The sequence below is a fragment of the Erythrolamprus reginae genome, chromosome Z (genome assembly GCF_031021105.1).
Source record: "Erythrolamprus reginae isolate rEryReg1 chromosome Z, rEryReg1.hap1, whole genome shotgun sequence".
NCBI lineage: Eukaryota > Metazoa > Chordata > Lepidosauria > Squamata > Dipsadidae > Erythrolamprus > Erythrolamprus reginae.
Window position 1 is genome coordinate 140,333,040 of NC_091963.1, and position 63,324 is coordinate 140,396,363.

Genomic DNA, 63,324 nt, shown 5'->3' on the forward strand with positions numbered 1-63,324 from the left:
GTCACTGGCAGGTTGCTAAGGACACCAAGGTGATCACTTCCTGGATTCCATGGAGGAATTCAAAGGGAGGTCTTCACATAAAAATAAACATTGTTATTTTTATGAGAAAAAAGGACACCACAGCAGCGTTGCAAGCAAAGGGCGGTCCTTTCACATAAAAATAAAAATAAATATTTTTATGATAAAGGAGGGCAGATGCTCATTGAAGAAAAAAGAGGAGAAAAGTATGTAGGAATAATGGAGAGTGGGGTGGGGATAACGGAGGGCAGAGGCTCATTGAAGAAAAAGGAGGAGAAAAGTATATAGGAATAATGGAGAGTGAGGTGGGTATCCTTTTTCATAAAAATAACAATGTTTATTTTTACGTGAAGACCTCCCTTTGAAGGAGCTGGGGAATCCCTCCCACGAAGAAATTCTGGAGGCGGGGCTTTGACCTCACCAGCAGGTTGCTAAGGACACCAAGATGATCACTTCCTGGATTCCATGGAACCTGCCGGTGACATCAAACCTCCATCCCTAAAATATCTTCCTGGAAGGGATTCCCCGTTCGGGTTCGAGTTCGGGTTCAGTTTGGGTTTGGCCAAATTTTGCGTAAAGTTCGTCTGAACTTGCCGAACCCAAATATCTTGGGTTCGCCCATCACTAACCCTAAAATAATAACAATATTTATAGATACAGATTAACAGAGTTTGATGTGACCTTGTCAGTGGTGGGTTACACTTACTGCCATACCAATGTGATGTGTGGACATCCTCCTTATTCAGGCACACTGTAAATGAGCATGTGTGCAATTTTGCTTCTGTAAATGCAAAGGAAGCAAAAACATATTGAAATCTTGTGAGGGTAAGCATACATGTGTGCAATCTTGGCAATTTTTGCTTGTGCTCATGCACAGAAAAAAAATTAGCCAAAATCTTGCACATGCGAATGCCCCCTCATGAGATTTTGCTTCTGCGCATGCGTAGGAAGAAAAAAAGCCCCCCAAAAGATGGTGACTCCCAAAAGACCGGTACTGGAGTGGATGCACTCAAATTTCACAATCTGGCGGCCACTACCGGAACAGAGTTGTCTACTGCACTGGTAGGAACCCAGCACTGGACCCTATAGGTCATCTAGTCCAACCCCCCTCCCCACCCAAAGAGACCCTATACCATTTATGACAGATGGTAGTCCAGTCTCTTTTTGAAAGCTTCCAATGATGAAAGGCACATGACTTCTGAAGGCAAGCTGTTCCACTGTTTGATTGCTCTCACTGTCAGAAAATGTCTCTTTATTTCCATAGTTCAATCTCTCCTTGTTCAGTTTCCACCCATTATTCCTTGTCTGGCCTTCAGGTGCTTTGAAGAATAGTTTGGTCCAATCCTCCCTTTGGCCACCCATCAAATATTTCAACATTGCTGTCATATCTCCCTTGATTCTTCACTTTGCTAGATATACAGTGTGTCTATAAAGCATATTCTATTCTATTGTATTCCATTCCATTCCATTCTATTGTCTGTTTTTCCACCTCATCATCCTTACAAAAGAGCAGAACAATTAAAACAGTCTGGTATTATTTTTATAGCCAGCCTCCCTAAGTTGAAAGAAAACACAAAAAGACATCAGTCAACAAAATGTCAATGATCATATTTATTACTTTAAACCCCATCTTTTCACCATCTTCATCACTGCTGAATGAATCTCCTTGTTCCGCAAGGTATATATGACGGGGTTAAGGAGGGGAGTAACTACTAGGTAACAGACAGACATTTCCTTATTGTGCACAGGACCTGAGTCTGGGTGGGGGATAATGTACATAGAAATAATGGTGCCATAGAACAAGATGACTACGGTAAGATGGGACCCACAAGTGGAGAAGGCCTTGCTCCTTCCTGCAGTTGACTTAATACGCAATATAGAACGAAGAATGAACCCATAGGAAGACAAGATAATGGAAAGGGGAATGAAAACCATGAATGTTGATAGGCCAGAAACAATGGCTTTAGTCATTTTTATGTCACCACATGCAAGCTTCAGCATAATAGGCAACTCGCACATGAAGTGGTTAATGAGGTTAGGACCACAGAAAGAATGACGAAAAGTACTGATGACACATGTCATGGAAAATACAAAGCCAATGATCCAACATGTGCTGACAAGAAGGACCTGGTAGAACTTTCTCATGGCTGTAGCATACAACAAAGGAGAGCAGATGGCCAAGTAACGGTCATAAGCCATGACACCTAACAGCAAACTTTCAGCACTGCCTATGTTCAATGCAATATAACCTTGCATCATGCAACATGTTAAGGAGATAACTCCATTCCTGGTGACAAGATGAACCAACATCTGAGGCAGCGTGCTGGTAACCAACCCAATCTCCATTGCAGCAAGATTGCTAAGAAAAAAGTACATGGGTGTATGTAGCTGGGAATCGGCCCACACTAAAAAGATGATCAGCAGGTTGCCAAAAAGAATAAGCAAGTAGATGAGGAGGAGTACTCCAAAAAGCAGAAGTTGGGTCCCTCGATGACTTGTGAGTCCCACCAACACAAATTCTTTAACAGAGGTGAAATTCTCTGCTCCCATATGGCTTAGTACCTGTAAGATAAAAGAAGGTGTTGAAAGATAGTGAAAATCCATGAAAATGAGACAGTTAAAAAAAAATAGGATATCCATAGAAGACTATTGTTACATTATGTTTTTGGTGTATACTGTGAGCTGCCCCGATCCTCGGAGAGGGGCGGCATACAAGTCCAATTAAATAAATAAATTAATATTGTAGGCAGTAGTCAAGGGTAAATAGTCATGTCAATCTGCCTCAGAGTTTCAGATATTCCTTTAAACAAAATTATAGCAGTGGTGAGTTGCTGCCAGTTCAGACCAGTTCTATAGAACAAGTGGCGGAAATTTCCCACCACTTAATAATAATAATATTTAATAATAATTTATTAGGTTTGTATGCCGCCACTCTCCCTCACTGCTGTACTGGCAGTGATGACCGGTGGTTCCATGCTCCCAAACTGGTCCTCCGGTCACTATGAATTGCCAAAAACCCCTTTGCATATGCACAAAGGCTTCTGCGCATGTGATGAGGGTCATTCCTGGGAAGGGATGCATGTGCAAACGTGCATATCTGTTGTGATGCAAACTGGCAGGGAACCCACCCTGAATAATATATCAGCTACTAGATAACATTTGATACAAAATTAGACAGATAAGTGACATTGGTATTTTTATTTCCATGTAAAATTACCATGCCAGTAGAATTTATCAATCATTTAAATGAGATATTTTATTTAATTGTATCTCAACCCCTTGTGAGATGATTTTGGAGGAGAGCAAGTGATTGGTCCAGTCATCCGGCTAGGACTAAAACTTGCAGAAACTAGAGATTTCAAGGAAAATTCAAGAAATGTAACTAAATCTAGCTGACTCAGAAATAAGAAAAATTACATAGTATTTCTTACTACGTGTAACTTTTTTTGCATTCTATTCACATGCATGTTTGAGTGTCCTTTACTCAAAGAATTGTAACAAAAGCTTTATCAGAAGTTGTGTCATTTGCTTTGCTCAGTGAGAACAATTAATCAGTACAACTATCTGCCTTGAGAAATTGTGGCTCCGCCATCAATAGAGGTTTTTAAGAAGAGACCTGACAGCATTTGTCCAGAATGGGGAATCAGTACAGGGATCAGTTACCTGTGGCTCTGGAGCTGCACGTGGCTCTTTCATCCTTCTGCTGCAGTTCTCTGTCACTCAAAATATGCATCAAAACCATCATTGTCTGCTACCTACTGGCACATGATTTATTGAGCTTTTCCACCCCCAGTAGTCCAACCATTTATAAATCCAAGAAAATAAAAGTTAGAGAAGAAAACAGAATGTTTAATTCTTTTTAAGATATATTTTTATTGATTTTTTTACAATATAAACAAACACACAGCATAAAACAAATGTTCTGGTTTCTCTCCAGATCGTATAAATCTTTCCCCTTTTACAGAATGTTTAATTCAACTACCGGTACATATGCTAGCTGTGTGGAAAGTAGTTAGGAAATAGCCAGGCACAGGAAGGGTTCTGTGGCTCCCAGGTTTTCCCCCCCTGTTGATAGTGGGTACAAATGACTCTTTGAGTGTTTAAGGTTGCTGTTCCTTGGTATAGGATATCTTGCTTAAGCAGACGGTCAAACCAGGAGACCTCCAAGATTTTATTTACTTAATTTATTTTATTTTATTAGATTTTTATACCGCCATACTCGAGGTGACTCTTTCTAACTCCTTCTAACCCTATTATTCTGCATTCTATTAACTCATCAGCTTCACCCAACCCATCCAGTTATATTGGCAAGTTTAAAGCTGCTTAATTCTTTCAGATCATTTCAAACACTAGAGAATGACAGGGAAATCTGGGATTCTCATTTTTCAACTGTAGAAGCCAGAAGGTTGAATTTCTGGACAGCCACCACTGAGGTATGAGTCATCATGGAAAAACTGAAAGATTGTGACTGGATTATACAATGGTTGGGTCTTGTACTGGAGATGCAAATACAATAAAACCTGAACTAGGACAAGCCCCAGTAGGAGTCTTGCATTAAAGCACAAGTCCACAAATTTGGTAGGCCACAAATCTTATCTCACTTAGCTTAAAGGAATGGCATCTTCATACCAATTTAGTCATATACCATGCCAGGATTGCATCCACTAACCACCATTTATTTTATTTATTTATTTATTTTTATTTATTTGTCATACAAATATAGTATTGTATTGTAGTATGTTTAACATAATATAGAGATAGAAAAGATAAAAAGACATTAGGACAGGAACGGTAGGCACAAAGGTGCACTTATGCATGCCCCTTACAGACCTCTTAGAAAAGGGGAGAAGTCTATTGTAGATAATGTAAGGTTGAAGATTTTGGGATTGGGAGAAGAAACAACAGAGTCCAGTAGTGAATTCCAGGCGTTGACCTCTCTATTGTTGAAATCGTATTTTCTGCAGTCTAGTTCGGAGCGATTTACATTTAGTTTGTATCTATTGTATGCTTTTGTGTTGTTGTTAAAGATGAAGTAGTCACTAACAGGGAGTACATTGTGATGTATGATTTTATGAACAACATTTAAATCAGTTTGGAGGCAGCGTAGCTGTAAATTTTCTAAACATTGCAATTGAAGTCTGGAGGAGTAAGATAATTTGTTGCGTGAGGAGGAGTGGAAGACACTTCTTGTGAAGTATTTCTGTACTCCTTCAATTGTATTAATATCTGTTATGCAGTGTGGATTCCATACAGGTGAGCTGTATTGAAGAATTGGTCTGAGAAATGTTTTTTATGCTCTGATTAGTAGATTGGTGCTTCTAGAGAAGAAGCTGCATAGAATTAAGTTTGTGACTCTTAGTGCTTTTTTGGCAATGCTGTTACAGTGGGCTCTGGCAGTTAGGTAATTGGAAATGAGTACTCCAATGTCTTTGACTGAGTGAGGGTTTTCTGCAAGTTCAGTTTGTTCAAGTGTGTATTTAGTATTCAGATTCTTTTTGCCAATGTGTAGGACAGAGCATTTGTTGGATGAGATTTGCAGTTACCAGTTGTTAGACCATTCAGTTACATGGTCAAGGTCCTTTTGAAAGGTAGAAGTATTATCGGAGGTATTAAATAGCTTAACATAATCAGCAAAGAGAACACAATTGCTTGTACTATTGTCACAGAGATCATTTATGTAGAGTATAAAGACAGTAGGTCCTAGGACACTGTCTTGGGGAATGCCATTGTTAACTGGAGCAGGAACAGATATGGCATTACCTATTTTGACCACCTATTGTCTGTTTGACAGGAACGCTGATATCCAATTGTGCAGTGGTCCTGAGATGCCATAAGATTTTAGTTTCATAAGAGGTTTGTCATGAACTACTGAATCAAACGCTTTGCAAAAGTCTATGTAGATTGCATGAATTGATTTACCCTGGTCAATTTGGGTAGTCCATATGTTTTTGCAGTGCAAAAGTTGCAGGTTGCAGGATAATTTTTTTCTGAAACCAAATTGTTTGTTGGAAAGTAGGTTATTTGTTTCAAGGTGGAATGTGATGGATTGGTTAATGATGTATTCCATGACTTTGCAAGTGACACAGGAAATTGGTCTATAATTTTCAACATTGCTAGGATCGCCCTTTTTGAAAATAGGGATGACTGTGGCTAGAGACCAGAGTTTAGGTAGGGAGCTAGTTATAGAAGATATTTTGAAAATTATGCTTAAGGGTTCAGCCAGAGTTGAGGAGAGTTTTTTAAAGAAGTATGTACATAGTCTGTCAGGTCTGATAGATAGAAATGGTTTTAGGTTGTGCAGTGATTTCTTAACGTTTTCTTTGGTAAAGTCGATTTGTGTTAGATCATTGAAGTTCATTGGGGTGCGACTAGGAAATGCTGGGCATGAGCCATTACTATTCACAAAGACAGAGCTGAAGAAGTTGTTAAAGAGGTTGGCTTTAATTGTTTCATCAATATACTCTTTGTCATTTGGTCCAATAAGTGGTGGGATGGATCTAGAGTCTTTAAGTTTGTTGTTTACAAAGTTATAGAAGGCATCAGTGGATTTCGTGGTAGGAGGTTTTCTTCTTGTTGGATATGATAGTTGGTACATTCAGTCTTTATTTGATGACATGAATTTTTATAGCGGTTTTTAACGTTTGCAACATAGCCTATTTTGTTTTTACGCCAAAGTAATCTTTTTTTGGATTGTAGATTTCTTATTTTTATGGGTAATTTATTTCTCTTGGTTTTGGTGTTTATTAGCGGTACATGTGATTTTATGGCTCTTTGGATCTCGAGCAAAAATTTATTGTAATAGCCATCTTCAGTGATACAGCCGTAGAATATTGTGTTCCAATCAAGAGATGAGAGGGCAGAGTCTATGTTGTCATAGTTGGCCTTCTTAAAGTTGAAATTGGTTCTTCTGCTTTTGGGGTTGTTTATGAGAGGACGTACGTTGAGGCAAAAGTCGATTGTGCTTTGGTCACTGTTAGAAAAGGGTTCTCTTACTTGGAGTCCATAAATTGAGTGTAAACTGTTGCAGAAGATGAGATCACTAGCCCTAGACTAGGGATAGCATTGTAGAGGGTTGAGTGAATGGTTCAGTTGTGCATTCATTTAGGGACCAGTTAATATATGGTAGGTTTAGATCACCAAGAAATATGGGGGGATGTTGATACAAGGTTTTCCACGTTAGTAGTGAGGTTAACTTGTTTGTGTGTGAGATATCATAGTCAGGGGCTCATAGCATAGGAAGAAGCGGAGAGTGGTGTCTGAGGTTAGTTCACAGATGATAGTTTCAGGGAGGTAAAATTCTTGTTTAACTTGGATTTGCTTTATGTTCAGTGATTTTTTGTAGAAGATTGAAACTCCACCTCCTGTACAGGTTGCGCGATCAGATCGGAAAATGTGGTAGTCTTTTGTAGTGATAATGGAGTCGGGAAGAGATGTAGTTAACCATGTTTCATATATAAAAATGATGTCAAACTTGGTGGTTTTTAGTAGGAGAAGGAGTTCAGGTATGAACACATAGCTGACTATAGAATCAGTCAGTTGTAGTCAGCTGTAGCAGCAGTCATTATTTTGACCATAATGCTTAGTCCTTTCAGAGGTACCAATGAATTCCCATTTGGAATTAATGCCAATGAATTAAAAATAATGTTTCCCTCATGATCTCCTGTTCTAACAAAATTATAATCTATGCTCTATCAACAGACTTCTAGATGGCAAAATGTCTTACCTTCCTGTATCTCTAAAAGGTCCCTCAGCCATCAAGTAGAATCACTTCACACTACCAGCATCTGTTGAGGCAACAGTAAGAAGCAACTTGGAAATTCAAGTTTGTCAAGGGAAGATTTTTAGATGTTCTATAATATGTTCTTCTGATACTTGAAAAGGATTCTCTGTGCACAAGAGCCTGTTAATGTAATGATAGAAACTTATGAAAATACTTAGTTGAATAAAGCATTGTTGTATGAAGATGCTATTTAACATATTACAAGCCATAGAGATACATACTTTTATTTATTTTTATTTATTTATTTGTCCAATACACAAATACATAGTAAGAAAAATAGACATGTAGTAATATATATAAGGGTAAAGTGAACTTAGAGGAGAGGATATATGAAAGAAAGAAAATATATGTGATAAGTGAGAGAAAGGAAAGACAATTGGACAGGGGACGAAAGGCACACCAGTGCACTTATGTACGGCCCTTAAAGAACGAGAGAAATTATATTACTGTTACCTGATTCTTTTCTTTCCTGTGCCAATTACTTCTGACTCCTTAACTTCTGGGTCATCATTCAAATGCTGAAGAATGAGAACACATGATTTTATGCATACGTTTTTTGAAAATGGAAAAGGAATTGCCTTAGATTAAATCACACAAAGAGCCATCCAGGTTAGACCAACTATCTTAATGATTTCTCCACATCCTAAAGTGGATGTTGTTGCATGGAATATATTGAAGGGCTTTTAGTTGATGGTATCAACTGTTCTTTTCAGTGCAAAGTATATTTTCAGTAACTCTAAGTTATTGTGTCTTGATCCTTGTAGCAGCTAACTTTGGTTAGATTCAGATCCACTTATCCTTATTTTTTTTCATCTCAGATATAGGCAGCTGTTGCCTTGCTATTAAGGGAAGCACTAAAGACTGCAAAAGATAATAAATATAACATGAATGTATCCCATGGGGGTTATTCCAATTCCACTGGAACTTTGCTTTATGTTTATGCTTTTATCTCAATCTCTTGAGAACCAATTAACAAATAAGATGGGTTCTTTGAATAAGATAATTAAAATTTTGGTGTAGGGTTTCCTGCCTAAGTAGGGGGTTAGACTAGAAGACCTCCAAGGTCCCTTCCAACTCTGTTATTCTATATTCTAATATAAAGGTAGTCCTTCACTTTTGATAGTTGCTTAGCAACCTTTCAAATTTATGACTGACCTTCCCAGAGTTACTTATTACCTGGATTCAAAGTTCTAATAGTTACTCCCCTACCATGGTCATGTGATTACATTTTGGGTACTCAGCAACCAGCCTGCGTTTACAGCATCTCACAATCACATAAGTACAATTTAGGGATGCGGTTGCTGGTGTTTACTTCCAGTTTTTGGCAAAAATCACCCATTGAGGATGATAGATTCAACAAAGTACCTCAGCGTTGACTTTATGACAATGACAGACCCCTAATAGTAATTCATTGGTTCACTTAATGACTCTGGTGATTGCTTAATGACTGTGGTATTCACTTAACAACTGCACAAAATGGTCATAATTTGTATATGGTTCTATGGTTACCCATTTAGTGACCAGCATGGCTTATAACTGTAATTCCAAAGACTATCTGGAAAGACTATCCATAGTGTATTTTGATCTCACGTAATGTCAGCTGGCAGGCCCATAGCGGAGGGTCTACTATGTGGCAGCCCCAGCTCTTTGGAACCAACTACTCCCCAAGGTTCATAGTGCCCCTATCCTACTGCCCTTCAGAAAAGCATTGAATATCCAGCCCGGCCGACAGGCCTGAGTGCCATGAGAACTAAAAGCTTATCTCCAACATCATCTGACTGGTATTGATTGATTGATTGATTTTATTTTATTTTATTTTATTTGAATGCCGCCCCTCTCCGCAGACTCGGGGTGGCTAACAACAATAATAAAAACAGCATATAACAAATCTAATATTTTAAATAACTAAAAACCCTTATTAAAAACCAAACATACACACAAACATACCATGCATAAATTGTATAGGCCTAGGGGGAAAGGGATATCTCAATTCCCCCATGCCTGACGACAGAGGTGGGTTTTAAGGAGCTTACCAAAGGTGAGGAGGGTGGGGGTAATTCTGATCTATGGGGCATGATGGTATGAAAATATTGATTGAATTTAGGGGTTTTTATTGTTATTAATTACTAAGAGTTTTTAGCCCTTTTAGCCAAAATTAGGCAAAGATGATCCTAGCCACCTTAGTGATATGAAGTATGAGATTAGTATAGTTATTCTTGAATATTCCAAAGACGAGGAGTTCCGGTGTGAATTCTATTTGCAGATGAGTAATTACTTGTATCAATTTATGTATCCTAGTCCAAAATCTTTTTGTGTCATGACACAACCTCCACATGTGAAAGAAGGTGACTAAATTGTTTTTGCACTGCCAGCAGATCAGATTTAAATTTGGATATATCTTTTCCAAACGTTTCAGAGCCAAATAACATCTATAAAACATTTTGTTTGTAATGATACTCCTTTTGATAATTTAAGATTTCTGTTACAAATCTGCTCCCAATCTGCCAAGTGAATATTATGCCCTGTGTTTTGGGCTCAAGTTATCATTGGTCCTTTAACCAGTTCTTCGTTTTTTTCGTATTGTAATAAATAATTGTAAAATTTAGATAGACTCTTATTTTCCAGGCCTGTCAGAAGTTTGTCTAATGTGCTGGATTCAGTTTCAATTCCATTATCTTTCATGTCTGCTTTGCAGTGAGATTGTATCTGGGTGTATGGCCACCAATCTATTTCCATTTTTTTAATTGTTTAATTCTTCCCTATCTTTCAATTTCCCTTTTTTATCTAGAATATCTTTATATTTTAAATTTTTATTTCTATCAGATGTGTTTTACAGAACATTTTCTAACCTTTCTTGCAATTGTTATTATAGGAGATAATCAAGGTAAACCAGAGGAAGGGGTCAAGCAGGTCATGAGTTTCAAGTCCTTTCACATCCACAAGAGATTTAAATCCACTCCACTTTGAATTCCATGAACTCTTATCTATCACAAATTTGCTTTGATCTTTAGCAGATTACATTCTTTCAGAGAGTGTTGGTATGCTGTAAGCCTGTAGCCATTTAAACCACCTTGCTTTCTGATTTATCATGACTGATAGTTGTTTCCACAACATCCATATATTAGTATACACATGATATTTTGTTCTTTCAACTTTCCCTTTTTTGGGGTCTCATCAACTCAATATAATGACTCTCTCGGTCTTCTTCTTAATCACCTTTCAATTTTCTCCTTAGTCATTCCTTCTATATGACTAAACTGTTACAGCATGCTTCTTTAATACCGGGCACACATTCCTATTCATGGAAGATTCATTCAACACCCACACATTCATAATGGTGGCATGGTAGTTAGAATGCAATACTACAGGCTAATTCTGCTCACTGCCAGGAGTGATCCTTACTGGCTCAAGTTTGATTGAGCCTTTCATCCTTCCGAGGTTGGTAAAATGTGGATCCAGATGGTTGAAAGCAATATGCTGATTCTGTAAAAAACTTAGAGAGGGCTGTAAAGCACTGTGAATCAAAATATTAGTCTAAATGATGTTGCTATTGGGTTTTCCCACTCTTCCCTGGCAGAAAGTTGTGCTGTCTTTTACAAATGTTTCCATTAACATCATTAGCACCTTTCCAATCACAATTTTTCTAGCACCTACCCAGACACACTGAATAAATTAATCACCTTGAAATAAAAATTTGGACCAAGAAATACTAAAATAATTTGGTTCCAACACCTCTTAATATCAAGAAATGCTTTCAAATATAGTGCCTACCAGAAATTCTACATCTAAACTCACTGATTTCCATAAAACACCATCAAATTTGGGGGGTGGGGATTTGGTTGTCTCAAACCAACACAACTGAAGTGTCTATGGTCTAAAAAGGTGTGTGTGTGTGTGGGGGGAGGTTTCCTCCTTTCCCCATCTCCCATGTGAAAATACTTCACTTTTGTCCGGTTAAACAGAAAAGATTCAATAACAATTTTCACACGTTTAATGCTAAATTTGAAAATAATGCTGAATGATTCTTTCTTTTTTATAATTTCATTAAATGTTTTACTTACAATAATAGAAAGCGATACAAAGTAAACAAGAAGAAAAGATGCAAAAGGACAAAGAAGAAAAGAAAAATGCTCCCTAAATACTATTTCCCACCATCATCAAGATAAGCATTTCACTCTGTCTTCACTCTGTCTCCCTGGAGGCATGTGTAATATGGCAAATGATTTAGCTTTATGCACCAAGACAAATTCCTTGTGTGTCCAATCACACTTGGCCAATAAAACTCTATTCTATTCTATTCTATTCTATTCTATTCTATTCTATTCTATTCTATATTCTTTACTAGATAAGTGGTCAAAGCAATGGAAACTGCAGTTTAATGTTTCCAAATGTAAAATAATGCACTTGGGGAAAAGGAATCCTCAATCTGAGTATTGTATTGGCAGTTCTGTGTTAGCAAAGACTTCAGAAGAGAAGGATTTAGGGGTAGTAATTTATGACAGTCTCAAAATGGGTGAGCAGTGCAGTCAGGCAGTAGGGAAAGCAAGCAGAATGCTTGGCTGCATAGCTAGAGGTATAACAAGCAGGAAGAGGGAGATTGTGATCCTGCTGTACAGAGCGCTGGTGAGACCACATTTGGAATACTGTGTTCAGTTCTGGAGACCTCACCTACAAAAAGACATTGATAAAATTGAATGGGTCTAAAGATGGGCTACAAAAATGTGGAAAGTTGCATAAAACTTATCAGGAAAGACTTCATGAACTCAATCTGTATAGTCTGGAGGACAAAACAGAAAGGGGGGACATGATCAAGGCTTTTAAATATGTTAAATGGTTAAATAAGGTTCAGGAGAAAATGTTTTAATAGGAAAGTGAACACAAGAACAAGGGGGCACAATTTGAGGTTAGTTGGGGGAAAGATTAGAAGTAACGTGAGAAAATATTATTTTACTGAAAGAGTAGTAGATGCTTGGAACAAACTTCCAGGAGACGTGGTAGGTAAATCCACCGTAACTGAATTTAAACATGTCTGGGGTAAACATATATCCATCCTAAGATAAAATACAGGAAATAGTATAAGGGCAGACTAGATGGACCATGAAGTTGTTTTCTGCCATCAATCTTCTATGTTTCTATGTTTCTAACTTCTTTTAATTAACAAATATAAAAGCTTTTGTCCCATAACTAAACTCAACTATAGGTAAACTCAATAAAAGTAATGTCTTCTTCAGATCTAGCAGCAGCAAAAAAATTCAAATAGAGCCCTAAAATAATAACAATATTTACAGACACAGATTAACAGATTTGGAAGGGACCTTGTAACTGGTGGGTTGCAGTTACTGCCATACCGGTGTGATGCTTGCACATCCTCTTGATTCGGGCATACTGTGTGTGCACATGTGTGTGATTTTGCTTCTGCAAATTCAAAGGAAGCAAAAACATGCTCCAAGATCAAAAGCAACAGGAGAAAATATTGTTTTACTGAAAGAGTAGTAGAACCTTGGAACAAACTTCCAGCAGACGTGGTTGGTAAATCCACTGAATTTAAACATGCCTGGGATAAACCTATATCCATCCTAAGATAAAATACAGGAAATAGTATAAGGGCAGACTAGATGGACCATGAGGTTTTTTTCTGCCGTCAATCTTCTATGTTTCTATGTTTCTATCTCACCACGGTAAGCATGCATGTGTGCAATTTTGGCAATTTTTTACTTCTGCTCATGCACAGAAGTAAAAAATAGCTAAAATCTTGAGAATGATCCTTCATGAGATTTTTGCTACTGCTCATGCGCAGGAAGCAGAGGAGCCCCTCCCCCCAAAAAATGGTGACTCCCAACAGACTGGCACTGGAGTGGGTGCACTTAAATTTCGCAATCTATCAGAACAGAGTTGCCTACTGCACCGGTAGGAACCCAGCACTGGGCCTTGTAGGTCATCTAGTCCAAACCCTACCCACCCAAAGAGACCCTATACCAGTGATGGTGGATCTTTTTTTCTTGGATGCTGAAAGAGCATGGGCGCGCACTATTGTGCATGCCTGAGTGCCCATACCCATAATTCAATGCCCAGAGTGGGCAAAAACAGCTTCCCCTGCCCCCTGGCGGCTGAAAACAGCCTGTTTCTCAACTTCTGCTGGGCCCAGGAGGCTCGTGTTTCACCCTACCCAGGCTCCAAAGGCTTTCCTTGATTTGGGGGAGAGTAAAAACACCCTCCCCCATCCCACCAGAGGCTCTTTGGAAGTCAAAAACACCTTCCCAGAGCCTCTGTGTGAGCCAAAAATCAAGCTAGCTGGCACACATGCATGTTGGAGTTGAGCTAGGGCAAAAGCTTGCATGCCAGCAGATATGATTCTGCATGCCACATGTGGCACCCGTGCCATAGGTTTGCCATCACTGCCTTATACCATTTATGACAGATGGTAGTCCAGTCTCTTTTTGAAAGCTTCCAATGATGAAGGGCACAAGACTTCTGAAGGCAAGCTGTTCCACTGTTTGTTTGCTCTCACTGTCAGAAAATGTCTCCTTATTTCCAGGTTGAATGTCTCCTTGTTCAGTTTCCATCTATTATTCCTTGTCTGACCTTCAGGTACTTTGGAGAATAGCTTGGCCCCCTCTTCTCTCTGGTAGCCTGTCAAATATTTGAATACTGCTGTCATATCACCCCTGATCCTTCTCTTTGTTAGATATACAGTGTATATATAAAGCATATAGAGCATATTCTATTCTATTCTATTCTATTCTATTCTATTCTATTCTACTCTGTTCTGTTTTGTTTTGTTTTGTTCTGTTCTGTTCTGTTCTGTTCTATTCTATTCTGGTCTGGTCTGCTATTCTCTGCTCTGCTCTATTCTATTCTATTCTATACTGTTCTGTTCTGTTCTATTCTATTCTATTCTATTCTACTCTACTCTACTCTACTCTACTCTACTCTACTCTACTCTACTCTACCCTACCCTACTCTACTCTACTCTATTCTATTCTCCTGCCTGCTTTTCCACCTCATCTTCCTTACAAAAGAGCAAAACAATTAAAACAGTCTGGTATTATTTTTATAGCCAGCCTCACTATGTTGAAAGAAAGCATAACAAAACACCAACCAACAAGATATCAAGGATTAAATTTATTACTTTAAACCCCATCTTTTCACCATCTTCATCACTGCTGAATGAATCTCCTTGTTCCGCAAGGTATATATGACGGGGTTAAGGAGGGGAGTAACTACTAGGTAACAGACAGTCATTTCCTTATTGTGCACAGGACCTGAGTCTGGGTGGGGGATAATGTACATAGAAATAACGGTGCCATAGAACAAGATGACTACGGTAAGATGGGACCCACAAGTGGAGAAGGCCTTGCTCCTTCCTGCAGTTGACTTCATACGCAATATAGAATGAAGAATGAACCCATAGGAAGACAAGATAATGGAAAGGGGAATGAAAACCATGAATGCTGATAGGCCAGAAACAATGGCTTTAGTCATTTTTATGTCACCACATGCAAGCTTCAACACAATAGGCAGCTCACACATGAAGTGGTTAATGAGGTTAGGACCACAGAAAGAATGACGAAAAGTACTGATGACATAAATCATGGAAAATGCAAAGCCAATGATCCAGCATGTGCTGACAAGAAGGACCTGGTAGAACTTTCTCATGGCTGTAGCATACAACAAAGGAGAGCAGATGGCCAAGTAACGGTCATAAGCCATGACACCCAACAGCAAACTTTCAGCACTGCCTATGTTCAATGCAATATAACCTTGCATCATGCAACGTGTTAAGGAGAGAACTCCATTCCTGGTGACAAGATGAACCAACATCTGAGGCAGCGTGCTGGTAACTAACCCAATCTCCATTGCAGCAAGATTGCTAAGAAAAAAGTACATGGGTGTATGTAGCTGGGAATCGGCCCACACTAAAAAGATGATCAGCAAGTTGCCAAAAAGGATAAGCAAGTAGATGAGGAGGAGCACTCCAAAAAGCAGAAGTTGGGTCCCTCGATGATTTGTCAGTCCCATCAACATAAATTCTTTAACAGAGGTGAAATTCTCTGCTCCCATATGGCTTAGTACCTGTAAGATAAAAGAAGTTGTTGAAAGATAATGAAAATCCCTGAAAATGAGACAGTTAAAAAAATAGGATATCCATAGAAGACTATTGCAGGCAGTAGCCAAGGGTAAATAGTTTTGTCAGTCTGCCTCAGACTTTTAAGAGTTCCTTTAACCAGGAAATTTTCTAGGGAACAAGTTCTTTAAACAAAATTATATCAGTGGGGAGTTGCTGCCAGTTCAGACCAGTTCTATAGAACCAGTGGCAGAAATTCCCTACCGCTTGCTGAACTGGCAGTGATGACCAGTGGTTTCATGCTCCTGAACTGATCCTCTCGTCACTGTGAATTGCCAAAAAACCCTTTGCATATGCCGGAAAGGGGAGGCATACAAGTCTAAATAATAATAATAATAATAATAATAATAATAATAATAATAATAATAATAATAATAATAATAATAATAATAATAATATGGCAACCACAACAACAACAACAAAGAACTGGCAGGGAACCCACCCTGAATTATATGTAGAGAACATTTGGAAATAATATATCAGCTACTAGATAACATTTGATACAAAAAGTAGACAAATAAGTGAAATGGGTATTTTTATTTCCATGTAAAATTTCCAGGCCAGTAGAATTTATCAAGCATTTTTATGAGATATTTTATTTATTTGTATCTCAACCCCTTGTAAGATGATTTTGGAGGAAAGCAAGTGACTGGTCCAGTCATCCAGCTGGGACTAAAACTTGCAGAAACTTGAGATTTCAAGGAAAATTCAAGAAAGCTGACTAAATCTAGCTGACTGAGAAATGAGAAAATTACATACTATTTCTTACCCTGTGTAACTTTTCTTGCATTCTACTCACATGCCTTTTTGAGTATCTTTTACTCAAAGAATTGTAAAAAAAGGTTTATCAGAAGTTGTGTCATTTGCTTTGCTCAGTGAGAAATTTTATTTATTTATTTACTTACTTACTTACTTACTTACTTACTTACCTACCTACCTACCTACCTACCTACCTACCTATCATTTATTTATTTATTTATTTATTTATTTATTTATTTATTTATTTATTTATTTATTTATTTATTTATTTATTTATTTATTTATTTATTTATTTATTTATTTATTTATTATTAGAGTTGAAAGGGACCTTACAGGTCATCAAGTTCAACACCCTGCTTGAGCAGGAAATCCTACAGCACTCCAGCCAGATGGCAGTCCAATCTCCTCTTGAAAATGTCCAAAGTTGGGGAGTTAACAACCTCCGCTGGCAGGCCATTCCACTGGTTGATTGCTCTCACTGTCAGGAAATTCTTCCTTATCTCCAGGATAAGGAAATTCTTTCCTTGGTCAGCTTCCAACCGTTGTTCCTCATCCGGCCCTCTGGTGCCCTGGAAAATAGTGTGTACCCCTCCTCTCTGTGGCAACCCCATAAGTACAGCTATCATGTCCCCCCCAGCCCTTCTTTTTACTAGACTATCCATGCCCAGTTCCAGCAACCTTTCCTCGTATGGCCTGGTTAACTAATCAGTATAACTATCTGTCTTGAGAAATTGTGATTCCACCATCAATAGAGGTTTTTAAGAAGAGACCTGACAGCATTTGTCCAGAATGGTATAGGGCAGGGATCAGTAACCTGTGGCTCTGGAGCCACATATGGCCCTTTCATCCTTCTACTGCAGTTCTTTATCATTCAGAATATGCATCAAAACTGTCAATGTGTACACACCCAGTGGCACCTGATTTATTGAGCTTTTCCACCCCCAGTAGGCCAACCACGGATAAATCCAAGAAAATAAAAGTTAGAGAAGAAAAAAAGAATGTTTAATTCAACTACATAATTAAATTATGTAATGGGGTAATTGAGATAGCCCCAGGCTAATATAGTTTAGGTATGGTATGACTGAGTTTTATGGATTTAATGATATGGGTTTTTAGATGTTTTTAAGTATTGGATTTGTCACATTGTTACTGTTGTGAGCCGCTCCGAGTCTTCGGAGAGGGGCGGCATAAAAATCTAATAAATTATTATTATTATTATTATTATTATTATTATTATTATTATTATTTGCTAGCTGTGTGACCAGTTAGGAAATAGTCAGGCACAGGAAAGGTTCTTGGTTCCCAGGGTTTTCTTTTCTGTTGGAAATGGGTACAAATGGCTCTTTGAGTGTTTATGGTTGCTGTTCTCTGGTATAGGATCTCTTGCTTAAGCGGACGGTCAGACCAAGAGACCTCTAAGATCCTTCTAACTTTATTATTTTGCATTCTATTAAAGCATCAGCTTCACCCAGCCCATCCAGTTATAATGGCAAGTTTAAAGCTGCTTAATTCTTTCAGGTCACTTCAAAGCCTAGAGAATGACAGGGAAATCTGGGATTCTCATTTTTCAACTGTAGAAGCCAGAAGGTAGAAATTCTGGACAGGCACCACAGAGGTATGAGTCATCATGCAAAAACGGAAAGATTTTGACTGGATTATACAATGGCTGGGTCTTGTACCGGAGATGCAAACACAATAAAACTTGAACTAGGACAAATCCCAGTAGGAGTCTTGTATCAAAGCACAAGACCACAAATTTGGTAGATCACAAATTTTATCGCACTTAGCTTGTTGGAATGACACCTTTTTTTTTACCATTTTTGTCATATACCATGCCAGGATTGCATCCACTAACCACCATTCTGAAAACATAGCTGACTATAGCATCAGTCAGCTGTAGTCAGCTGTAGCAGCAGTCATTATTTTGACCATAATGCTTAGTTCTTTCAGAGGTACCAATGAATTCCCATTTGGAATTAATCCCAATGAATTAAAAACAATATTTTCCCTCATGATCTCCTGTTCTAAAAAAATTATAATCTATCCTCTATCAACAGACTTCTAAATGGCAAAATGTCTTACCTTCCTGTATCTCTAAAAGGTCCCTCAGCCATCAAGTAGAATCACTTCACACTACCAGCATCTGTTGAGGCAACAGTAAGAAGCAACTTGGAAATTCAAGTTTGTCAAGGGAAGATTTTTTAGATGTTCTATAATATATATTCTTCTGATACTTGAAAAGGATTCTCTGTGCACAAAGCCTGTTAATGTAATGATAGAAACTTATGAAAAGACTTAGTTGAATAAAGCATTGCTGTATGAAGATGCTATTTAACATATTACAAGCCATAGAGATACATACTTTTATTTATTTTTATTTATTTATTTGTCCAATACACAAATACATAGGAAGAAAAATAGACATGTAGTAATATGTATAAGGGTAAAGTGAACTTAGAGGAGAGGATATATGAAAGAAAGAAAATATATATAATAAGTATATATGATAAGCAGGAAGAGGGAGATTGTGATCCCCTTATATAGAGCGCTGGTGAGACCACATTTGGAATACTGTGTTCAGTTCTGGAGACAAAATTGAACGGGTCCAAAGACGGGCTACATGAATGGTGGAAGGTCTTAAGCATAAAACGTATAAGGAAAGACTTCATGAACTCAATCTGTTTAGTCTGAAGGACAGAAGGAAAAGGGGGGACATGATCGAAACATTTAAAAATGTTAAAGGGTTAAATAAGGTCCAGGAGGGAAGTGTTTTTAATAGGAAAGTGAACACAAGAACAAGGGGGCACAATCTGAGGTTAGTTGGGGGAAAGATCAAAAGCAATGTGAGAAAATATTATTTCACTGAAAGAGTAGTAGATCCTTGGAACAAACTTCCAGCAGACGTGGTTGGTAAATCCAAAGTAACTGAATTTAAACATGCCTGGGATAAACATATATCCATTGTAAGATAAAATACAGGAAATAGTATAAGGGCAGACTAGATGGACCATGAGGTCTTTTTCTGCCATCAGTCTTCTATGTTTCTATCTATAAGTGAGAGAAAGGAAAGACAATTGGACAGGGGACGAAAGGCACACCAGTGCACTTACGTATGCCCCTTAAAGAACGAGAGAAATTATATTACTGTTACCTGATTCTTTTCTTTCCTGTGCCAATTACTTCTGACTCCTTAATTTCCGGGTCATCATTCAAATGCTGAAGAATGAGAACACATGATTTTATGCATACGTTTTTTGAAACTGGGAGAGGAATTGTCTTAGATTAAATCACACAAAGAGCCATCCAGGTTAGACAAACTATCTTAATGATTTCTCCACATCCTAAAGTGGATGTTGTTGCATGGAATATATTGAAGGGCTTTTAGTTGATGGTATCAACTGTTCATTTCAGTTCAAAGTATATTTTCAGTAACTCTAAGTTATTGTGTCTTGATCCTTGAAGCAGCTAACTGTGGTTAGATACAAATCCACTTATCCTTATTTTTTTCTCCTCTCAGATATAGGCAGCTGTTGCCTTGCTATTAAGGGAAGCACTAAAGACTGTAAAAAGATAATAAAAATAGCATTAATGTATCCCATGGTGGTTATTCCAGTTCCACTGGAACTTTGCTGTATTTCATATTATAATATGTTTTTATTTCAATCTCTTTAGAACCAATTAACAAATAAGATGGGTTCTTTGAATAAGATAATTAAAATTTTGGTGAACGGTTTCCTGCCTAAGCAGGGGGTTAGAATAGAAGACCTCCAAGGTCCCTTCCAACTCTGTTATTCTATATTCTAAAATAAAGGTAGTCCTTCACTTTTGATAGTTGCTTAGCAACCTTTCAAATTTATGACTGACCTGCCCAGAGCTACCGTATTTACTACCTGGATTCAGGGGTGGGCTACTGCCCAGACGCGGGGAGGGAGCGAACGCAGTGGGGTAGCAAAAATGGAGCTCCACCCCAGAGCATCCAATTTTCACTTAAAGATGTTGAAAGAAAATGGAAGGCACCCTCCATAAGCCACTTCCACAGTGTGATAGTAAAAGGTTTGGTAGCCCTTCACTGCCTGAATTCAAAGTTCTAATAGTTACTCCCCTACCATGGTCATGTGATTACATTTTGCGTAATCAGCAACCAGCCCATATTGACAAGTATTTGCACCATCTCATAATTACATAACTACAATTTAGTGTTGGGGTTGCTGGTGTTTACTTCCAGTATTTTGAAAAAAGCACCCATTGTTGACTTTATGACAATGACAAATGGCTAATAGTGAACCATTGGTTCATTTAATGACTCTGGTGATTGCTCAATGATTGTGCTATTCACTTAATGACTGCACAAAATGGTCATAAAATTTAATATGGTTCTATAGTTACCTACTTAGTGATCAGCATGGCTTATAACTGTAATTCCAGAGATTATCTGTAAAGACTATCCCATAGTGTATTTTGAGCCCAATTGACTGAATATATTTTAGTACAAATAGCAATAACACTTAGACTTATATACCCCTTCATAGATCCCACAGGGTCGGCCTTCTCCTAGTCACGTTGACTAAGCAATGTCAGTTGGCAGGCCTGTGGTACATGGCCTTCTCTGTGGCAGCTCCAGTTCTTTGGAACCAACTGCTCTCCTCCAAGGTTCATACTGCCCCTATCCTACTGGCCTTCAGAAAAATATTGAAGATCTGGCTCTGCCGACAGGCCTTGGTGCCATGAGAACTAACAGCTTATCTCTGGCCAACATCAATTGACTGGTATGCATGATGGTATGAAAATATTGATTGAATTCAGGGGTTTTTATTGTTAATAATTACTAAGAGTTTTTAGCCTTTATTAAAGGATGATATTGTGAATTTTTTGCCATTATTAATGTTTGAATTTGATTTTTTTTATTGTATAGTTTTTATTGTTGTGAACTGCCCTTAATCTTGCAGGATTGGGCAGCGTATAAGTCAAATAGATAGATAGATAGATAGATAGATAGATAGATAGATAGATAGATAGATAGATAGATAGATAGATAGATAGACAGACAGAGCTTTATAGCCCACTCTAAGAGATTTACAGAGTCAGCATATCGCTCCCAATGATCTGGGTCCTCATTTTACCCCCCTCGGAAGGATGGAAAATGTGTCATTCTTGAGTCAATCTGGATTTTCTCTTTCTGAGAAATGTTCTGGAATTTTCTTCCAAGGCTAAATGGATTTAATAATTTTTGATTTTTGTTTTTTGCATTTTATCTGACAAATTAGGAAAACCTGCCTTATCTGCAAATTAGGAAATTAGGAAAACCTGCAAATTAGGAAAAGCTGCCTTATCTGCAAAAGAACCCATATATAGGCCAAAGTTTCATTTTGCAGGGTTTCATGACTGAACATCCTTATTTTAATTAGTTGTCACAAAGAAGAAAAAGGGGGGAGAAGGATTTTCCTTAGAAGTGAGATTTGTAGAACGTGGCCTTTTTCCCCATTATAATTTTTCCTCAACATTCCCAATATTTTACAGTGTATTTTATTTTTAATTTTTTAAAATATACTTTATTAGTTTATAAAAAAAGAAAGAAAACAGGGGAAAAGGGGGATGGGAATACAAAAAAGAGATGTGGGAGGGGGAGGGGGTAAACAGTATTATTATACAACGGCTTATATATATTATTGTATACGCATTCCGAGTATTTGTCTATATGTAAATATTTTGTATTCAATATTCTTATTTGGATAATCTTATGGCTGTAATATTTAATAGTCCAAGAATAACGTGGAAAGAAAAGGGATAGAAAAGGAAAGAGGGAAGAAAGAAAAGAAGAAGGAAGAGAGAAGAGAGAGAAAGAGAGAGGAGGAGGAGTACCTGCAAGCTAGCAGGCATTTGTATTGTGACGGCTTAGTTTGATTATGTTTGTTGTTTTTGTTAGTGAGACGTAATTGTAGGTTGTAATATTAGTAAGTTTCTAGTAATTATCAAGTGGATTGAACTCAGACAGGGGTTGTATTGATTTTGGTCCGAATTTCTATTGTGCATATCTTTATTTTGATTCATATTAAGAGATTTTAATTATTTTTCATTTTATTGTCTTTAGATTTAGATAACCATCTGAACCATTTCTCCCAGGCCTTGTAGTGTATTTTAAATCACTAATAATTCATCTTGTTATAATAGTCATAGTCTGCAATTCAACACTTAGTCTCTCTCTCCCTCTCTTTCTCTCTGTGTCTCTGTCTCTGTCTCTCTCACACACACACACATAAACCTTGGAGTTAAATGAACAACCCCACCCTATCCTCAAAATCTATTTAGCAAGGTGAGAATGCTCACGCTAAAAAGCCAAAATCCACCAGGATTTTGAGCGCTGCTTTATGTACTTCCTTGTTTCTCAGAGTATAAATAATGGGGTTCAGAAGAGGGGTCACCACAACATAAAAGACTGCGATTTGCTTGTCCCGATCTTGACCTGTGTCTGCGTGGGGGATGATATACATAGAGATAACAGTCCCATAGAACAATGTAACCACCATAAGGTGGGAGCCACATGTGAAGAAAGCTTTATGCCATCCAGTAGTTGATGTCATATCCAATATGGAATATAGAATTAAACCATAGGAAGAGAGAATGACTAAAAGAGGAACCAGAACAATAAACGCTGATAACCCAAAAACAACAGCTTCAGTTATAGTGGTATCATCACATGCAAGTTTTAGCACAACAGGCAGTTCACAAATGAAGTGATTAATGTGATTGGGGCCACAGAAAGGATGATGAAAGATGAAAGTAACATATACAACTGAGAAGAGACAGCCTATGGTCCAACAAGATGCAGCAAGCAGTTGCTGGTGCATCCTGTCCATGGAAGAGGCATATGTCAGTGGATGGCAGATGGCTATGTAGCGGTCATAAGCCATTACTCCCAACAACAAGCATTCTGTACTACCCATGGTCAGAGCAATATAACTCTGTATCACACATCGTGCTAAAGAAATGACTCCGTTTCCAGTCAAAAGTTGACCTAACATTTGGGGCAAACTGCTAGTAACATAGCCAATTTCTATGCCTGCAAGGTTGCTGAGAAAATAGTACATGGGAGTGTGGAGTTGAATATCAGTCTGCACCAGGATGATGATTAGAAGGTTCCCCAAAATTGTAAGCAAGTAGATGAGAAGGATGACCCCAAAGAGAAAAAGCTGTGTCCTTCGGTCGCTGGTGAGTCCCAATAAGATGAACTCCTTGACGGAGGTGAAATTCTCACTCACTATCTTGGCATCATCTTGCCTGAAATGAAATGAAATTAATGAAAGATAATGAAAATTTCGGGAAATGGAGCAGGAAGAAAGAAAGAAAAAATGAGAGAGAGAAAAGGGGGGAGGGAGGGAAAGAGGGAGAGAGAGAGGGAGGGAGAAGGAGAATATAAGAGTATAGTTTCAAGAAAGCCATATTCATTATAAGCTAATCCCTAGAAGCTGAAAGATTTCAGATGTCATCCAAAACTCCTATTTTTCAATATATTGCTACCTGCAAATATTAAGAAAAGTATGTTGAATATTTTCTATGGTTTAGTTTTTAAAATTTGCTAAAAGAATCAATACTACAAGGCACAGAATTCAAGAATTTGCCCAAAAACTGTTCAGAAGTGCAGTTTTCCAAGATTTACGACTGTACTGCAAATAACTTTCATGAATCAATCCCCAAGTATAGTCACCCATCATGTTTTCATTATATTGTCCTTGGTAACGGCGTTCAAAGTTCATAATGTCCTGGTGAAAGCGCTCGCCTTGCTCCTCTGAATAAGCTCCCATGTTCTCTTTGAGCATCAAGGATATGGATTTTGAGTGACATCCTGCAGCCCATTGCAGCATAGTTCTTTATCAGAGTCTGAACCAGTTGTACATAGTTGTCATCTTCCTCTGATATGTGACTTGGATGCTTTCATCTAATAAGTTCCATTGCTTGAGCCTTGATGTCAGAAGCTGAGTGTTGGACTTGGTGAGACCAAGGTCTCTGATCAGATTGTTGAGGTCTTTTTGGTTAGGGTAGTATGGCTTCTGCTCTTCATCTGCATATGAAGAGAAATTGTGATCTTCAACGTCTTCCACGGTGTCTGACCTGCTGCTTTCTTTTGAAGGTGGTGTAGCTCTGTCTGGAGGTGTTGGTACAGGAAGTTCAGGGCAGTGTGGTAGATGAAGGAATGTCAGGATAAGTTACAGGCAGTGCATTTTTGCCAGTGCGATGTTTGGAAGAATCCACCATGCAGAAGCTGTTGAGTGATCAGTCAGTTCATGCCAAATTCTTGGGATAGCAAAATGCATGGCTCTCTTCTCTCCACTGTACCAACCTATAAGCAAACAAAATAAAATTTGGATTGAGAATTTGATTTAGGCCCATTTCACACTAATGACTAGTGTTATTTACAATATTAACATAGTTAATCTGCTATTTAAGAGAGTAGCATTTATCTACTTACCTTCAAGAGTTTTCTTGCAGTGCTCACATGTGAAATGAGGAGCCCATGATTTGTCTTGGTCACCAACAGGCATGCCTTTGTAGGCCTCACACATCTTAGCAGATGCTTCCACAGAGTTCTTTTTCGCTCTTGTCTTTATAAACTGGCCACATACATGGCAAAATGTGTCTGCTGGATGTATGCAACCTCTTGATGCCTTCTAAATTGACTAAGTTGCAATTAAAATGTATTACTCCAAATCTAGTTCTTCCTTTTGTAATGGTTTGGAGTGAAATTATATAATTCTTAAATTAACCTTAGGTTGATGATTGTATATTAAAGACATTTGAATTCCTATTTTTCCAAAGTTCTAAAATCTGGATTTTTTATAAACATCAGGGCTTTTGGCATGGCCCAAAAAATCACCAGTGTTGAAAGATACCTGATCTCTATTAATGGATTATTGATTTTGGGTTTTCTTTTTAGGCCTTCGAACTTTTTTTCTGGATATGGCAAGGTTTTCAAGCAACATGATCAAATTTTGGGAAGCTGATCTATATATGATTTATTTGTTTTATGATATAAATATTGATATTATGTGATTAAAATTGTTTCATGAAAGTGTTTTGCTATTTATCTGTTGAATTAAAATATTCTGAGAAGCCAACTGACCAAGACTCAGAATGGTGCTTTGATATGATACTTTTTTTAAAAGAGTGGACAAACTTTCTGAAATGGTATAGAGTTTCTTGCTTGAGCAGGGGGTTGGTCTAGAAGACTTCCATGGTCCCTTCCAATTCCCCTTGATCTGTGGGGATTTTGGTTAAAGCAAGCAACTAGAATATGTCTTAAAGGACTCCCCTTAGGTTCCTTATTGTTACTTGCAAAGACCACAAGCATGAATGGTAGGAAAGTGAAGGATAAATTTTGGATTGTTTATATCAGAAGAGATAACTCAATCCAGTTGTTGAAAGATGTGGGGAATCATAGAATAGAATAGAATTGTATTGGCCGTGTGATTGGACACACAAGGAATTTGTCTTGGTGCATATGCTCTCAGCGTACATAAAAGAAAAATTCTTCCAAGACAGCATTCCCTTCTCAAGTGATCACTACACCTGAGTCTGAGAAATTGTTCTTAATAAAAGTCAAGATGTCTATCACTTTAAGAAATACAATCTTTAAAATGTATGTTGTGGAGGTTGGAAGGAAGTTTCTTGTGGATCTACAGTATGTATGTGGTAGTAGGACATACCCAATTATGTTGTTTGTTGTTCTTGATTTCAATATTTCAGTTGTGGATCGTGTTATATTTTATATGTTTTTATTTTATACAATGTTCTAATATTATTTTTCATTGCTGTAAACCCCCCAGAGTTATGTATTTGAATGAATCCAATAAATAAATAAGAAATCCAATAAATAAACAAACAAAAGAGCAGACAAGCAAACAGGCAAGGAAGCAACTAAGTGGGCCTCTGAGTTTTTGCAAAGGATGCATGGGAGAAGATTGAGTGGTTATTGAAGAGGACAAAGAGGTGAGTACCTGTATTAATTTATAAGTGGATCATAAGCTTCCTAACAAACAGGAAGTAGCAGGTGAAGCTAAGCAGAATCACATCAGATACCTGAACAATTAGCATAGTCCCCCTTACCCCCCCCCCCCCAGGACTGGTTGTTCTCTCAACTTCTCTTCTCTCTATATACCAATGACTGCATCAGTAACAATCCATCTGTTAAACTACTGAAGTTTGCAGAACTTTGCAGAATGAGTCCCATCACACAACAGTGATCGGACTTGTTCGAGAGAATGATGAATCCAGATACAGATGGGAGGTTGAATAACTAACCTTGTGGTGGAATCAGAACAATCTGTAACTGAATGCATTCAAAACCTTAGAAATTGTGGTAGACTTTTGGAGAAACGCACCTATACTTCCACCTCTTACAATACTAGACAATACAGTAGAGACCTTTAAATTTCTAGGTTTGACCATATTGCAAGATCTAAAATGAACAACTAGCATCAAAAACGCCATCAAAAAAGCCCAACACAGGAGGTTCTTTCTGTGCCAACTCAGGAAGCTCAAACTGCTCAAGGAGCTGCTGATACAGTTCTACAGAGGAATTATTATCTGTCATCTGCATCTCTATAATTGTCTGGTTTGGTTCTGCAACCCAACAAGACAGAAACAGACTTCAAAGAATAATTAGAACTATAAAAAAAACCAATTTCCTCCAACCTGCCTTCCATTGAGGACCTCTATACTGCACGAGTAAAAATGAGGGCTATGGAAATATTTACAGATACCTCACATCCTAGACACAAACTATTTCAACTCCTACCCTCAAAACAATGCTATAGAGCAGTGCATACCAGAACAATTAGACACAAGAAGAGTTTTTCCCCAAATGCTATCACTCTGCTAAACAAATAATTTTCTCAACACTGTCAAACTATTTACTAAGTCTGGACTACTATTAATGTTCTAGTTGTTCCCATTACCCATCTCCTCCCCCTAATGATTGTATGACTGTAACTTTGTTGCTTATATCCTTATGATTTATACTGACTTGTTCCTAATATGATTTGGTTGCTTATTTGTATCCAGACTATCATTAAGTGTTGTGCCTTATGATTTTTAATGAACTTTTCCTTTATGTACATTGAGAGCATATGCACCAAGGCAAATTCCTTCTATGTCCAATCATACTTGGTGAATAAAATTCTCTTCTCTTCTCTTCTTTCTCCTCTCCTCTACCCTATCCTACCCTAGGCTATCCTTTTCTGCCATTCTTCTCAATGTTCTCCCTGATACTCACCAAGACAGATGATATTTCAAATAAGTCCTGCACTAAGAAAGACAATAAAGAAGAAGTAAGAAACATGATTGCTTTCCTTCATTTTCCAAAGTGCCATACTTTTTTTGTATATTAGCTTCTGGAAGTTGCTTCAATCCAATCTTCTTTAAGAAACTGTTAGACAATTGGGACAGACTCATTGGAAGATATTATTTAGTTGTTTGTCTTTATTCTCCTTAACTAATGACATGGAATTATAAATATCCACAGGACAACCATTTTAGTGATATAATTGGACTTAAAAATTAATCAGCACAATACAGCAATTTATAAAAAAAGGAAAAAGAAAGGGTAAAGGTGAGCCTTGAAAATTATTAAAGTTCAATTCTAAGACAACTTTGCCAAGTCAAAATATTTCATCTTTAAAAAAAATTCCCCCATAAATAAATAATCTACAGAATGATCCCATCATGATTCAAATTATAACAACCAATACATTATTATGTAATGTTGAGAAGCAATTTAAAACATTAATGAAATATTTTCAAAGAAATAAGAATCTAGATAAAAAGACCAGGAACTCTACCATGCCATGTCCTTGAAATAATTTACAGAAAGATATTTCTGACAGGAGATTTTTTGATTGATGGATATGATGAAATTCAAAGAGATTTTGGATTAAATTCTTCTTGGTGTTGATATGATATCTTTTGCTTGAAATCTTTTAAAGGATTCTCTAAAACTTTTTCCTACCACTACTAAGCTTTATTTTTTCCATCACCCTGACTCCTGTTAAACCAATAATGTTTTCCAGCTTCTTAAAGTTAGTTCACCTTTGAAGATGTTCCGGGACTTAAGATATCACTCTGGCCTCTTCTTTCACTGTCTATGGGAGATGGCAAGATTTCCAATGAGATTATTCTAATCCCCTGTGATTATTTCTAATAAATTGACAAAGCTCTCTTTTTATCTCCTGAGCACTTTTAAATGTTCACTAAAAGAAAAGAGCTTTATGTCAATGTATTCACACAGGTTAAAAGAAAGTAGAGGTACATTTCGTGTTTATTATTTCCCTTTTCAAATATATATATATATATATATATATATATATATTAACTGAAAGGCACACAAAAATTTTAATATTGAACAAAGAGGAAGAGATATTAGGCTAAAAAAAGAAGGCACTGTCAAACCATTTCTAAATTAAAGCTGAAAATTGAAATGAATGAAATGTCCGTAGGAAATGAATTCAGTTTAACATATTTATGTGGGTGAGAGGGAAAGAGAGAGAAGAAGAGAGAAGGAGAAGGAGTGATGGAGTTAGGGAGAGAGATTTCTCTAAGCTTTTTAAACAGTTTGTTATGGAATGGATTTTCAATTAGAGACAGGTGTAGCCTTACATACCAGTTCTCCTTAGAACATGTCTGCTTATTTTAAGATATCTAGAATGTGATATTTTAAAAGACATTTTTTTCTTATAGGATGAACCACTGCTAAGTAAAATACTAGGCAACCCCGTGGCTTTCTAATTTTGAACTATTTTTGCCATTAACCATAATCTAAATAGCTGCCCTGAGTCCTTTGGGATTGAGCAGTATAGAAGTTGAATAAAAGAAATGTATATAAAATGTGACTGATACTAAACTTAGAGGGGTTTGAACCAGTGAGGTTCAGCCAGACCAGGTTTTCTGGATAAAGAATTCTGGGAGTTGAAGTCCATTCATCTTAGAGTTGCTAAGAATGGGAAACATTGGATTAAGCCAAGCTTTTGGGAGATAGTAATGTAAAGATCTCTATTATCTTTTCAACCATCAAGTTTGGTTTAAAAAGTTTCAATATTACAAAGTTCTTGAGTCTTTATGGTTTCAGCTATCAACAAACAGAAATGTGGACCATTATTTTTCAAGTTCTGTCCTAAAACAGTGTTTTCATTTTAAAGTTTAGTTTAGTTTAGTTTAGTTATTGCTTCTGTAGTGTATGAAGACACCTGGAATGCTTTTTGAAGCTGTTAAGTCTTATCATTGAAAAAATGTTTCTGTTGTACATAGATAGTCCATAGTTAAAATACATGTACTACAAAAAAAAAAAAAAGTGTCTTCTCCAACATCACAATTCAAAAGCAGTGATACCATTAATTAGGATATTCTGCTATTGACTAATAAACCATAATAGAAATCCTATTTTGAGGTGTGTGTGTGTTGGTATCCAAATTTTTTACTACCAGGTCTGTGGGTGTGGCTAGGTGGGCATGTCAAGGAAAGGAACAGGGTGGGTTCCACTTACCTTTACCACTGGTTCTCATTGTGATGTTTGTCTGTTTGTGCGCATGTGTGCATTCCCTCATGCAATTTCACTTCCACGCATGATCAGAAGGTGGATTCAGTCCAAAAGGAGCTGATCAGCTGTGCTTCGGACGAAGAAATAAAGGTCAGTTTTAACTCCCATTTCCTCCCGATCAGCTGGGACTCAGGAGGCAGAGAACAAATAGGGGTAGAGCATTTCAGAGATACCGTTTACCAGTTATCTCAACTACTCAAAATTTCAGAGACCAGTTCTCCAAACTACTCAAAATTTCTACTATTGGTTCTCTAGAATGGTCAGAATCTGCTGAAACCCATCTCTGGTGTGTGTGTGTTTGTTTGTGTGTGTGTAAAGCAACTCTTCACAACATTTTGGATGCTGCCCTATGTATGCTCTTATTCCTCAAGGTATAAATGATGGGGTTGAGCAGAGGAGTGACCACAACATAGAAAACTGCAATTTGTTTATCATGATCAGGAGACGAAGCTGATTTCGGAATCATATACATACAAATAATCGTTCCATAAAACAAAATGACCACAATCAGATGGGAGCTGCAGGTAGACAAAGCCTTGTGCAGTCCAACATTTGACTTCATATGTGAGACAGAATAAAGTATACACCCATAGGTGGTCAGAATAACCGAGAAAGGAGCCAGAATGCCTAATGCTCCTATAGCTAAGTTCACAAGCTTGCTTATTTGTGTATCACTACATGCAAGTTTGAGCACCACTGGCAACTCACATATGAAGTGGTTGATCTGGTTGGGACCACAAAAGGTTTGGCAAACAAGACAGATAATGCAGATGGCACAGAGCACAGGAGCAATAACCCAGCAGGCTAAAGCAAACTGCAACTGGTTTTGCTTGGTCATGGCAGTAGCATAGATTAGAGGACAACAGATGGCCAGGTAGCGGTCATAGGCCATGACACTCAAGAGAAAGGACTCCATACTCCCCATAGTCAATGCGGCATACATCTGGAGGGTGCAGAGTGCAAAAGAGATGGTTCCATTTCCAGTCGCGAGATGGGTTAGCATGAGGGGCATGGTGCTGGTAACATAACATATTTCTATTCCTGCAAAATGTGAGAGAAAATAGTACATGGGAATTTGGAGCTGAATGTCAGTCTTCACTATGATGATGATCAGGAGATTCCCCAAAACTGTAAGCAAGTAGACAATGAAAATGACCACAAAAAGGAAAAGCTGGATTTTTCTTTGCCTGGCCAGTCCCAGTAAGATGAATTCCTTAACAGAGGTGACATTCTCAGCTCCCATCCTGGTCTCCTGTCTGTAACGAAGGGAAAATGAAGAAAAATTTTAGATTTCTTGGAAAAAGACTATCATTTTTAAAAACAAAAGACCAAATTACTCTCAAAACACAACCACTACCAATTTTAGAGAGTAACCCACTCTGATATCTCAAGGTAGAGTTATGAGATGGACTCCAGAAATTTTATATTAAGGATAACCATTTCCAATATGGCAGGTTGGATATTCTTGTCTTAACTTAAAAGCTAAGGCAACCTAAGCTTGGACAGAGGTGGTATTTACTTACTTTCCCTACTGGTTCACAAATGTGAGTGTGTGCTCCTTCTGTGCATGCCTTTCATGCACACGCTTTGCTCACATGCAGCTTGCATGCATACCTACACCTTCAAAATGTGCCTAAATAGGAAGGCATGGTGCCAAGATTTGTGGGCAGACCACCACTACTACAGGCCACTACTACCATTTACCTGAAGGGGTGCAAACTGGCTGAATACCATCCCTGAACTTGGATAGATATGGGAAGATGATTGGTACACAGCTACATAGGGGATGAAGTGGATTATCTGGAACCTTTTGAGTCTGAATTTAGGGCAGGGCATAACATTGAAATGGCACTGGCCATCCTCACCTTTGGAGGGCTCAGAGTTGCAGTTAGCTGCAACCATTTTGGCCCTACTGACCCTCTCAGCACCTTTTGATACTATCAACTATGGCAGTGATTGTGAGCCTTTTTTGGCTCAAGTGTGATAGTATGCATGCAGGTGCCCACACATATAATGCAATTCTCTCCCTCATGCATGCACACAACTTCCATGCTTTCTCCCCCTACTCATGTGCATAGGACCAACTGAAGCTGTGGAGCTGCCGTACTATTTACTTTCAGATAGTTGCAAACAGACCTCCCACACCTTAATCCAGAGCTCTGTTATTGGCTACAGGGGCCTGCAGAAAAGCCTTACCAGCTTTATAAGAAATGGGCCAAAGTGTGAGAGGCCTGGCTACAACTGTCCAAAGCCAAAGACATTCCCAAAGAACCATAACAGTGAAAAGGAGGCTGGGAGTGAACACAGAAATGAACTTCTGGTTGGGCTGTTTTTCATAGTCCCCAGGCTTCAGGAGACTTTCTTGAAGCCTGGAGAGAGAGAAGAAGGCTCAAAATCAGCTGGACTGTGTGCACATGCATACTGGAGCTGTCATAGGGTGTCCTCAGATATGACTCCACATGCCACCTGTGGCACATGTCACGTGCCATATGTTCACCATCACTGAACTATGGTATCCTTCAGGACTAGCTTCTGTACTTCAGAATGGGAAGCACTGTGTCTTATTTATTTATTTATTGGATTTCTATGCCGCCCCTCTCTGAGGACTTGGGGCAGCTAACAACATATAAAATATACAATACATAATGTAATCCAATTAACTAATTAAAAATCTAACACCCCCCCCCCAAAAGCCATAAAAACCAATCATTGCATTCATTCTACATTCTCTCTACACATTCATTGCAGAAGCAATGCGCGGAAGCAAAATCCCCTCACCGAAACACGGGTGCACCTATGGCTCCATGAGCAATTTTGCTACTTTCATAGGTGCAGAAGCAAAATTGCTCTGGCCCTGCAAGAACTTACAAGCTGCGGCGGCAAGCACAATTTAGCATTCCAGCTCGTAGCCCACCACTACCTATGACAATCATTAAGTGTTGTACCTCATGATTCTTGACAAACTTATCTTTTTCTTTTATGTACACTGAAAGCAAAAACAAATTTCTGCACCAAAAGCAAATTTCTTGTGTGTCCAATCACACTTGTCCTATAAAGAATTCTATTCTACTCTATTCATATCCTCAGATGGTCATAATGTTAGAGATGGCTCAATCAGAATTATATTTAAGATTTCAAAATGTGGTGCATGACAAGGGGGAAAATTTGGTTGAGTTAATGGTGGAATTATTAGCAGATGTTTTGAAGGAAAGTAAAGGAAAACTGATGGATAATATAGATGTACATACTAGATATGCAATGAGATATAAATTGCTTAGAGAAATCCATGTGAGATTCATGAAGAAAGCACTGAGAATAGAATTTCTGCAGAAATTGGGGAATACAAATATTAAGTATAAAGAAAAAGATTGTTTCCCTAAAACAGGTACTAAGAAGAGTAAGAGATTTAAGAGAGGAATATCAGTTCCTAATGAAGAAATCGATTGAGAGAAAAGTAAAATTCAGATGGTTGATGCCAGAAGGTATAATGTTGGTATGGCATGAGGAAAGATTGTGACTGTAGATAGTCAATAAAGCAGAAATCTTTTATAGACAATATTTTATCCAATCAGAGGAAAGAATAAGACAGATGGAACAGAAAGAAAGAAGACAACAAAAAGAAGCATTAGTGGAGATACAAAAACAACAAGTTCTTGAACAAGAGTTGACATTACAGGACATGGACTTAGAAGGAGCAATGGCACCAGAACTGAAAGAACAGAGAGATATAAGGATAACTAGAGTGGCGAAACCCTAAATGCAACTTGAATAAATATGGAGGAGAAAATTAAGATATTTTCACTAAATTTGAATATAAAGAGATCTAGAAAATTTAACAAATTAAAAAAATTGAATATGGATATAATTTGTCTGCAAGAAGTACATATCAGAAAAAAACATGAGAAACTATTAGAGTGCACATGATTGGGAGAATTATACACAATACTGATTGATCAAGCTAAAAGAGGTATAGCCTTGTTTAGGATGACCCTTCCTGAATAGGGAGGAAGTGGTGGAGCCCTTGCAGGGTAGAGTTGAGGAATTCTTGCAGATAAAGTTGCTCAGATTCAGAACAACCTGGACTCCAATTGGGCAATTCAGACTGAGGCAACAGGGTCAGGCCTTAGTCCTGTTATTTGGGATGAGTTTGACTTGGTAACTCCTGATGAAGTGGACAAGGCCATGAGAGCTATAAGTTCCTCCATCTGTTTTCTGGACCTGGGCCCCTCCTGGCTGGTTTCAGCCAGCCAGGAAGTGTCACACAGTTGGATCCAGGCATTGATTAATGCTTTCTTGAGTGAGAGTCCATTTCTGCAGCTGCTGAAGGAAGCAGTTATGCAATCCCTCCTCAAGAAACTGTCCCTAAATCCAGCCAAATTGAAGAACTTCAGGCCAGTCTCCAATCTGCCCTTTCTGGGTAAGATTGTTGAAAAAGTGGTGGCACTCCAGCTCCAGTGGTCTGTGGATGAAGCTGATTAGCTGGAACCTTTTCAGTCTGGTTTCTGGACCAGTTACAGCACAGAAATAACTTTGGTAACACTGATGGTGATCTCTGGTGGGCCTGGAAATTTGACTAGGTGAAAGAGACTATGATAAAATGGATGAGACATGTTGGACATATGATAGAACTGGAAAAATGGCAGCAACTGTGGGAAAAGAACTATAGAATGACTATGGCTAATGCCTATAAAGAGAATTTATACAAAATGTTTTATAGGTGGCATATGTCACCAGAAAGAATAGCAAAAATGTTTAAGATAAATCTATGGAATGTTGGAAATGTAAACAAATTCCAGGCTCTTTTAACCATATGTGGTGGACCTGCTCTGAAGCCAAAGAATATTGGACTAAGATAAAAGCATCGTTAGAAGAGAGGCTAGCCCAAAAACTAGAGCTAAAATCAAAGATATTCCTATTGGGAACGTTACTCATAGTAAAATATATCTATGAAAGAATAGAAAAGAAGATATAGTAATAGAACATATCAATGAAAGAATAGAAGAAGAGATATAGCAATAGAAGAAAGGTATAGGAGATATAAGAGAGCAATAGGACAGGGGACGGAAGGCATTCTAGTGCACTTGTACTCGCCACTTACTGTCCTCTTAGGAATCTGGATAGGTCAACTGTAGATAATCTAAGAGTAAAGTGTTGGGGGTTTGGGGATAACACTATGGAGTCCGGTAATGAGTTCCACGCTTCGACAACTCGGTTACTGAAGTCATATTTTTTACAGTCAAGTTTGGAGCGGTTAATATTAAGTTTAAATTTGTTGTGTGCTCCTGTGTTGAAGCTGAAGTAGTCGCCAACAGGCAAGACGTTGCAGCATATGATCTTTGGGCAATACTTAGATCATGTTTAAGGCGTCTTAGTTCTAGGCTTTCTAGGCCCAGGATTGAAAGTCTAGTCTCGTAGGATATTCTATTTTGAGTGGAGGAATTAAGGGCTCTTCTGGTGAAGTATCTTTGGACATTTTCAAGGGTGTTAATGTCTGAGATGTGATATGGGTTCCAAACAGATGAGCTGTATTCGAGGATGGGCCTGGATATTGTCCGAGATATTTAAGGAAGAAGAAATATATTAATTATACATGTGGTGATTGCCACCTAAATAGCTACATCCCAAAATGGAAATTGAAATCAGTTCCAATGGAAGGAAAAATGTTAAAGAAGATACTAGACTGTGCAGAAAAGAACAGATTGACAATGAAGATTAAAGACAAAGAAGACTCTGAATATTATAAAATATGGATGAAATTTTATGTGTGGTTCGGTAAGAATTTTAATTAGGAAAAAAGATTCAATCCAGATTAAAAACAAAGTGGGGGATAGAAGTATTATTTTTAATCCAGGTGACGAGAATAGTAGGGAGCAGGGAGGCAGCATTGATAAAAGTTATACATCCAAGACAATTTTAGATCAGATTAAAAATAATAACATAATAATAAAAACTTTGGCAAGACAACAAGATAGTAGAAAAAAACTGCCAGTCTGTTCCAATAACTGATTTTTAGAATTAGAGATATTATACTCAGGGAAGGGTAAAGAAAGAAGGAGAAGAAGTAGAAAGGTAGGTGGAGATAGAGGATGGAAGAATGGAAGTTCAGACTGGCAGGTATTGATATTTAGATTGAAGTTAAAGCAATGTATTTTTTGGTGATTTTCTATTATGCTTGGTTAAAATGGATGCAATCATTTGATGTATGAGGGAGAAAAATGAAAAATAAAACTTTTGTTTTTAAAAAAACAAATCTTTACCCAGCAGCAAAATATCAGCTTACCTTATCCCTGTATCAAGCAACTACAAAAAGAGTCATTGCTTGTTCTTCGCTTTTGTCCAAGTATAACAGATATATAACTGGCGAGGGTTTGCTTCATTGTCCAACTCTCAAGCAGATGTGTTTTTAAACACGTTTTTTTTTAAAAAAAAATTACTGGCAGGACTCAGCAACCTATCATCTCATAATTCTTAAAAGCATCTAAACTCTTATGGATGAATAATAACTCATGATACCTGGAGATACTCTGGGATTAATTAACAAGCATAATTATTTTGGCAACGTATCCATGAGCCATAAGCATGATATCAATGGGAATATGGAACTTTCTTAGCATTTGTTTATTCTCAGAGGCTCTACTGAAAAGAAATGTGTAGCAGTTAACAATCCTAGGGAAATTGCTCCAATTATTTTCTTCCTGGTCAGTTATTCATTAAGCTCTTGCTATTTTATTTATCTTTAATAAAGGAAAAGAAAGATATTTGGAGAGCTGAATCAAAGATTCAATCAAATAATTTTATTTTAAAAAATTAAAATGAAGACTAGGAAGAAAATTTGAATAGAACCAAAAGAGAAAGAAGATGTTACTGAAGAGGAAAGGATCAATGAAAACTTTGAACTATGCAAAGAGGAAGAAGAAATGATAAAGATGACTGGAAACTAAAATACCTGACTGTGATAATGAACTTTATTTACAAGATTTTAGTCATGATGATGTTTATTGTTATGAAAATGATGAACTTATTCAGAATAGCAAAAAAAAGAATATAGAAAGATAATAAAGAAGTCATTATTATAGAGGCAGGCAAGGGAAAAATATACTTAAGAAACAGAAAAGTAGGAGGCAAAAGGAATAGACAGGAAAACAATATAAAGAAAGAAAAAAAGAGAAAGAAAGCTAGATAGAAAGGGGGGACTTAAAATTATGGGGATAGAGGAAATCTAAGTATAAAAAAGATGAATGGTCAAGGTATCAATAAATTGGTCTATTCTCTCAAATGATTTTAAAATGATTTTCTGTTATAAGTATTTTTAATAATAATAATAATAATAATAATAATAATAATAATAATAATAATAATACTCTGGTTTCTCTTCAGATCATATAAATCTTTCACCTTTTAATAATTTTAAATAATGCAAGCTGCGTTGAAACTTCCTGGTTAGTTGGTGGGTAATACCACTTGAGTAATTGATGCAATTGATGTATGCAGTTTAGCTGATGTTTGTGGATTAGGGGTGACATCCAATGAACCCAGAAGTTTTAACACAACTTGCAGCAGCTGAGCCAGCACTCCAAACCCACCCACCACTATTTATAGAGGGACGGCAGCTCAGATCACGCTTTGTTTGCCCAAGCACAAAACTGAAGACACCAGCCTGAAGATGATGAGTGGGACCTCATCAAAACGTCACCAAGACCTTATCTTATGCTGCCCTTTCCTAGAATTGTGTTTGCTTCTAATATTTTTGACATCCTATTAGCAACCTTTAGTCTTTCTCTGAGACATTCATCTGGGAGGAGAGTAACTTTAGTTTTCTAATTTCATACCACATATCTCAACTCTTGCATAGTTTTCATTTAAAAAGCAAAGGTAAAATTTCCCCTAGCACATATGTGCTAGTCATTCCCGACTTTAGGGGGCAGAGCTCATCTCCATTTTGAAGCTGAACAGCCAGCGCTGTCTGATGACAATTTATTATTATTTATTTTTTATTAATTGGATTTATATGCCATGCATGGAAAGGTGTATGAAACACTGCTACTTCCCCACCTCTTGTGGGTTAGCTCTGGCCCAGCTCCTGCCCCAAGCAATGTGGAGGTGGAAGTGGGGGAGACATCCACATGCCACAGGCCTGTTTTGCTTCCAGTAGAATCTGTCTCCTCTGACCAAGGAAGCATGAGTGACAGGGAAGAGGGGAGTTTGGCAGATAGCCCAGGAGGAGATCAATCATCTGTATCATCCCTGGATTCTGAACAAGAATTAATGTCACATCCACGCATGCGTAGAGTGATGCATAGGGGACTACAACTAAAGGATTATTACAAGAGAAAATGAAGCCACCTGTGGTTTATTTATTTATTTTTTATTTATTGGATTTATATGCTGCCCCTCTCCGAAAACTGCTGTAATTAGTGGGGCTGCTGTAATTAGTGCTACAGATAAAAGTGCAGCCTGGTGTGTTAGCCTCATGGCAGTTTATCTGATTCATTGTTTATTTTTGCTTGAAAGGACTGCCCTTTGCTTGCAGCGCCGCTGTGGTGTCCTTTCACGTAAAAATAACAATGTTTATTTTTACATGAAGACCTCCCTTTGAAGGAGCTGGGGAATCCCTCCCACTAAGAGATTCCGGGGGTGGAGCCTTGACGTCAGCAGCAGGTTGCTAAGGACGCCAAGGTGATCACTTCCTGGATTCCATGGAATCCAGGAAGTGATCACCTTGGCATCTTTAGCAACCTGCTGGTGACGTCAAAGCTCCGAATGCTGAACGCGACCCCGAACTTTGCCCGAAGTTTCAAAAAATTTCAAGTTCGTGTTCGGCATACCAAACATGGCAAATTTCGGTATGGACCTGAATTTTGCGGGTTCGGTTTGCCCATCACTATTTAGAACAGATTACAATATGGTCAACCTGTGGTAAATATCAAATGTCAATTATTCATTTTGGATCAACATAGATTTAAAAACAATATTCCAGACTAATAGAACTTTGTGAAATGTAGGCAGTAGACGTTATCCCTCTCAGCCAAATAATTTCCCCTCATTTCACAAACATTTTTTTGTGCCTTAGATTATGTCAATTATTCTCCAGTTTTTTCCTAAAAACTGTATTTACATTACACCCATACCATGATAATAAGAGCCTGAGAGGTCATTCATAGACTTATTATGTTGAGTTTATGGCTAGACAAACCAACATTTAAGGCATTCTGAATTAATACTCAATCTGACATGACATAAAAAAGACTGACAAAATAAGATACAAACAGTCATGTTTTCCGGTCAAAGTCTTTTCTTTGCAATATCTTTCTTACTGACCTATGAATGTCCTTGTTTCTTAGAGTATAAATGATAGGGTTAAGCAGAGGGGTGACCAGAACATAGAAAATTGCACTGTGCTTATTATGATTAGGAGCTGAGATTGATTTTGGAATTACATATATAAAAAAGGAAGGACCATAAAACAAAGTAACTACTAGCAGATGAGAGCCACAGGTAGAGAATGCTTTGCGCTGTCCAACTGTAGACTTCATGTGTGATATAGAATAAAGAATAAATGCATAGGAGATCAGGATGATACAAAGGGGAAGCAGAAGGAGTACAGCTCCCGCACCAGATACAATATTCTCAACGAGTTGCGTATCACTACATGAAAGTTTTAAAACCGCAGGAATTTCACACATGAAGTGGTTGATATGATTGGGACCACAGAAAGTTTGGGAAACCAGGAAGGCATCACATATGGCACAGAGCAGAGGTGCAATTATCCAGCAGGAAAAAGCAAACTGCAATCGGCATTGTTGGTTCATGACAACAGCATATATTAGGGGAGAACAGATGGCCAGATAACGGTCATAAGCCATGACACCCAGTAACAAAGACTCGGTGGTAGCCATGGACCCTGCCACAAATATCTGGGCAATGCAGAGTGGGAAGGAGATGGCTCCGTTCCCAGCCATGAGGTGAGATAACATTATGGGCACGGTGCTGGTGATGTAACATAGTTCAATCACCGCAAGATGAGAAAGGAAATAGTACATAGGAGTTTTGAGTTGTACATCAGCCTGTATCAATATGATGATCAGCAGATTCCCCCAAATTGTAATTAAATAAAAGATGAGAATGACCCCAAAGAGGAGAAGCTGGATTTTTCTATCACTGGTGAATCCCAGCAGGATGAATTCCTTGACAGAGGTGAAGTTCTCAGCTTCTATCATGCCCTCCTTCTGAAGAGAAGGAAAAAGAATGACAAACCATTAGATCAAATACCATGTCTAGCTATGTAAATAAACAAAAACAGGCTTGTGTCAACCAACTGGCATTTTTAAAAAATCAAAGCACTGAAATGATTACAGGAAATGTTGGTATCATTATTGGAAGATTAGTGTGATTTGATATAGAGAAGATCAAAATTACTACAGGATGGAAAAGAAGTTCTGTCAATTTGGTTATATGATTATAGAGGAATTCATTTCCAGAGAAGATTAGGAAAGAATATATTCAAATTTCTTCAATAATGTTTATTTTGAACACGAATGTGGAAGTTAGAATACATACACATTAAACTTAATCTAGTCTACTAGATTATTTTTCAAGGAGAACATAAATTATCTCCACACATTCAGCACTTACCTTTCCCTCTTTGGACTAAAAAACTAAACAAAGTTGGATATGTTTAGTAGACTAGAGATGACCAGGGATTTTGGAACTGCTGATTAGCATTTTCTCCAATGGTAGAGTTTGGAATTTGAAGTAGTTTACATCGAGTTTGTATCTATTGTTTGCTCATTTGTTGTTGTAGTTGATGCTGAAATATTCATTGACAGGTAGAACCATTTTTCACATTTATGACCATTGCAGCATCTCCATGATCACATGATCAAAATTTGGCTGTTTGACAATTAACTGATATTTATGATGATTACAATGTTCTGGGGTCATATGATCACTTTTTGAATGATCTTCTGACAAGGAAAGTCAATGACAAAGCCAGATTTGCTTAACAACCATTTTACTAATTTAACAACTTCCATTCCATGAAACAAAACTATCTATGTGGTCTCTAAGATTCAACAACCTGATGGAACATCAATCAATCAATCATTTATCCAGTAGCAAGATGTGAGCTAACCTTAATTCTTTAGCAAGAATATTTCAGCAACCACAAAGAGCCATTCATACTCTCAGCTTCTGTCCAACTCAATAGATTATCTGATACTTATTTGGAGGAGGTTTGGTCCATCTCACTGAAGATGTTTTTGTAAAAATTAAAAAATTTCTCAGAAATTTATGCATTCATAAACCTTCTAAACTCTTATGGATGAATCACAATATAAACACACAATATTAGAAATACCTTTGGGATTAATTATAATTAACATGCATATTCATATCCACAAGGAATCCATGAAGTGTGCGTTGTTTCAATGGGAATATGGAACTTTCTTTGCATCTGTTTATTCTCATAGGCTCTACTGAAAGGAAATTGATAGCAGTTAACAACTATAGAGATATTGCTCCAGTTATTTTCTTCTTGATAAGTTTATTCAGAATTTGATATTTCTTACTTTTAATAATGGAAAAGAAAACATTTGAATTGATTTTTTAACTAAAAATAAATCAATGCCCAATGACTTGGCTCAATAATAATAACTGTGAGAAGGATCTTGGAGTCTTCGGAGAGGGGCGGCATACAAATCTAATAAATTATTATTATTATTATTATTATTATTATTATTATTATTATTATTATTATTATTATTATCCTAGTGGACAATCTCTTAAATGTGAGCAAGCAATTCATTTTACCTTGTCAGTACTATGTTACTTTAAGGGCTAATGCTGCAATTAGCTATAAAAGGGAGTCAGATGTGTTTCTCTGTTATTGCTATTATTGTTGCTAATGCTTGCTCCTGCTAACACCCTAACTTCCTGATCTCACTCTTTGCTAGTGTTGTCTGTGTGACTATACTATAGACTTGCTGTGTACTTAATGTTGGTCTATATATTTAGTTATTTGCAGTGGACGCGGAATAAGCACACGGACCACAGAACTTGGATTTATGGGTCACTTTATTAATTCAAAAACTGGACTTGCAGAGGTAACCAAAGGGGGGCAGAACATCATTTCCAAACATTCCTGGGCAACTATGGGTGAAGGCTCCATTGCAGAGGGAAAGGTCCCCTTGACCCTCACATTGGCCTTGAACTTGATCATCCCTTGCTCTCTGCCATGCCCAGGTGTTTGGGAAAGCTCACCCACCCAGGTTGTCATCCCTGGGCATGTGGTAGGTGAGCCACAAAGGCATCCCACCTCCATAACCCGGGCTGGCACAGCCTTGTAATCATGGAGAAGAGTGGCCCGTAACCTTCCAAAAGGTGCCCAAATGAGATCACGCATTTGCTGTCTTCCCCATTTTCCACCCCTTACCACCACAGCAGGATACTGTGTATTTGATTCTGTATTCGACTGTGTATTCCCTTTATAATGGACAAGATTGTTTAAAGTGAACACAACTCCGAACGTTTTCCATTTGTGAAGCCATATGATTGAAACAGATTTGTAAGAAGAATATATTGTGAATTGAGAACTTTAGCTACCAATTGTAAATGGTGAACGTATGATTTATTCTCTTTAATAAGAAGAACCTGGAAAAATTGGAAAAGTGTCCAAAGAGGAAATTTTGAACTCTCATTATTGGTACTTTATTCTTGACTGTTGACACAAATGACATAAATGAACACAATTTTGAACTCTTTTTGAACTTTCCTGAACTCCCTTTCTTTTGAACCCGTTCCTATTGACTGAAATAGCCCCTGGAGAGAGAGAGAGAGAGAGAGAGAGAGAGAGAGAGAGAAATGCAAAGGGAGTTTGAGAGAGGACATGCTGCAGTGTGTTCCCCGGCCAATTTAGCAGGTCAGAATTTGTCAAATGTGTATGGGCAGAAGGACAGGGTGGGACTGGATGACCACCAAGGTCCCTTCCAACTCTTGTTAAATGTGTATGGGTGGAGGGTGGGGGTGGCCCCCTACCTCCACATTTGGGGCCTCCAAATTTTTGCCTCTCTTGACACTTTCTTTTGTCATAAATGCTCCATGCATCGTAAAAATTCCAAAGATTACCATGAGGAGCAGGTCATAAAGGGGCCCCAGACAGCAACCAGCCTTCACTTCTGTCCTTTGCTACCTAGCAGTCTCTCCCAAACCTCTTTTGAGAGGACTGCTCTGATTGGGTTCCCAAATTAGCTTTTAAAGGATTAGCTTGTTGTGAGGGAAGGAGTTTCACCAGCCAATTTAGCAGCCCAAGAATTTGACCGGAAGACCAATTCTCCTGCTTGCGAAGAGGGTTGGACTAGATGGCCACTGAGGCCCCTTCCCTCTCTATCATTCTGTAAGTCTCCTGACTGAGAAGATGGGTCAGACTAGATGGCCACTGAGGCCCCTTCCATCTCTATCATTCTGCGAGTCTCCTGAATGAGAAGATGGGTCATACTAGATGGCCACTGAGGCCCCTTCCATCTCTATCATTCAACTGGGGCGTGTGTGTGTATGAAAGAGCAAACTGTCCCATTCTTTCCTTCCAAAAGTAGCATTTTGTAACAACCGTTCTGATTGGATGGTGGCGAAGTGTCCCATGTGGCCAAAAGGCTGTGGCTGAATTTGGATTTTTGTGACCAAAGGGCTGGGGCCAAGAGCTAGGGGCCTTTGGGCGAGGGAGAGAAGGCAGCGGCTGATCAGCTGCTGCGGAGGAAAGAGCTTCATCCAATTGGCGGAGGCAAAAAGTCCCATCCCCCTCTGCTGCTGCTGTGGCTGGCCAGTGGCCATTGGTGAAGTGGCTTGGTACAGATTCGGACACGTAATTGCGGCTTTACTTGAACTGCTTTATTCCAGCATAAACATAACGTTAATACAACAGTCAGTATTCAACTGTCAAACCTCCTCGGGTTTCCCCTATTTAACTGCCAGCTGGCTGAGGAACGAACGAATGGTAATCCCTTATTTTCCCCGGTTGCTAGGTTACCGCCCCTCTCCCGGTGCCCTTTCCTGTTCTCATAACACTTCCTGTATGGAGCCTCTCTAGGCATCTCCTGTCGTTGGTCCTTCCATACATAACACTCCTCCCCCCTTACTCTGGAACATACATAATCCTTTAAGTAGGTTGGCTTCCGAACTATTCTACCCGAATGACGTAGTCCGTCTTCCCCTGCTACCTGACCTCGTGGAGGTTCGTGGAATTCTGGCTCTGCACTTAAAGGAACGGTAAACTGGGACGGAAGGTGGGTATCTACGTTACTGTCCAAGACCCCTGGACCTGCCATTTCCGAACGTACTTCATTATCCTCTCGCGGAATGGAACTATTATCTTCCATGAGTTTCTCTGCTTTACAGAGACGGACCTGATCTAAGTGTCTACGCCATACCCTGCCATCCTCTAATTCAACTTCATAAGAATGAGGACCCGACACTTTCACTATGGTGGCCGGAACCCAGGTTGGACCTTCCCCATAAGCTCGGGCAAAAACCCGAGATTCTACTTCCAAGTTTTTAGGAGGAGCCTCCGGCCACGGAGAATTATTTCCGTACCATGGGTGTAACCTGTCTAAAATTATTCTTAATTTTCGACCCATTAGCAGCTCCACTGGGGTTTTTTGAGTAGCCACACATGGAGTGGAATGCTGGGCCAATAACATCTCTGATAATTTCTTTGACCAAGACCCTTGTGGAAGTTTCTTAAGTGAATCTTTCGCTGACCGTACCATTCGCTCCGCCTGTCCATTACTAGCCGGGTGCCACGGTGACATAAGGGCATGACGGATTCCCGCAGCCGCTAAGTAATTTTCAAATAGGACTGATGTGAACTGTGGTCCGTTATCCGACACCACAATATCTGGGTATCCGTGGGTTGCAAACAATGCATTCAACGCATTGATAACTGCAAATGATTGGGTAGAATGTAAATGCACCACTTCCAACCATTTTGAATGGGCGTCCACAACTATTAAAAAATTTTGACCCAGGAAAGGCCCAGCTAGATCAATATGGAGGCGAGCCCATGGGCCTGCAGGGGGTTCCCATGCTAGTGGTGGTGCTCTAGGAGGTGAGGGCCTGTTTTCTTGACACCTTAGACAGGCCTCTACACACTCTTCTGTTTGGTGATCTATTCCCGGCCACCACACGTAGTCTCGGGCCAGGCCTTTCATCCTTACAATTCCGGGGTGCCCCTTGTGGAGAAGACTTAGCACTTGACACCTAAGAGAGGGTGGAATAATTACTCTGGACCCCCTTAATAAAGAGCCCTTTTCCACTGATAATTCCGAACGGCACCTCCAATAACAGGAATATTCAGGTGCTTGCTCCTTTTTAGGCCACCCCCGGAGCACCCACTGTCTTACTATAGCCAACGTTGGGTCACGGCTTGTCTGCTTCGCTACCTCCGATGCGACTAAAACTAATGGACTCTCCTCAATGGCTAACACACAGGACACTGGCGCCGGGTCTTCCAAGATATCTGGAAGAGGACGTCTACTTAACGCATCGGCATGGGCAATGTGCTTTCCCGGCCGGTACACCAACCTGTAAGTATAGTTTGTTAAGAATATAATCCATCTCGCCATGCGGGGTGACAGAACTACAGGACTTTGGCGATTTCCTGCTAAAATTCCTAGTAAGGGTTGATGATCAAATTTGATGATCAAATCAAGTTCAAATTTTCTTCCGTACAAATAATCGTGAAATCTTCGCACACCTGCCACTAAGGCCAATGCTTCTTTGTCTATTTGCCCGAAGTTTCGCTCAGCCTTATCAAGAGTTCTAGAAAAATACGCTAATGGGGCCTCCGACCCATTTGGAAGTCTATGACTTAACACAGCTCCTACTCCAAACTGGGTGGCATCACAAGTCAAAACCAATGGTAATGTTGGGGAATATTGAATCAATATAGTATTGGAGGTCAGAACATCTTTTACGGCCACAAAAGCGGTCTCTTCTCTGCATCCCCAGTGCCAATGTGTCTTACTATCTAATAAACGATGTAACAGTTCCACTATTGATGCTTTGTGTGGAATAAACACAGCGTAGAAATTTAGCAATCCTAAAAAAGCTTGTAATTCCACTTTAGACTGAGGAGTAGGAGCTTCCCTGATGGCTCTGGTTTTCTCAGGGGTAGGATGGCTACCTTGTCCATCCACTATAAACCATAAGAATTCTACTTTAGTAACTCCCAACACGCATTTACTCAATTTTAACTTCAACCCCTTCTTTTGAAATTTTGTTAAGACCGATTTAACTCTTGCTAATAATTCCGTCTCCGAGCAGGCGGATACTAGGACATCGTTGAAGTATGGCACGACCCCTTACAATCCATAAATAAGCCTCTCCATGAATCCCTGGAAAATTCCCGGGGCTATTGATACCCCAAACTGTAACCTTCGGCAACGAAGCACCCCTCTATGTGTGACTATAGCTTGTGCTTCTGCAGTTTCACGGTCCACCGTAAGCTGTTGGTAGGCCTGCGATAGGTCTAACTTCACATACAAATTACCCTTCCCCAGTGAGTGCAGAAGATGCTGTACTACTGGAAGGGGATAAGAATGGTGAGCTAATTCCTTGTTTATGGTACATTTATAATCCCCACATATACGAATTCCTCCGTCCGCCTTTACTACAGTTACGACAGGAGTTTCCCATTCAGCTTGATCTGTTGGCTCTAAAACTCCCTGGGCTATTAGCTTATCTAATTCCTCATCTACCTTTGGTCTGAGTGCCAAAGGTACTTGGCGGGGCTTTAAGCGTAGTGCAGGCACTTTCGGATCCAAGCTGAAAGAAATAGGTGAACCGTTATAACAGCCTAGTTTCCCATCAAACACATCTGGAAATTCTTGGGCCAAGGTCATGAACGAAGAAGCCCCCCTTACCATATTTATTCCCGTTACTTCTAGGCCCAATGCTTGGGACCAATCCAACCCCAATAGATTAGAAAATGGCCCATCCACCACTATTAATGGTAATTGTCCCTTAAATTTTTTGAACTGAACAGCAAAACGTCCTTCTCCTATCACTGGAATAGCGCGGCCTTGATAATCTCATAGATTCAATCGGCATGGTAACAACCCGTTTTTTGACAATTTCAGAAAACACCGCTTAGCTGTAGACCACGACACCAGTGAGCAAGCCAAATCCGTGTCAACCTGCATGTTGCACGGCATGTGGCCCAGGCGAACAACCACTGTAATCTTTTCGGATGATGAGGAAGTTTCACTGACAACCGTAGACCTCTGCGATGGACGCGTGTGTATTACGTTGCAATCTTGACGTCGGTAATTCGAGTCCTTGTAGTTCCCTCGTCCTCCGCTAAAGCTATTATACTTCTGGCTTGAGGCTGTTGAAGGTTGCTGTCGGCGGAATTGACAGGCTCTGGCTATATGGCCCCGTCCTCCGCATCTCCAACAATTAAAGTCTTTAAAGGGGCAATTTGATCTAAAGTGATCTCCTCCGCACCCTCTGCATGGAGATGGTGGTCGTCTAGCTCGCTCAACTGGCTGGACTTTGTTTCTTGCAACAGCTAATTTGCAGATCTCTTCTTCTTCTAACCCCAAAGACCTTTCAATGTCTTGTGGAATTTGTTTTGTATTAACATCAGGAAGTAATGTGGTGGCATTTACAGTGCTTTCCATCTCTGCTAATGACTGCATTGAGAGCTCGAAAGCCCTAGCCTCTGCTAAAGCTGTCTTGAACGTTAAGTCTCTGATTGACAATAAACGGCATTTTAAACGGCCGTCTCTTACACCAAATACAAGTCAGTCTAGTAAATAATCTTCTAAGTTGTCAAACTCACAGTATAATGCTGCGCATCGGAGAGCCGCTACAAAATCATTTATTGATTCTCCTTCTGTTTGATTACGATGGTAGAATTTATATCTCCTGGCACACCGGGAAGGTGCTGGGGCATAATGTTCCTGGAGGGTATTTAAGAACTGCTGCCATGGAATGTCATGTATTGGGGTGGGGGCAAATAGGGCTCTTGCTGTTTCGAACATTTCGGCTCCACAGAACCCTAGAAAATATGCACGTTTCCTGTCGTCTGAGATTTCTGTGAACCCATTAGCAATAAGGAAACAGTCAAATCGGGCCATGTATGAATCCCATGTTTCACTCTTAGGGTTGAAAGGCGGAAAATTAAGTTGTGTAGACATCATTTCCTTTTATTTAACTTAATTTCTTGGATTGTATACTTGCGTGGAAATCCTCGTCGCCAATGAAGTGGCTTGGTACAGATTCGGACACGTAATTGCGGCTTTGCTTGAACTGCTTTATTCCAGCATAAACATAACGTTAATACAACAGTCAGTATTCAACTGTCAAACCTCCTCGGCTTTCCCCTATTTAACTGCCAGCTGGCTGAGGAACGAACCAATGGTAATCCCTTATTTTCCCCGGTTGCTAGGTTACCGCCCCTCTCCCGGTGCCCTTTCCTGTTCTCATAACACTTCCTGTATGGAGCCTCTCTAGGCATCTCCTGTCATTGGTCCTTCCATACATAACAATTGGGCTGGGTTCTGCGAGGCGTGGAGGTGGTCAGTCCTGGCTAGGAGCCACCAGCAGAAAGAAATCGTCCAGGGAATAGAGTAGTTTGACTCCAGCAAGTGGGTGATGTGGATGACGGGGGAGTGTTATCTCCATGACGAGCTGTTCTCCTTTCAGGATTTCTTCCCGCTGGTGCCTCCCATGCTTCACAGGACCCAGCCCCATGGTTGCTGGCCAGCCACATGGGCAGCAGCAGCAGCGGCAGAGGTGCCCTGGTCAGTCCCGGCTGGGACCCTCCTTCCTCCGGGAAAGAGAGCAGCTTGTCAGGAAGACTCTGGCAAGTGGGTGATGTGAGTGACAGGGGAGTGTCATCTCCCCCATGACTTGCTCTCCTTCGGGGAGGATCTCTTCCTATTGGCGGCTCCTGACCAGGACTGCTTCAGGTCACAACTCTGCACATGCGCAGGAAGTTGAACGGTGGGTACGCATGCATGCGCGCACATGCAATTCCCCAGAGCACTCCAGAAGGGCCACAAATGGCTGCCCTTTATTAGGTGTCTCCATGGGAGAAATCAAAGCATCCTATGGGCCTAATTCAGCCCCTAGGCTTTGTATTTGACACCCCTGCTCCACAGGATTAAAACTCTACAATTAGCCTTTGTTCATTTAAATTTTCATTCTTTTTCTCTTTTACAGTTTTCAGTTATTAGTTCTTTTTTTTCCTAACCCATAAATATCATCATTCTACTTTCTCTGAGGACCTTTACCAAACATTCATTTCCCCTATAATTACCCAAGGAAACTTAGTACTATGACTTTTAGGAAATCTTTTGGGAATTCTCAGGCACAACATGAAAAAATAGCTCAAGATTAAAACGGTCTGTTATTTGAGGGACTAGAATGCTAGAGATGTAACAATTTTCTCTTTAGAAAGAACATTTATGCAGGCTATTCTAATTGCTTAGTCCCCCTCCCTTATGTTTCATTCTTGCAGGTGGAACTGATTCATATGTAGTGAGAAATGTTTTCTTGAAGAAGATGGAATTTTTCATGGCAACATTATCAATCTTACTGTCAGGAATTACAGTACACTACTTTCTGCACACCAAAGCATGTTCTGTGGGGAAACCTCTCCTTATTAAGTACAAGTACTTTCTGCCAGGAGATTTCATAATGGCTGGGATACTATCTCAGTTCTACATGATATCTGATCCAATTGGTTACACAAGGCGCCCATCTGAAGAACTCATTGATGAACTCCTGTAAAGATTTCTCTTCTTTAGTGTAGCATATCTTAAACCCTATGATTTTCTTTAATAGGTTGCCCATATTTAATTAATGATTGTTATTATTTGTAGCACAGATTATTAGTTTTATCTCTTGCCTTTTAGTTCCTTCATTCTGAAACCAGTATAGATCAATCTGATTGATATTTCCTACCTGGCAAATAAATATACAGACACACTTATGATGACTCTCACACTGGTGTTTTTATTTATTCAGGTTCCATATTGAGATTTACTTGCTTACTTATAATTAAATGATTAATTAATGCTGTACTATCAAATCACTATTTGTAGTCGCATCTTGGTCAATAGTTTAATTATTTCATTTAATATTAGTGGAGAGTTGTGTTGTTTAGTGCTTGGCATTATTTTCCAAACAGCTGTTGAGCAGACATGGAACCCAGATTTAGATCCTCTCTGCTCTAATGAAACATCCGTAACTTTTATGGGGATAAGAAAGTCCACTGATGGTCTATAAGGGTGCTAGAAAATATATAAACCTTGTCCTTGAGTTTACTTCAGACACATTTTTCATGCCTGCACCCACCATAAAACATACCCAAGAAGAAGGTAAAAATACAAGACTCAAAATTTATATAAGAATTACATATAGGTTTTAGTTATTTTCTTTCAACTTATCTGTTTCCTAGTGAAAATTGTCTTATAATGAATTCAAGGAATTATATCAACCTTCCTAGATTCACTCAATCTATTTTTCATTGCAGATTTTTCCTGCAGAACTACCAACATATCCTGGCCTTGCTTTTTGCTGTAAAAGAGATAAATGAAAATAATCATATATTATCCAACATGAGTCTGGGTGCTGGCATTTCTAATAGTTATTTCATGGCAAAATGGACCTATTTGGCTTCAATAGAGCTCCTCTCAACACGGGGCAGATTCATCCCCAATTATAAGTGTGATACCAAGGATAGAACAATATCTATCATTGCAGGGCCTACCTCTCATATTTGTCCCTACGTGGCAAACATCTTGAATGTCTACAAGATGCCACAGGTAAGATTTGCCTTGAATGAAATATAATGGGATGTGAGAAGAGCCTTGAAAAGCAAGAGAAACAACCTGTTTAAAAAATCTAATATAAAAGTCTGATATAACTTTGAGCCTAAAACAGAAAGAATATAAAAAGAATGAACTGATTTCATGATGCAATATTTTATTAAGGAAAAGTTATATAAAACTCCAGCCAAGTCACAAATATTCTACTCACAATCAACTTTTATTTCCTGTCTTACAAGCCTGAGAAACATCAATGTGATAAGAGAATTCCTCCCAGGCACGTAGCAGCATATCACCATCCACTGAATTCTAGCTGATGCTATTTGATGTTTAAGGTAATTGAGGTTAGTGGGTAGTGGTGGAACAGAAATGCGATTTTTACATATCGCCACAAGAAAAAAAAATCACATATGGTTAGGTCTGGGGATCTTGCAGGCCAAGCACAAAGAGCAAGGTCTTGGTCCCCCTTCCAACCAATCCATTGATGGGACACTTTTTCATTTAAAAAAGCTGTAACTATCAGGTACCAATAGAGTGATGCTCCATCTTGTTAAAAAATGAAGTTACACAAATCTGCTTGCAGGAAGATATGACAACACTGCCCTCGTGGCAGTCATTCAAAACTTAGATAACTCTTCTTTCAAATGGTCACTGAGTTGATCCAGTCCACACAGCACAGCTGATGATCACATAGTTGATCATCAGATATATCAGTTTGCCCAAACTAGTAGCATTTTTACTACTGGTTCAGATGAACCAGTCTGAGCTGGTAGCATTTCACCTTATGATTGTACCTTATGATTTATGATATTGTTTGATGTTTATATGTATATTGAGAGCTTATGCACCCAAGACAAATTCCTTCTGTGTTCAATCACACTTGGACAATAAAGAATAAAGATTATGAGATAATAACTCTGCAAAGCTAGAGGAGGCATATTGAAGCAAAGCCAAGTCTACAGGGAGTTGGGCAGCTTACAAATGGAACTAATTGACTGACTGACTGACTGACTGACTGACTGTATAAATAAATAAGTAAGTAAGTAAGTAAGTAAGTAAGTAAGTAAGTAAGTAAGTAAGTAAGTAAGTAAGTAAGTAAATAAATAAATGTTCTTAAATTGCTCATCCTATCTTATCTTCATACCATCATGACTTCATAGCTCTATTTTTTCTTCCATTTCTTATGAGGAAAAGACTAGGGAAATATGGGGATGGATTTCCTTCCTTAATCAGGACCAATCACATTTAATTCTTAAAAAGTGTGGTCCATTTTTCATATAAAATTACTTGAATTAATGCATTTCTGAAGGATCCCACTTTGTGTTTCTACTACAATAATATGAGCTGTTGAATAAAAATTCTGAAATTTTCTGAACATGATTACATTTATATTAATATTTGTAAAAAGACCACAAATTAAGGACAGAATTAAACATAATAACAATAACAATAACAACAACAACAACAACAACAACAACAATAATAATAATAATCTATATTAAATGTTGGGAGATCATGCTCTTTTTTCTCTCCTATGTCTAGCTCACATATGGATCTTCCCCATTGATAGAGGACAAGATACAAGCTGCTTTCTTTCATCGTTTTTTCCCAAATGGTGACCAACAGATTATGGGTATTCTCCAGTTGCTATTGTATTTTAGGTGGATATGGATTGGACTAATTTCCCAAAGTGATAAGAGTGGAGAGAGATTCATACAAAATGCTATTCCTTTGTTTTCTCAGAAAGGTATCTGCTTTGACTTCATGGAAGAGATGCCCATGGAAACATTTTCTAATGATATTACAAGAGCATTTAAAGACTTCGTTAAAACATATATTATTATGATGAAGAGTACTACCAATGTCATTATCCTATATTGTGAAAACCAGGTCACCGTCATTTTTAGAATGTTGCCCTATTTTACAGAATTTGACCAGATGCCCATTGAAAGAAAAGATAAAGTTTGGATAATGCCAGCCCAGATGGAGTTTACATCCCTTCCTTTTCAAAAAACTAGGGGCATGGACTTTTTCCACGGTGTTATATCTTTTGCAGTTTCTTCCAAGGAGATTTCTGGATTTGATAAATTCCTTCAGATGAGTAACCCAGCTTTAGAAGTGGAAAACCATTTAATGAGAGTTTTTTGGGAAGAGGCTTTTGAATGCTCTTTTCCTAAAGATAAGTTAGACGAAGATGCTAGAAGGCTGTGCACCGGAGAAGAGAACTTGGACAATCTTCCCAAGTCTGTGTTCGACACCATCCTGACTGGGCAGAGTTACAACATCTATAATGCAGTCTATGGTGTGGCACATGCTTTACAAGCCATGCTTTCCCTAAAGTCCAAACACAGAGCAAGGAAAGAAGTTGGGAGAGAAACATTTTTGACTCAAAAAGCATGGCAGGTAAAATGAACATTTCTCACTCTTCTTTCTGGTGCAGTGAGTGCAGGGATGGGCTACTGCCCGAATGGGGGTGGGGGATGTAATGGGTAGCAAAAATGTAACTCCACCCTAGAGCACCCAATTTGCACTGAAAGATGTTGAAAGAAAATGCAGGGCGTCCTGCATAAGCCACACCCACAGTGTGGTAGTAAAAATTTTGGTAGGCCTTCACTGAGTGAGTGGTTACGTAATGCAATCAATAAGAACATTGGAGTGTTCTTATTGACTGCATTGGTGATAGCAATAGTAATAGCAATAGCACTTAGACTTATAAAACACTTCACAGTGCTTTACAGGACTCTTTAAGCAGTTTACAGAGTCAGCTTGTTGGCCCCAACAATTTGGATCCTCATTTTACCCATCAGAAGGATCAACCTCGAGCCTGGTGAGATTTGATCTGCCAAACTGCTGGCAGCGGGTGATCAGCAGAAGTAGCCTGCAGTACTGCACTCTAACCACTGTACCACCATGGCTCTGATAATTTGGTCTCCTGCCAAAACAATTTTCCAATTATTTAGAAAAATCTTCGTGATTGTGAATAGATAAAATATGCTACAACAATAGGGAAGAAAAGTTGAGATGCAGCAACACTGGCAAGATTGGCAGAAGTTCAGAATGTCTGTGCCAGAGAAGAAATATGGATAGGGTGAAGGAAAAATAATTGTATTAATGAACAACATCATTTGAAATCCTGAACTGAATAAAATCTCTGTCTCTACTTCTCTCTCTCCTTCCTTCCTTCCTCCTCCCTCCTTCTCTCCCTCCCTCCCTTTCTTTCTCCCTTTCTCTTTTTCTTTCATTTTCTTTTCCTTTCTTTCTTTTTTCCCCTTTCTTTTTTGTTTTCCTTCCCTCCCTCCCTTCCTCCCTCTCTTCCTTCCTTCCTTCCTTCCTTCCTTCTTTCCTTTCTCTTTCTTTTTCCATTAATTGTCATTTCTTGCTTCTGTTTAGCTCCATCACTATTTGAGAACCATCTCGTTTAATAACACAGTAGGACAGACACTCTCCTTGGATGAAAATGGAGACCTAGAGACTGGATTTGACATTATCAATTGGGTCACATTCCCAAACCAGACATTTGCTAAAGTCAAAGTTGGAAAAATGGACCCAACTGCTTCACCAGATAAGGTGTTTATCATTTCTGCACAAGACCTCATCTGGCCTGCCATGTTTAACCAGGTATTTCCTGCTCAGATATCAACATGTAGACATATAGTCCTCAACCTATGACCACAATTGATCCCAAAATTTCTATGGTTAGGTGAGACATTTTTAAATAACTTTTGCCCCATTGTATGACCTTTCTTGCCACAGTCATTGAGTGTATCACAGCAATTGATCAGTTAGTAACCTGATTGTTAACCACATCTGGCTTCTCCATTGATTTTTCTTGTAAAAATATTTTAAAAGGTATACACCAATAGTAATATATACAAACCAGCTGTAAAGCATTAAACCTGCATGAGGAACACCTAATCTTGATTTTGACTTTCTCTAGCCAAATGATGCTATCTTCCTCTGCCCAATTCTTAGTTATTCTGCCTTTGTTTTTGATTCCAACTCTCCTTCCCTGTAATATTTCCATTCATTTACTATAATTATTTAAAAATAAATTCTTCACCTAAAGAGATTTTTTTGAAAGAAAACTTACAAATTATAGTAAATGTTGCTTTCATTTCTTGATAGGTTCAACCTCTTTCTTTGTGCAATGACAATTGCTGTCCAGGCTACAGGAAGATGAAAATAGAAGGGAAGCCATTTTGCTGTTACAATTGCCTTCCATGTGCAAAAGGAAAAATTTCAAACCAGATGGGTAAGAGTGTATTTTATATTATTTTATTTATTTGTCAAACATGTATAGTATAGTAGTAATTTGTATAAACGTAAAATAAGTAAAAAGTAATGATAAAAGAGGACAATAGGACAGTAAGACAAGACGGTGGGCATCGTGGTGCACTTATGCACACCCCTTAGATATGCCCTTATACAAACCTCTTAGAAATGAGGAGAAGTCAACTGTAGACAGACTAAGGTGAAGGTTTTTGGGGTTTGGGGAAGAAACCACATTCAGGCAATGCATTCCAGGCATTGATCACTCTATTCCTGAAATCTATTTTCTGTAGTTGAGTTTTGGAGTGGTTTACATTTAACTTGAATCTATTACATGCTTGTGTATTGCTGTGGTTGAAGGTGAAGTAGTTATTAACAGGAAGGACATTTTGTATATGATTTTAAGATCTACATTTAGATCAGACTGGAGGCGACGTAGTTGCAAATTGCAAATCAAGTTGGGCGGAGTATTTTGTTACGAGTGAGGGTCCCTTGGTCCGACATCTTCTCTTGGAGGAGGGGGCTGACCTGGCTTGTGTGCTTGTGTGACCAAAACCTGGCTGGGGCCTGAGGGAGAGGTTCCTCTCTCAGAAATGTGCCAAGATGGGTTTCTGGTCTTGCATCAGTCATGACACCAGGGTAGGGGTGGGGAAGTGGCAGTGATTGTCCAGGAGACACTAAGCCCTTGGAGGGTCCCTGTTCCTGAGGTTGTTGGGTGTGAGTCTCTCCCCTTGAGATTGGACTCGGATTCATGTGGGCTTGCTGTTAGCATACCTGCCTCCCATACCTGCAACAGCCCTGCCTGTGCTGCTCGAGGCAGTAGCCAGGCTGGCGGTGGAGTTCCCCAGACTCTTGGTCCTGTGGGACTTAAACTTGCCATCGCTCGGCGAAATCTCAGATGTGGTGCAGGAATTCAGGGCTTCCATGGCAACCATGGACCTGACCCAAGTAATTCAGGGTCTGACTCACAGGGGAAGACATACACTTGACTTGATGTTTCTCTCGAGACAGTGGAAAGATGATCTGGTTTCAAGGGATATAGTCATCACACCCTTCTCATGGTCAGATTAGTTCCTGCTGAGGCTGGACTTTGGTGGGCCAATCCCCCACCACAGGAAGGCAGAACCAATTATTTTATTGTTTTTATTTTTTTAATGTCTTTAGTATTACTATTGACTTCTTTTATTATTGTATTATATTGTTTCTTATATTGTTGTAAGCCGCCCTGAGTCCTATGAGGTTGGGCGGCATAGAAGTCAAATAAATAAATAAATGAACAAACAAACAAACAAATAAGATACCGTGAAATATATATTTTCTCTTTTGTCCAAAAACTAAATTACTTTTTTTCCCACTTTGTTCAGGAAATATCTGAATGATATAAAGATTGCTATTCAAATCATTATTAAATTTTACAATAAGAGATTCCTTACAACAAAATAATAAATAAATAAATATCAGAAGATCTGGCATGCTTACAAAAAGTCACTAAATATAAACAGGCATTACTTAATTAAGAATAAATGAATCCATGTGCTAAGAGAGTACATCTGAAAAAAGGCCTTCTCAGTGATGGCTCTCTCTTTTGGAAAGACCATCCACACAAGAGATGAGACTGGTCCCCAAATTGACACTCTTTTGCAAGGCCCTAAAGACATGGTTCCACCAAGAGACCTAGGGAACTCAGAGTGGTATGCAGTCTTTTAAGAAGTTTGTTTGATGTGAGTTGTTGTCAAGGGTATGTAGGTTAGTCTTTTTAATTCATTTATATTGGACTTAAAAAAAATTGTTTATAAGCTGCCCAGAGTCACTGGGAATGATTGGGCAGCCATATAAATTTTCTTAATAAATAAATAAACCCTCTTAATTAACTCTCAATACCAATCTCTGAGTATTTCCAGAAATGGACCATGATGTTTTCTTTTTCCAGATGCAGTTGATTGTTTCCAATGTTCAGAAGATCGATATCCAAACAAAGCTCAAACTCTTTGCATTCTAAAAGAAATAACCTTCTTATCTTACAATGAGCCACTGGGTATTTCCTTAACCACTTTTAGTCTTTTCTTTTCTGTCATTACTATTGTGGTGCTGGGAATCTTCATTAAAAAGTGGGATACTCCAGTTGTCAAAGCCAACAACAGAAACCTCACTTACACCTTTCTCATTGCCCTTCTGCTCTCCTTCCTTTGCACTTTCCTTTTCATTGGGCAACCTGACCAAGCGAAATGTCTGATGCGACAAACTGCTTTTGGCTTCATTTTCTCCATAGCCCTTTCTTGTATTTTGGGTAAAACAACCATAGTTGTTCTTGCGTTCATGGCCACAAAGCCAGGCTCCAAAATGCAAAAATGGGTGGGGAAATGGATGGCCCTTTCTATCGTCTTTTCTTGTTCCTTGACTCAATTCACCATCTGTTTAATGTGGCTGGCAACTGCTCCCCCCTTCCCAGATTCTGACATGCAATCGATGGCTGAAGAAATTGTCCTAGAATGTAATGAAGGTTCCACCATGATGTTTTATATTGTTCTTAGTTTACTGGGATTCTTGACTGTTGTCAGCTTCTCCGTAGCCTTCCTAGCTAGGAAATTACCTGACAGCTTTAATGAAGCCAAATTTATCACCTTTAGCATGTTGGTCTTCTGTAGTGTCTGGGTATCATTTGTTCCAACCTACTTGAGTACAAAGGGCAAATATATGGTGGCTGTGGAAATTTTCTCCATCTTGGCTTCTGCAGCTGGATTACTGAGCTGCATATTTCTCCCCAAATGCTACATCATTATTATGAGACCTGATTTAAACACAAAGGCGCATTTAATAAAGAAATAATTCTGAATATGGAGTTTAATCTGATCGCTATTCATTTTAAGTCCCCCCCATATTATAACATAACATTCAGGAATTGTTATGTGGTGGGTCTTGTTTTAATCTATAATCTATACAATAAATCTAAACATATCTCTTCATCATATTTTATGAAATATATTTGACACATAGTAAGGAGAAAAGTTCAGGTCTGTCATCTGCACCTCTATAACTGTCTGGTTCGGTGCTGCAACCCAACAGGACCGACACAGACTTCAGAGGACAATCAGAACTGCAGAAAAAACAATTGCTGCCAACCTGCCTTCCATTGAGGACCTGTATACTGCATGAGTCAAAAAGAGGGCGGGGAAAATATTTACTGACCCCTCACATCCTGGACACAAATTGTTTCAACTCCTACCCTCAAAACGTCGCTACAGAGCACTGCACACCAAGACAACTAGACACAAGAACAGTTTTTTTCCGAACGCCATCACTCTACTAAACAAATAATTCCCTCAACACTGTCAGACTTTCTACTAAATCTGCACTTCTATTCTACTAGTTTTTCTCATCATTCCTTTCACCCATTTCCTCCCATGTTGACCATATGACTGTAACTTATTGCTTATATCCTAAGATTTTTATTAATATTGCTTCTTCATTGCTTATTTGACCCGTGTGACAATCATTAAGTGTTGTACCACATGATTCTTGACAAATGTATATTTTCTTTTATGTACACTGAGAGCATATGCACCAAGACAAATTCCTTGTGTGTCCAATCACACTTGGCCAATAAAAATTCTATTCTATTCTATTCAACCAGAAAATGTCTAACAAATGACACTAACTCTGATTTTCTTGGGGACAATTGCTATTAAGAGGACTGATAAAGATTTCGATAAATGATATCATTGGTTTGAGATGTTTGATTGACTACAGAAGAGGTCAACAAACCATGGCTCATGAGCTACATGTGGCTCTTTGGCCCCTTAGGACCTAAGGGATGACAAGCAGAGGCAGAGCAGGTTGCAAATTTCAGCCTTCCCTCCACCCTCCTCATCTTTTCAATTCACTGTTCTGGGCATCATGATTGGATACGTAGGAAGTTCTAAGCCCTCCTCCCCATCAGAGGCACCTGAGTTGAGGGCAGGGAAAGACCCCACCTCTCTCTCTCTCTCCCTCCCTCCCTCTCTCCAATATTGTTATTCTGCAGATTTAAGTTCTGGCTGAGTGCAAATGGAAGCAGGAACCCCAAACATCTCCCCAAAAGGCCTGACACTGGCAATGGCAGGAATCTTTGCCCCCAAATGCCCCAATCTGGTGAAGGGAACCCAGGGCTGTTCACTTGGCAGTCTTTTGCTACCAAAAACAGAGTTTCCCCAAGATTTTCCCCTCCGGCACCCACCCTGTAGTCCCGGAAAGCATGCTTCAAACAGGAGTTCTACTGCAGGCAAAGTGGCATTCAAAAATTGAACTCCTATTCACATAGAGAAAGCCTAAAAGGCCATTAACTATGGTCTAAACATGCTTGCATGGCATGCATGAAAAATAAAGAGGAAAGGACAGGCAAAGTACTGAGGAAGAAATCACTACTTAATTGTTTAATGATAATGATAACAACAATAATAGTAATAATGATAATAATAATAATAATAATAATAATAATAATAATAATAATAATAAACAATAACAACGAGCCATCAGGACGAATGCTATCAAAGCTAGGATTGAAAAACCAACAGTTGATCCAAAGTTCAGACTCTATAAAGAGAAGGCGAAACTATAGATCACATATTCAGCTGTTGCAAAAAGATCGCACAGACTGACTACAAGTATAGACATGGTGCTGTGGCACAGATGATCCACTGGAACTTGGGACAGAACTACCATCTACCAGTGGCAAAGAGCTGTGGGATTATAAGCCTGGAAAAGTGGATGAAAATGAGCAAGCAAAACTACTGTGGGATTTCCGACTTCCAACTGACTGAATTTTGGAACATTACATAATACACCAGACATCATGATTGTGGAGAAAAAGAAAGTATGGATCATTGAAATTGCAATCCCAGGAGATAGCAGAATCGAGGAGAAGCAGCTAGAGAAATTTGCAAAATATAAAGATTTGAAAATCAAACACAATGACTTTGGCATAAGCCAGTGAGAGTGGTCCCAGTAGTCCTCGGCACACTGGGCGCAGTGCCAAAGGATCTCAGTGGGCATTTGAAAACCACTGGAATTGACAAAAACAATTGTCATCTACAAAAGGCCACTTTACTGGGATTGGCACACATAATTCACCACTACATCACACAATCCTAGGTGTTTGGGAAGTGTCCAATTGGTGATGAAATATGAAATCCATTCAAAACATGTAATAGAGAACTGAAATGCATAAATATAAAATAATTTTAATGGAAGCCTTTTCTGTAATACTTAGATCATTTTAATTACTATACAATAAAATGAAGGTACCTAACAAATTTAAAAAAAATAGTGAATTCCTTGTGCTTCATGCCTGCTGCAGAGAGATTTTATATAGGCCCTAATTTAGTCAGCTTCAGTCTCAAATTTCCTCGTTTAGTGATATCCAGTCAATTTCTTTTTTTCAGTAGCAAATCATTTACCGCACTAAAGCCATATTCAGCTAAATATAAAAATGGGAACAGTAACAACAGTTTTCTTTCAAATTTGGTTGAATTTGGGTATTTAGTTTCTGTCTCATCGCAAAACCATGCCATCACTCCTTTTATAGTGAATAAAGTTTTAACTGACTCATCATTTTGCATTTCTGAAAGTTCTTCTTGGTACTGCACTGAAACATAAGACAGATCCACTAGCAGTGGTTGTTCCACCCATGTTGGAAAATCAATTTTGATAGGCGATAATCATATATATATATATATATATATATATATATATATATATATATATATATATATATATATATATATATATATATATGTTTTCGTAGATTTTCACGGGTACAGGTATGATGGTCTTGGTATATTCGGGTTTCTTCCCGTGTAGGATTTGGAAATTTCTGGCGACGTTTCGACGAGGTCCCACTTGTCAGCTTCAGGCTGGTGCTTCTGTCCTTGTTCTAGGGCGAACACAGCGAGACCTGAGCTGCCTTCCTTCTATGAATACTGGTGGCTGGGTGTGGTTTGATGGCTCAGCAATTGCCTGCTGTGTAGAAATTTCCTGGTGAGTCAGTGGGGTAACACCTGGGGTCGTTGATGTAGCTGAGGTATGCTGATTAGTTAATGGTTGTAGATTAGGCGTGATATCCTGAGTAGTTGGAGCTTGCAGGCTACTTGATTGTTTTGCCGAAAGACCATGGCCGTACGCTCTCATGCATGTGCAAGTGCCCATAATTCAATGCTTGGGGGGGCAAAAACAGCTTCCCCCACCCCCCGGAAGCCCTCTGAAGGCCAGAAATGGCCAACTTCTGATGGGCTCAGTAGGCTTGTGTTTCATCCTCCACAGGTTCCAAAAGCTCCCCTGGAGCTGGGGGAGGGTAAAAACGCTCTTCCCCATCCCCCTGGAGGCTCTGTGGAAGCCAAAAACACCCTCCCAGAGCTTCTGTGCAAGCCAAAAATGAGCTGACTGGCACACACATGCATGGAGCCGCTCCAAATCCTCAGAGAGAGATGGCATACAAATCTAATAAATTATTGTTGTTGTTGTTGTTGTTGTTGTTGTTGTTATTGTTATTGTTATTGTTAGAGTTAGAGTTAGAGTTAGAGTTAGAGTTGATCTTGGGCAACAAATTGCATGCCAACAAATATGACTCCGCCTGCCAACTGTAGCACCCGTGCCATAGGTTCGCCATCACTGCTATAGCCATTCGGAAAAGAGGGAGAGGCAGAAACCCAGATCACATATTATTAATTCCAGATCTTATCTCCTTGTATTTTTCCTAGACACTTTTGTTTGTAGCAGAATTGGGGTTTTTAAACACTTTTGGGAAGAATGCAGAGGCTGCCCAAAGAGGATGTCCTGCAGTTTCTTTCAACATCTTTTGGTGCAAATTGGGTGCTCTGGAGCAGAGGTCCATTTTCGCTACCCACTGCGTCCCCCCCATCTGGGCAGCAGCCCACCCCTGGCTGTAGAATATTCAAATTATACGCATATTATCTCTTAACTGCCTTTTGGGAAGGAACCCATTTTGATCCATATGAATAAAGTCACTGATAAATCTTTTGAGCCTGTTAGCTTTGTGTCATAGATACAAATATTTTATAGTCAACATTCAATAATGATGTAGGTCTATAATTTTTAACTTTTTGTAGATCCATATCTTATTTTGGTATCAAAGTTATGAAAGCCTTTGTCCATGTTAACACGATTTTTGCTTCTAACATCAGTTCATTATTTAGCTCCAGCATTATCCCAAACGATTCTTCAAAAGTTTTGCAGACCTCTGATGGAAGCCCATCTGGTCCTGGTGCTTTCCCATTCTTCTGGGTTTTTTTAATGGCTTCTGCTACTTTCATCATTGTGGTTTTCTCTTGAAACAGTTTTTTATATTTTTCTGTTATTTTAGGTAACTCCACTTTTTCAAAATATTGAAGTATTCCCTTATCATCAGTTTTCTCCTGTTTATATAGTATATAGTTATGTAGTTTATATATTATCTCCATACTATCTCCTTTTTATCATCTTCCTTATGTTGAAATTCTCCAAATTCATTTTCCACGTTTTTATCCATTTTTTCTTTTCTCTTTCCTCATTTTATAAGCAAACTATCTTCCAGGTTTATTTGCATGTTCAAAGAAATTCTGCTTCAATGCCTTAACTCTCCTTGCTACCTCTTCATTTTCTATCATATTTCGTTATGTTTCTTTAAGTCCAGCATCCTTTGGCTTTTCATATCTTGATTGTAATTTCTTTTCTAGTTTTCTATGTTCAATTTCTAGTTCTCTATGTTCAATTTCCAATTTTCTTTTAATGTCTCTCTTTTGTTTATTTTTTTTACTCACATATGTTATAACTAGTCCTCTAAAATATGATGTTATTTGTGTTAAGTTGCACTGGCTGCTGAGAAAGCTACATTCACTGCACCACTATGTTATTTTATTTGGAGTATCAAAACAAACTAAGAAAATTTGCTTGATTTTTTCCCCTAATAATTCCCTCACCTATTTTTTTTTCA

At 38.7% G+C, this 63,324-nt stretch overlaps 6 protein-coding genes across 6 annotated transcripts; 1 reads left to right on the top strand and 5 right to left on the bottom strand.

Annotated features, from left to right (window-relative positions):
* Window positions 1-1,632: 1,632 nt before the first annotated feature.
* LOC139154184 (olfactory receptor 5P56-like) lies at window positions 1,633-2,568 on the bottom strand. Its single transcript, XM_070728615.1, has one exon. It carries the CDS (start codon window positions 2,566-2,568, stop codon window positions 1,633-1,635), a length of 936 nt encoding a protein of 311 aa, XP_070584716.1.
* Window positions 2,569-14,923: 12,355 nt separating this feature from the next.
* LOC139154185 (olfactory receptor 5P56-like) lies at window positions 14,924-15,859 on the bottom strand. The gene has a single exon (XM_070728616.1). The coding sequence runs from the start codon at window positions 15,857-15,859 to the stop codon at window positions 14,924-14,926; it is 936 nt and encodes a 311-aa protein (XP_070584717.1).
* A 7,143-nt stretch (window positions 15,860-23,002) lies between these two features.
* Window positions 23,003-24,481, bottom strand: LOC139154186 (olfactory receptor 2G3-like). Its single transcript, XM_070728617.1, has 2 exons — window positions 24,345-24,481; window positions 23,003-23,957 (listed from the first exon to the last, which is right to left on the bottom strand). Exons 1-2 carry the CDS (start codon window positions 24,479-24,481, stop codon window positions 23,003-23,005), a joined length of 1,092 nt encoding a protein of 363 aa, XP_070584718.1.
* Window positions 24,482-30,589: 6,108 nt separating this feature from the next.
* LOC139153500 (olfactory receptor 1f45-like) lies at window positions 30,590-31,507 on the bottom strand. The gene has a single exon (XM_070727509.1). It carries the CDS (start codon window positions 31,505-31,507, stop codon window positions 30,590-30,592), a length of 918 nt encoding a protein of 305 aa, XP_070583610.1.
* Window positions 31,508-39,533: 8,026 nt separating this feature from the next.
* LOC139154187 (olfactory receptor 5P56-like) lies at window positions 39,534-40,481 on the bottom strand. The gene has a single exon (XM_070728618.1). It carries the CDS (start codon window positions 40,479-40,481, stop codon window positions 39,534-39,536), a length of 948 nt encoding a protein of 315 aa, XP_070584719.1.
* Window positions 40,482-49,959: 9,478 nt separating this feature from the next.
* Window positions 49,960-58,187, top strand: LOC139154188 (vomeronasal type-2 receptor 26-like). Its single transcript, XM_070728619.1, has 6 exons — window positions 49,960-50,048; window positions 50,798-51,089; window positions 52,635-53,495; window positions 54,483-54,710; window positions 55,218-55,344; window positions 57,292-58,187. Exons 1-6 carry the CDS (start codon window positions 49,960-49,962, stop codon window positions 58,185-58,187), a joined length of 2,493 nt encoding a protein of 830 aa, XP_070584720.1.
* The last annotated feature ends 5,137 nt before the right edge of the window (window positions 58,188-63,324 follow it).

Excerpts from the sequence above, each read along its gene's own strand:
- LOC139154184 (XM_070728615.1), bottom strand. The coding sequence starts at position 2,568 with ATGGGAGCAGAGAATTTCACCTCTGTTAAAGAATTTGTGTTGGTGGGA.
- LOC139154185 (XM_070728616.1), bottom strand. The coding sequence starts at position 15,859 with ATGGGAGCAGAGAATTTCACCTCTGTTAAAGAATTTATGTTGATGGGA.
- LOC139154186 (XM_070728617.1), bottom strand. The coding sequence starts at position 24,481 with ATGGGAGCTTATTCAGAGGAGCAAGGCGAGCGCTTTCACCAGGACATT. Across the intron at positions 23,958-24,344 it reads ATTCATGAAAGTTATTTGCA|GCAAGATGATGCCAAGATAG; the intron begins GTACAGTCGTAA and ends ATTTCATTTCAG.
- LOC139153500 (XM_070727509.1), bottom strand. The coding sequence starts at position 31,507 with ATGGGAGCTGAGAATGTCACCTCTGTTAAGGAATTCATCTTACTGGGA.
- LOC139154187 (XM_070728618.1), bottom strand. The coding sequence starts at position 40,481 with ATGATAGAAGCTGAGAACTTCACCTCTGTCAAGGAATTCATCCTGCTG.
- LOC139154188 (XM_070728619.1), top strand. The coding sequence starts at position 49,960 with ATGGCTGGGATACTATCTCAGTTCTACATGATATCTGATCCAATTGGT. Across the intron at positions 53,496-54,482 it reads TGACTCAAAAAGCATGGCAG|CTCCATCACTATTTGAGAAC; the intron begins GTAAAATGAACA and ends GCTTCTGTTTAG. Across the intron at positions 55,345-57,291 it reads AAAAATTTCAAACCAGATGG|ATGCAGTTGATTGTTTCCAA; the intron begins GTAAGAGTGTAT and ends TTCTTTTTCCAG.